This window comes from Cibotium barometz, chromosome 49 (assembly GCF_041138505.1).
Source record: "Cibotium barometz isolate CiBa-2024 chromosome 49, ASM4113850v1, whole genome shotgun sequence".
In the NCBI taxonomy this organism is placed as follows: domain Eukaryota; kingdom Viridiplantae; phylum Streptophyta; class Polypodiopsida; order Cyatheales; family Cibotiaceae; genus Cibotium; species Cibotium barometz.
In genome coordinates this window covers 24,989,026-25,061,114 of record NC_141094.1, presented here as the reverse complement: position 1 = coordinate 25,061,114, position 72,089 = coordinate 24,989,026, and the positions used below count along the sequence as shown (strand labels likewise).

Here is a 72,089-nt window from a genome sequence, read left to right as displayed (position 1 = left end):
TCGGTAGGCTCTATCAAACATGATTGCCTGTTTGTTAGTTTTTTCACACCCTTTTTGGAGAGACGCTTGCAAGAAAGCACTGACTACGATGGCCCTGGCCAAATCTCGTAATTTGCATGCTAGGTGGAAGAGGCAACAAAAGCTTTGGAGGCAACCAATGGAACAGCTCTGGAAAAGAATGGGCAGTTGTTAAGAGTAGCGTATGCAAAGAGCATTCATGGGCCTGGTTCATCTGTAACATCCCAGGCTAGCAGTATTGCCGCTGCTGCTATTGAAGCGGCTACGTTTGCACAGCAGGTATGGAGCTGTGAAGGTGTTGCAGGGGTGCATGAAGGCGTTGTGCACCGATTCTTCCTTTGGATTGTTTGAATGCATTTGCCTTACCACTGTATCTTGCAGTACGATTCTGCAGGTCGGGCTCCAAAAGAACATTCTGAAAATGCAGGAGGTACTGGTCCTGCTAAAGCCAACGGAGCTCCTCAATCAGGTTACGTTTGGGATGAAGCATCAGGATATTACTATGATGCAGCCTCAGGATTTTATTACGACCCTCATAGGGGTAACCTAGCTTTTGGCTTTTTTGTGTCTAGAAGAAGAAAAATCATTCATTTAAAGAACAACTTACTATCTCCTCACATTTTTTTCAGGTCTTTTCTATGATGGAAACCATGGTCTTTGGTATTCTTACAATCAAGAAACACAGCAGTATGTACCTTACGTTGAACCTGATTCTGGAGCAGGTACTGATACTGAAAAGGTATCGGAGTTTGGAAAAGGCCTTGAAGATACCGCGACCAAAAAAACCATTGAAAAGCCAACACAGGAAACAAGTGTAGTTGTTCCAGCTGAAATGACAGATGAAGAGAAGAAACCTTCCTTGGCAGAGGCTGTGCAGGCTGCTGCCATTGCTGCCCAGGCTGCTGCTAAGAAAGATAAAGAAAAGATGAAAGAGAAGGAAAAGGAGATTCGCCTTGCTTTAAAAGGATCGCTTTTGGCAAGCAAGAAGAAACTTCTAACATTGTGGAAGCAGAGACAGAACGAAGGTGAGGTTGGTACTCCCACCCCTGTTGGTGAAAGACCTTTGACAATAACAACAGCTCCATTACGTGATCCGAAACATGAAAGCTTTTCTCAAAGTGCGGCAGCTGCATTAGGAACAGTGTCTAGTCAGGCTTACACCACCATCAAGAAACCTGAAGGGGTATTACAGATGAAGGAAGGGGGTGCTTATGGTGCACTGGCTCGGGTGGCTGGTGGGAATGCCATGGGGGAAAGCCACCGTTCTGAGAGCTATGTAAGCTTGCAGCAAGCTAGTAACACTGTTAATACAGGTACAAGAAGAGTTGACGCAGCAGCCACACAATCTGCTTCTCTAGAAGTAAATTCTGGAGCTACTCCATTCAAGACAGATGCATCGGCTTTGGGCTCCTATGGCCCCATGGCAGGAGCAAAGCGCAGGTTCACTGAGGCTCCTCAACCTGTATATCGCGATAGAGCAGCAGAGAGAAGAAGTCTTTATGGATGTTCTTCATCATCACATGATGGCATGGTGTTAGAGATGGATACGAAGGATAAAGGTATTTTTCAACTTGGACACCTTATTGGACGAATTCATGTGTGAGAGCTATTGTTATATATTTGTTAATGGATTTTGTTCTCTCCTACCAGGAGTTGGAGCAAGGGGCTGGGGTATGGATATGCCGTTCCCTCCCGGCGTAGGGCCTAAGGGGTCTGGTTCTACTACAGGATCTGCTTTGGGAGGTTCAGAGGTGCTAGCTTATGAGGTGATAACAGCAGAGACAGCCATCGATGAGAGGAATGTTGGTAATCGCATGCTTCGGAGTATGGGATGGCAAGAAGGCTCAGTAAGTCTGTTCCTGATAGCTATATAACACTTCTATGCATGGGTTGTGTGCTTGTTTCTGATTAACTGCTTCTCTTTCTGAACTTTAGGGGCTTGGAAAGGATGGTAGTGGAATAGTAGAACCTGTTCAAGCCCAGTCAACAGACGTGAGGGCAGGTCTTGGAAGTCAGGCTCAGCATCGCAAGGTGGACAGCAGATTTGAGACTCAGCCTGGAGATAGCTATCGTGTTGTCATTCAGAAAAAGGCTCTTGCAAGGTTTCATGAGATGATGTAATCTTAAGGCCTTTTTTTTGAGTATGTTGCCCTATGCCTCTGACCGCAGTAACGGTCGTGTATTGAGACAAGTTGGGCCGAGTCAACTGTAAGTTGTTCAATGGCAACCGCGTTTTTCATGCAAGGTTGGGTGGGCCAATTTTTTTGTATGAGCAGTCAGTCGTATGCTGGCGTTGGACCAAGTCCATTCATTCAATTTTTTGTATGTTTGACCCATTCTTTCCAATCAATATCTCGTGGGTGTTCCCTGAAGTATGTGAAAGTCACCCACTCTAAGGTAACTTCCTATAATTGCATAGGATTTGGCACCCTGAAGTGTGAATTGTACCCACTCTAAGCTAACTATTTATAATTGCATACAATTTGGTACCATTACTTTCCAGCACTTAGAAGATGTCAGCTACATTGTGCATACACCTTTCCTCTCTGTTCGTGAGAACATTGACCATGTACTCATGTTCATGGGAAAGAGGTGTGGGAGCCGACTCAAGGCTTTGGTTAGGTCCATCCTTGAATAAGGCTTTCTTTTCAAAACCATCCTGTCTAGTTGAAAGGCTGCTAAGTCCATGACTCCTTGACTTGTTCAAAGGGACTGCAGGCTTTTCTTGAAGCTGCTGGCCAATATGGAAAGAGTTGAAAGACGTTGCGAATTCCTTCATGGAAGATGGCACTGCTAGGACTATTATCTTATTAAAACCCCTGACCTCAAGCCTACTAAACAGGAGCTCAACTGTATGATCTGGATGGACATTCTACAACTCATATCTTCCAAATAACGGATTGAGCCGTCAAGGCTCCTCACAAAGATGGTTTCTTTTGGGATAGTTCCTTCCTTGCATATTGATTCGAACATATGATGCAGGGTATCTACAGACTTTTGTTATTTGCTTTGAGGATTGCTACTAGGTAGATTAGAGTCTGATCACACCTCTTATGAGGTGAGATGAGGCTTATGAGAGATGTGTAACATTGAGATCACTACGTTTTCAAATATCCTGTCTACTATGAGACTGCGTGCAAAAGATATTCTGAGGATTACATTTGAAATGGGAAGGAGGGTTGTCTTAGAGAACGCAGGAGCAGATGCTCCACTTAACGGGGTGGTGTGTAATTGTCCAAGGGGAAATTAAATGGTTTATTAATCAAGTAGAATAAGATGATGGATATGTTATAGCTGTTAGAGGGCATAAAAAAAGAGGGCAAGGTTGAAGTGCTTAGGGTAAATCAACATGATTCAGCACCACACGATTCTTGCTGTATACTACTCCACCTATGTACTCCTAGTCAACCAGCAACAAGGCCGATCATCACTTGTTGCCAATTTTCATCCTAGATCATGAAAGATTGGTTTTAAAACTTTGTTTGGCACTTGATTTTTTTTTCCAACTGATATCTTTTGTTGAGAGTATTTCTCTAGTAGGAATCCCTTTGAAATACTATACATAACAAGAAACTCTATAAAAGCCACAGAAGTGGCTTTTTTCTTTAGGACTAGTGTGTTAAACGGGACAATTGTCATATTGTATTGTCAAGTATAGCCCATGTTGTTTTGTCATCAAGTAACCATTGAACTAGTCATGTATTTGGTTAGCTATTCTTGTTCCTTCGTATGTAATCAATCAACTAGTCCTGTGAAATTTGATATTGATTCATCTCCACCATGTGAGAGGAACACAACATCCAAGTGAGATGTGCAAGCAATTAAGTACAAGATGACTCTTTAACTAGGGTAGTACATGATCTACATGGACATCCCAAATGAGGGTGAATTCCCAACCCAAGAGCCCCATGGAAGGGTAAAATCCCCAGTCCATGTTCCAATTTTTTGTCATGCTCTTAAATTGCTTTGTTTTATGTGCAAGCAATAAGTTCTTTAGTCTTTAGTTTGGCAATAATTAGAACCTATGAAAAGTTGTATGTAGATACAATGGCTAAATAAACCTTGCGAATCTCACATGTAAGCAATGTTATCATCATGCACACGTAGGCAATAATGTCATCATGCACATGTAAGCCATGACGTAAGATAGTGATGTGTCTCCAGTGGGTAAATGGATAAGGTCACTTCCAAGAGGCAAGTTTCCTTTTTGATCTCCCCCCTTTTAAAAGCCCGAATGACCTTTTGTGTTGCTGTATAAAGGTCCATTGAAACTTGTATTTTCCATCTAGTAATTTAGTTATCTGTTTTCTCAAGTATGTTATCATGTTCATGTGCACAAGTCTCTTCTTGTTTCTTTGTGTGTGTGTGTGTGTGTGTGTGTGTGAGAGAGAGAGAGAGAGAGAGAGAGAGAGAGAGAGAGGGAATAGACAACCCCCTTCATAGGGCAATTACAAAAACTTACTTATAATAATCATTGATACCAAATGACAAATGCCAACCACCAAAAGAGTAGCCAAGGTAGTATTTTGATCACAAATATATTGACGGCGGGGAGGAGTTATTATATGCTACCATCCAAACATATATATTGAAGGGCTGACAACTATCATAAATATATTGAAAGGGAGGAGTTATTACATGCTACCATCCAAACAAAAGACATGTATCAATAGTGGTCACACAACAAATAAGTTGAAGTAACCAACAACCAATAGCAAAATAATGAAGGTAAGGTAGAATTAAGGTTAAGTTTTTGATAAACTATCCATAACTTTTGAAAAGTGTTAATAGTTTAAGTAAATGACAAGTATGGTTAAAATGATAGTTAGGTAAGGTTTCTCATAAACTGGTATTTAAGTGTACAAAGGGAAAATCGATAAGGTGTACCTAAGTAGATCGCATCTAAAAGAAGGTATCCAAATTTTAGCCTAGTGCATACTATGTAGTAAAAGCAACCCGACATAATACAAAGTCAAGTTGAATGCTGACATATCAAAGGTGAAATAATCTTAAAGTCATGACCATGAGTTGAAAGGTTTGAAGGTGCTTGCATGCAATTAGTTGAGAATTCGAAAGATCTTTTATAGGATTTAAGTAAAGTCAAAAACAAAAAAGGTCAAAGTTGTGCTTCTTAAGTAGACAAGTAGACAAGTTGACAAATTTCACAATTACTAAAAATGTCATAACCTTATCTTCAAGGAGACGTGTATAAACAAGGGCCTCTTCAATTGAAAAATGTGACAAAATGAAATATTCATTTAGAGTAGTAAATAATGAGAAAAATTTAAGGCCCACTATACTTAATAAATTGAGAATGTGCCCAAAAACTTAATGAATTAAAGTGTAACTAAAAAGGAAACATAAAGTAGTTATTTATATAGTATAGAAAAAAGTTTATTAAGGGGTGTTTTATGTGTGTGTGTGTGTGTGCGCGCGTGCGTGCGGTTGCAAGATTAGGGTGCCTAGTTTTTGGTCACTTTAGTGCCCTCAAATTAGCTTTAAAACATGCATTTTTTCTACCTTTAGTGGCAAATCTCTTCATTCTAAAGTTTGATCTTCTAATGAAGCATCACATGCAAAGTTTAGCACCTAATGATATAATCTGATCGAATATTGGATAATTGCAAGTCCTCATTTCTTTGTCTAAAGAGTCAGCGTATATCTCATGTCTTGGATTTGGACTGCTGGATAGTATGCCATTAAAATGCTAGAACTTTTGCATCTTAAATCATATGAACTTCTCACTTTGAATGCCATAAAATCACATAGCATGGAGCTTATTATTATTTTGAGGTGTTTCTTATTTCCAATAAATATTTCGAATCCTTGCAAGTGTTAAAAATAAACTATTTTTTTGGTACACATGAGATCTACCACTTAAAATGCTGAATTTTTTGTATCGAGTGTCTAGAGGGGATAGGGGAAGGTTAGTAGAATGTGGGACTAAGGTGAAAGTAAAAATCCAATGGTTGGATTTTCATAGATCTCTATTCTTTCAGGCTGTAAGAAGGCATGTAAAATTTTATACTTTTATTATAGAAATTATAATATTGATGTAAATTACATCAAACTTATAAGGATTAATGTTCTTGTAGTACTTCGAAAATCTATAAAAAAATAATTTGGATCAAATTGAGTATGAAAGGTCCTTTTTCACCCCTCCCAAGTAAAAATCCTCATTTTGTGTCTTCTATTCTCTCTTTCATGTCTAAAACCAAGCCTAGTTAGCTTTGATAATATGCCAAGTCTAAAGATCTTGCCGTGTGTGAGCCTAGTTAGTTTTTGTAATCTAGGCTTGGTGGTAGGTAGACCTCCCACATGTCCTTGCCACACCTTGTGTCCACGTTAGCTTGGGAAGAGTCCACATCAGCTTCATGCCACCTCAATTATCCACTTGTATGTCCTTGCTACCTTGTGCCCACATCAACTTGGAAAGAGTCCACATCAGCTTCATACCACTTAAGGTTGCCATCTCAATTATCCATGTCCTCTTGGTGGGGAGAGTCCAGATAAGCACCATGCCACCTCAACTATCCATTTAAGCTTGGTTAACCTCGTTGACTTGCCACCTCATTATCCTAGTGATCATTAATGTCACATCATTTTACCACCTTTACATGCCACCTCATAGATGATGACACGGCATGCCACCTCATGTGATGCCATGTCATGCATACTCCACCATGCCTCCACATTATATGATGTGTCCATTCCTATGTCAACCCGTGCATGCACATGTGGACACGCCATGTCACCACCACGTCATCTACACCCCCCATAGCTCTATATAAGAATACATCCATACCAATTTTTTTTCAAAAAGTTTAAATTATATTTTAAAGATATTTATAATTTATATAATTTAATATGTAATTTTTTAAATATAATAATAATAATAAATATTTAAAAATGTTTTTATATGGAAAAAATATATTTTTAAATTAAAAAGAAATAAAAATAATTATATAATACATAGTATCATGTAAATTTTTAGTTTTAAAAATAATATATCTATCAAAATTTTAAGATTTAAATCACATAATATATTTTTAGCTTTAAAATAATATATCTATCAAAATTTTAAGATTTAAATAAAAAATTTAGAACTCGTGCATTTTTGAATATAGAATCTTCATCCGTTGTGAAGGACATGTAAGAGGATACATCGCGTGGTGTTGTATATAAGAGAACACTCATAAGGAGTAGGATCTTTCACTAGATAATATCTAATGAAATGCAAGTAAGCTTCCTTGCTTATCAAGCAAACTCCTACTGTATTAGCACAACTTCTAGGCCCATTTCAGCAAAGCAATCTAGCAAGGGCATCTTAACTCTCTTCTTCTCTCTCTTAGCTCTTAACTCTCTTCTACGCCCTCTTAACTCTTAACTCTCTTCTAAGATCTCTTAACTCGTAATTCTCTTCTTACCTCTCTTAACTCTTTTAAAATCTTAGATTAACTCTCTTTGCTTCTTAGCTCTCTTCTTAGCATCCTAACTCTTCTAAACTCTTAGCATTGTTTCTCTTCTTACTATCCTATAAACTCTTATCTCAAGTCTCTTTAGTATGAGTTCTCAAGACGTAAAAGCCGAACATGATCCTTGGCGTTCATGAGGAAGAAAGCAAGAGGATAGCACTTGAATGAAAGAGGAAGTGGAGAGCACATCAACGTGCCATTGGTGAGACCAATCCTCCCCCTCCCCTTTCTTTGGATGTCGTCACATGTCTGCACTCCAACTTCTTCTCCTCTCCTCCCCATTACTTTGAAAATTCCACATTGCCCATGACTGCTCCCATCTAACCCTCCCCACCCCCTCCATAAGAACCCTCCCCACCCCTTTCACAAGAACCCTCCCCACCCCCTCCATAAGAACCCTCCCCACCCCCTCCATAAGAACCCTCCCCACCCCCTTCACAAGAACCCCATCCTCTTATTATGGGCATCCATAGTGTGGATACAAAAGAACTACCATGCGTAAATGTGCAAATGCAATCTTCTAACGCCATTTTCATGATCTCACACTTTCATTCCATGCGTTTATTCTCAATGCTTTGGTTGAGCATCATGACATCGCATACTGTAGGGTGGTTTTCTAGTATCGGAGGTCGAAGAGAGAGGGTGGCTTGCCTAGAGGTGCTCAATAATGTGCATCGTTCATACGTGACAACAACAACCAAGTGAAAAAATAGTGTGGATGCTTTGGTTACTTGACGGAGCGCCACATCTTGCATCCTTTTCATACCACCACACACACTTAGAGTGGGATGTAATAGGAGAGAAAGTTTGGATGCCAATGATGTGAAGCATTATGGGTGATTAGTGGTTGTGCACCTAGGCATAAAAGGTGTGTTCATGGAGCATGGTGCTTGATTTCTTGAGTGAGATGAGCCAAATTGAGTTATTATATTCTGAGTTTGTGTTGGCAACATTCCACACATAAGGATTGGGCAAAGGTCATTTGACTGGCATGGTGCAATATGTGGCCCAACAATCAGGATTATGGAGGTATCTAAGCTGCCACTTTGGCTAGTCCGCATCTCCACACTATTAAATGCTCTATCATCAGTGTATAGCCCCCATGGTCTTGAGCTGGCATATTTTATAGCCACACTATTTAAAAGGATGTTTGAGGTATAGCTACGTAAGTGAGGTGCACTCCATATATTGGTTCCCTGTGAGAAAGCTTCTTGGCCAACATTCTATGACATCATAATAATCCTAGATCTAGGGCAAGTGGGAAATATCTCTTGATATCTCTTCCTGCATTCTTTCCTCTATCTCAAAGAATAAGTTTGTTGCATTGAACTGTCCAAGTAGAATCTAGGTAGAGTGTCACGTGGCCATGGGATGTGGTTCTCTAATATGTACTACCTAGTGGGACCTCTCCTTCTTCATGCAGCTTACTGCCTTCTATTGTTTCCTCAAAAGAATGGTCATGAAGATCTGCAAACTTTGTCTCCTTGTTGGGATGACCATTTTGATCTTTGAAAGGCTTTGATTTATTTGGGCTACTATTTAGTTGTGCCCCTCCCACCTCCCCTGAGGGTGGCTCCTTGTCATGCCCTTCTAGACCCTTGTTGCCAACATCCTTAGCCTCCTTGTTTGCCCCTTCACCTAATCTTCCAGGGCTTGAACCTGACGATGGCATGTGCTTGTCCATTTAGTCCCATGTTTTAAGCTCGCCTATGAATTCAAATGCTTCATACCCCTCCATTTTGTTAAAAGTGGGATAAGCAACTTGTAAAGTGGTGAAAAATAGTGAGTTGGCCACTTTTTGCTCCTTTATTGGGCCATAATGCGAGGGTAGAGAAGCGGAAGTAGATAATAACCACGCCAATTGGGTCATATGTGGCAGTCTGGGCTAGCTCTCAAGGCCTTGTATAGGTAGCCCTCTTTGTTAGCTAAGCCCTCTTTGTGGATCCATGTCTTTGCTAAAATAATCTGATGATATTATCTATCTTAGTCAGCTCAGCTACATATGCAAGGTGTGTGTGGATAATTTGTTGGCCTCAAGGCGGCCTCGGCCTACTGCTCTTGGAAATTATGTAAGGCCTTGTCCCTCTCGACCTGGAGAGATCCAATGGTCTTATCCTTTTTGATCAATGTGGCTTGGTTGGTCATAAGTTGGTTCATCACTCTATCCAACTAGGCAGAAGAATTTAACCTCAGAGTGCATTCTCTCCATGTCTTTGATAGTGGCCCATGAGAGCATTCTTGGAGTTCACCGTCTCGACAATCTGTGCTTCCCATAGTTTATTAACTTGCTCTTGCAAAAGTGTGATTTCCTTTTCTTCTTTGTGACTAGGCATGGTGAAGTTGGGATAGCTAGGTTGCAAAATGTTGGGTCAACTCAACATCCGGCTTGAATGTCTAGTTGTCCAATTGCAATCAAAGCTTGGCTCGTAGTTGCACTGCTTGCGCCAATATCCTTGATAACAAAGTCTGCAAGCATCTTAGCATTGGGGGACAATGGTCCCATGGACTATGCACTCTTTTGGACAATAGTTCTTTCTTGGACTATTCAAGAATAGTTCCCTTTGCATGTGATAAGTCCTTCACATACACTTCCGAGTTGCCCGTAATCTCTCTTTATATCCAAAAGAAAACCCATTGATTGAACACCAAAGAAAGTGTGCTTGAATGGGCCTGCAACCTCGTGAAAGAAGAACCAAACCATGAAATGCATCAAAGCAACAAGTGTGAATGGAAACAAAATCCATACACACACATACATAAAGCAAGAGGCCAAGCAAGCAATAACTCTCAGGGCCATATGTTTGGAGATTCGATAGGAGGACCAAGACTATCTCATTGGAACTTGTGATGGTTTACCAGGTTTCACAATGCATGCATCATGCATGGTTATTTGATCATGTTGAATACTATTTAGAATAGTGTTTGATGAAATAATATTTTTTGTGTGGAGCTTGTGAAGGTACCTCACATGCTATTATATCAGGGCAAATATCATCTAAGTGGTGAGTCCTATTGCAAAGAAATTTGTTTGAGACCTTGACCCATCTCAATGGATGTGGGTGTGCTCCTGACACGCCTGGGTGCAAGGACAGAGGCGACTCTAGTGACTACTATGCCAAGTAGATCTAGGTAGGGACTTTGTATCATCACATAAGAGTCTGGTGTAAACATAACTTGGAGTGTTCATGCCTTGGGAAGGATATGGCCATCAGAAGTGGCTCCTAGCAATTTGGGATGTGAGATTTATGGGATCCTCTCTCATCATATGGTAGGACAAGGTGGAGTGCTCAGTGGTGCATATCTTCTTGGTTCGAGGAGTAGAGGCATGGTGCGAGGAGATATTTTGGATACATGTGACATTACTATTATTTGCTAGTTAGATGATGTTCTAGTGTTCACTATGTATGTTTTTCTGTACTTTATATATATATATATAAAGGTTTTAAGTGTAATTTCAATTTTCAAAAGATTTGTATTCCATGAAGCGTGTACACGAATTGTCTTCTAATGCATTTTAGTTGAGTGTGTTAGTAATGAATCAAGAATATTAATTATGGGTGTGTGAGTTCATGCTAACTCCACAGGTCAAGTGGTAGGGTGGTAGGCTAGAACCAAGGGATTGGATGGGGTCTAGGCTATACCTATGGATTTGGTCAAAGTAGAAATTGGATGGGGTCTAGGGTATACCTATGGATTTGGTTGAAGTAGAAATTGGATACACCACTTGGAAATTGGTGGCAGGGTGGACTGAATAAACGGGTGCTTTCTAAACAAAAACCAAAAGCTATTTTAAAAACTTAGCAAACTTGGGAAACATGAGTGGCAGGGTGGACCTAAATAAATGGGTGCTTTTCAAACAAAAACCAAAAGCTATTTTAAAAACTTAGCAAACTTGGGAAACATGGGATTTTTTTCTAGAAGAAGGGGATATCCCAGTAGAACTGTATGCTGCATAATCAAGGGATAGGACGTTGTTGGTAGTTTCCCTAAGTCACCAATATGACTTCTGTCTATGAGAATTATGGAGAGATAATTCATAGGAAGAATTGTATGCATTTCCTAGTGCAAAATCTATTGGAGGAATCGTATACATTTCCTAGTTGTGTGAAATCTATTCCAAATCAATTATGAGAAAAGTTGGAATAGCTCACACATTACAACAATGGTGTAGTAGTGGTAGTAGTAGTAGTGGTAGTAGTAGTAGTGGTAGTGGTAGTAGTGATAGTGAGATGATCGACCCTTATGCTCATCTTTTGCTACAACTATTTGAGTGTATGTAAGGGGCCTCAAGTGAGGACACTGAAAGATCTATATGGTGCTGAGCATAAAAGGATACATGGCTCCTCCTAGAAATATCCTCAAGTTGAAAACTTTCCTTCTCCATTAGAATTCCTTTCCTTTAAAGCCTCTATCCCTTCAACTCCATCATCACCATCAAAAGAACATGGTGCTACCTCTAACTTCACAACCTTATAGTTGCGATAGTCACTTTGGCATATGTCCCTTCTTATACCCTATTGACACCAACAATGAATATTGAATCATACTCTAGTAAGGGTATCCCTCCACAAACCTTCAACATCAATACACCCTAGTGATGCCATTGATAATAAAGGCATGTCCTCTACATCGATGCAATAATTCATGAGTGTGCCAGAGCCCCTCTTTGATCAACCTCATTAAAGGAGTCAGACGCGTCTATCATAAAAACCTTATCATCAAGAAACCCTCTTAATAGTAAAGACCTACCCTCTACATCGATGTAATACTTCATGATTAAGCTTCTACTCCAAGAGCCCCTCTTTGACCAACCTCATCAAAGGAGTCACACACTTCTGTCATAAAAACCTTATCATCAAGAGCCCCTCTTAAAAACAATCCTAAATCATTAACAAAATGAGGATGATAAAAAAGGTTATCACTTTAGAGCTAAGTGTCTTTGATGGTTGTAAACTATTATATTCCAACAATTCCAACAATGTGCTACTAAATAGTTCCCCTTTAGAGAGGTCCTCTTTAGATAGTTCCTCTTTAGAGAGATCGTCTTTAGAACTCATATTTCATAACAAAGGTAAATCCATCCAAGTGACCTCATAACTCCTTTCATCACATGAAGACCCAAGCCTCATCATTGATGGGGCCAAAACTAACAAATTGTGACTACTCTATTATAAGCAAACGCTAAGAAAAGTACTAGACCTTCAGTTGCATTAAAAAAGGGTATGCCTAAGTCAATGTCAAGATATCTTCATGGTGTCAAAAGTTGGGTAGAAATGTAAATTTTAATAGATGAAGGCTACTATGAAGGTCGCAATTTGATTTGGCACCTCACCAACCTAGGCAAGACTTGCAAAAAAATGTTCACAATGCAAATCTACGCAGCCTGGAAAGAATAGTACTCATCAACCTCTTATGTATCTCAAAAACCCAAAAGATTTAGACAAGATATTCTTCCAACTTATCAATTACGGGTCCCTAAGAAATTATTGCAAGCACAGGGATTCTATGAAGGTAATGAAAATATATGGATTCTAAAGAAATCCACAAGGTCCCCTTAACTTGAACAAAGGAAGAAACCTCAACAAAATGAAAGAATCACTAAGCCCCACATTGCAAAGTCTATAAAAAATGGGTGCCTACATGCGTACTCATTGCTTAAGTGTATTATGATGTTAATTCCACCATCTGGGTGCCCAAAGTTATCAACAAAATGATAGCCTTGCCACCAAATTTTGTGTCAAGAAAAAGCACACCCATGTCTCAAATGGTGTGGTGGGCCAAATAAATAACAAGTAGACCACAAGAACCTCCCAAAAATAGAGAAGACACAAGAACCTGCTTGCACTCTGAACAACAAGGATATGCAACAAGTCACCTTAGCAGCAATAGATGCATCAACACCTAAAAAGCTACCCCCATCATCAAAGCTTCAACGCCAACATTTACTATTGCCAAAACAAAGTCATCTAGATGCTCAATGGCACCACTCAAACTGTTTGTCAACTCACTTTGGGTCACTACAAAAGGGATTGTCAAGGCCTAGAACTAGACATAAACCTACAACCCTAAAAAAGGGAGCAAGAGTATCTCTATTATTAGCAATATCCCTTGGTGAAGGAAGGAAGTGGGTACTAGGGGCTTGGAGTTAGAGGGGAATTAAAGATTCCCCTCTATTATTAGCAATATCCCTTGATGGTGAAGGAAGGAAGTGGGTACTAGGGGCTTGGAGTTAGAGGGGAATTAAAGATTCAAAGGCAGAGTAGGAAAGGAAGTTCTCTATATCCCTGGAACCAATCATGAGCAAATAGATGGGAATGTTCATGCATGACTTTCCTCAGAATAGTCATGCCATGAGTATCTCAAGTTTTTAATGCTAAATAAGTTACTTAAAAGGGAGCATAAATCATTCTTAGCACCTCAAAAGAGTCACGGGAATAATAAAGGCCAATCAAAAGCATGATATTCAAAAGATCAATTGGCATGAAAAACCAATCAATTTTCACGCCATGAAAAACTAAAGTTTTTCATGCCCAAGGAAGGTGTTTAAAAAGATTAAGCTCATACCTAGCCTATCCAAGGTATCACATGAACCACATCACCTCAAATATGAAATTTAAAAGTTAAGTTAATGTGAAAAACTAGTGGAAGTTCATGGCTAGAGAATCTCAAGTTTTTCATGTCCAAAAGAGTTGTTCTAAAAGCAGTATAAATCATGCCAAGGTCTTCACAGTGATTAGGTGATTCATAAGATCAACTCAAAACATGAGATTCAAAAGATAAGTTAGTTTGAAAAACCAGTAGAAGTTCATGGCCATGGGTATCTATAATTTTTCATGCCCAAAAAATTTCTTAAAATCTATCAAATTGAGGTGCCCCACAAGCTTCCACAAGGTGTGAAGAAAGCCAACATCTTGTCAAAATAACAAGACATCAAGATTTTTTTTATGTGTCTAATTCATGTGTGACTATCTTGACACATGTTACGTGCCTTATTAATGAGTTAGTTGCCCATAACCTTCAAATAGTGTGTTTATTTAAGCTATTCTCATCCTTTCTTTACTTTTTTCTCTTGCTTTTATTTTCTTCTTTGCTTTTGACTCTTGCTTCATGGGCATCTATAAACACTTTGCAAATACCTCTATAAACACTTTGACTCTAGCTTTATCACATGTGTCTCCATCAGTCTATGTTGGCGATACAACACCACCAAGGCAGGGGGTTTCCTGTTTGTTATTTTCCTTTCATCTCTCTATTGTGTGGTTGAACATGGTCTCATGCTATCACAAAGTCGTGACTTAACAACATATTTTCTCTCTCAGTCAGTCTATGTCATCTGTTATGGATGTAAATATGCAAAATCTTTTTCTCAGTCAGTCTATGTCATCTATTATGGATGTAAATATGCAAAATCTTTTTCTCAATCAATCCTCTACAATTTGTTATGGATGTGAATGTGCAAAATAATTTTCTCAGTTTGGTTCTCAAAGTCCTTCTTGGTCCTACATGTCAGTCCTCTGTCATTATCAAAGCCCTTGTTCATACATATATCAAAAGGGACACAAATCGTAAGATTGAAATTTTAAGTCACATATGATGTGATGTCTCTTATACTAACTTTAGACAAAATCATTCACCACCAAAAGAGTCAACTGTGAAAATCAGTCCATTAGGTTATGTTTAGCTCTTCTTCTCTCATGTATTTTTTCTTCTCTGACCTCATTACACTAATCTAACACCACTTTGCACCAAAATACTAGTTATCTTTTGGCATGAGTTTCTTCAAAAGTCGCACGTGAATAATCAACCTAACCATTCACGTCACAAAAATCTTAAAAAGTGCATGATCTACTAAACTCCACTCACCATCTGAGTGATCTATGATACCAATATGCATGCAAATGGTTAAAATAAAATATAAATTTTCAAGTGTGGATATCTCAAGATATTCATGCTGTGAAAAATGAGTCTAATTTTTCACGCTAGTAAAAAGGTTCAGGAATGATCCTTAGCACATGGTTTCCATATTCTATTGCCTTAGTAGACCATTATGACATCTTTGTACCTCAAAATTTTGACATCTATCAAATGTGAATAATTCAAGATATTCACGCCATGAAAAATGAGTTTGGTTTTTCATGCTAGATGATGAAAACCTTCCAGATCATTCCATAAGCTTGTAGTGATATCACTTTAATACACATTAACAACTCATATGACTAATCAATCAACATTAATTACAAAAGTGGGTGAAAATATGACTAACCAGTCAACATTAACTGTAAACAAAGGGGGATAAAAAGAGAAAAAAGAAAAGAAAAGAAAATACTATTTGAGATTGATCCCTACCAACCATGCTTTACTCACACCTCCAGTAGAAGAGATGAAAAAGCATATTGGGTAAGCTCATTTGCTTATCATTCTTATTTTAATTGGCCTAACAACTATAGCAGTAGTTTCTCTCAGTGAGTAAATTATAAATACTCACCCACTGGTGGAAAATTACAAGTCTTATAAGAAACCATAGCCTCATCATTGACATCCTTCCAAGTACATCTCTAGATGGGGGGGCATGGTGGGTGAAAGCCTGTGGTCAATGGTATGATCCATCACCTAGTTTTACCTTAAAAGGTGAAAGTATAAAAGGTTATCCTCATCATTGACACCCATTCAAACCTTGACAACAAGAAAACAATAATCTTTTCACCATAAAAGCCCACACCTCTCAAGAAGGTAAAGAACTAGGGTAGTCATTTAGCTGGGGATCTACCACACCTCTCAAGAAGGTGAAGAACTAGGGTAGTCATCTGGTTGGGGATCTACCACATGAATCCCACATACTTAAAGGTGGTGAAGAAGGAATTGGATAAGATGGAGGAAGGTGGCATTATTATTCCCATTAATCGCTATCCCCCAAATAAGAGTGGTCATCCCCCAAAATAAGAGTTATCATCCCTAAAAGAATAAGACAAAATAAGATCCACATTTGTTTACACTTCAAACCTCTCAAGCACTGTTAAATAAGGATGGGTTCCCTCTTCCCTTCATTGAATGCGTTTAGGAAGTATAGCAACAATGTATTCCTTCATGGATGGGTTCAGATGGCAATCTACCCAACATGCCGACTAGCTCAAGACTACCTTTACTAGTGGGGGCACCTATGTGATGATGCTTTAGCCTCTTTCCATTTAGAGATACAAAGATCTTTGAGGAGCATCTCAATGACTTTCTTTGTATTTTATTGGATAATTTCTCTAATTTTGATAGTAATAAGAACACCCAGGGTGGGTGTTGTGTGTTAGGGAGGACCACTTGCACATCTTACTCCGGTCTTCATCAAACAAGAGGATTTTACTTAACCCTTTAAGATGCCACTTTTTGGTTAGCCATGGATTCCTATTAGGGCATGTGATTTTAAGAAATGGAGATCATAGTCATTCTCAAGTTGCTTCTTTCCTCCAACTCCAAGGGGGGTATAGGAACTCTTGAGGAACACAAGATATCAAAGTTACTTTGTGAGGATGTATGCATATATTTGTTTTTTTCCTTCCTCATCTAGAGGTGCACTTCCATTGGGGCCCAAAGAACAAGAGAAGGCCTTCTTTATCTATTTGTATGTAGATATTTGTTTTCTTCCTTCTTCATTTAGAGGTGCCCTTATATTTATATGCAGATTTTTGTTTTCTTCCTTCTTCATCTAGAGGTGCCCTTCCATTGGGGCCCAGAACAAGAGAAGGCCTTTACTTTCTTCAAGAATATGTTATTGCATCCTCTTGTGCTCATAGCCCCCAGTAGTAGTAGGCAGTAGTAGTTGGTGAATCATCTTCCATGTACATAACATGGAAGATGATTGCATCCTCTTGTGCTCATAGCCCCCCAGTAGTAGTAGGCAGTAGTAGTGGTGAATCATCTTCCATGTACATAACATGGATGCCAATGGTCCCATAAAACTAATTTTGCAACACTCAAAGGGAGGCCAAGGAGTGGTTATTATAAGCAAGGGATGATTGTTGTGGCTCTTGCGGGCTTGGACCTACTCTTTGGCATAGATATAATGTGACATATAACTCTTGCTAATTTGAGAATAGTGAGAGTGCCATCATAGCCTCAACCCTACATAATCTTTTGGGTCGTGATGTGCCCTAGTAAATGTGCCCCTCCTAGACCTTCATGAGTAGCTTCTATAATAATACTCGTGGTTTTGACAAATCTCCTAAGAACCTCATCTCTACTCATCTTCTCTATCCATCGAGTTGCCTTACAATTACCTTAGTATAGTGTCCTCTTAGCTCTCATATAGGGTGGGGACCTATTGTGCTAAGTACCATGTTGGGGGCATCCACTGCAAACAATATACTATCTTAAAGGTCACATCGCCAAAAGTTGGCTTGATAGAGGGTCAAACATTACATGCTGATCCATGCTAGGCAAGACCATAATCTCAAAATCAAACTCTTAAAACAATAACAATCATCTCCAAATTCTACTAAGCATTTGAGCCATGTTTAATGTACTTTATGGCCTTAAGAGTCCAACCCCAAGGGTCAGAAAGAGGGGGTACAAGATAAAGTTGGCCCATGTAGTGATGAGGAAAGCTTTAACCAAAGCTTAAAAAAGGGCCCGAGCCCTTGAAAAAAAGTTTCCAAGAGTCCCAACAAGAAGGTCAAAAAAACACTGGAGAACCTCTAAGAAAGGAGAGAAGATGGAGGTCACCACTACGCACCAAGGCATTGACAAAGATTAGGTTCTACCAAAGACTTTGTGTTAGTGGTGGACAACACTTCAATGACTAGTTCGTGAGATCACTCAAAACTACATATCTGCATGAGGTACACACCAAAGGCAATAGAATCCCTATATGAAGCATCAGAGGATACAAACTTATGTGCCATCATCCATGCCAATCTCAGTGACAAATTTGATCTCGGCTAGAAGGTTACTATAGTGAATCTTAGTCTATTATCTAGGGCCAACAGTGGTGTTCACATGCTCATAGATGCTCCGAAATGCATAGGGTAACAATCCAAGACAAAGACATGTAACTAGAAAGGCAAATCTATGGTGACCATAGCCTTGGATAAGCTAGATAATACTACTATATAATCTCTTTTGTAAACGTCACCATGTAATTGACATCTTTTCTTATGAAATGAATGTGTTTTTTGTATGCTTTTCAATTTGTTTATTTTCTTTTAAAAAACATTTCATTGGTAAGAATAATGTGCCTAGGGTTGCACCCTAGGTACATTGGTAAGAATAATGTGCCTAGGGTTGCACCCTTTCAGGGGCCATTTGATATTATGTATTCAAAAGTTGATGTGCAGGGAGGCCATGTACATGGCTAGATAACAAATTTGTATGTAGTGAGCATTAGAAATTTAAAAAAAGGCCCCCCCACCAAAGCTTGAATATGGCAGGGGGGGTTTCCTTATTTTTAATTCCCATTAGGCAATAAAATGACCTTGCAAACCATTATGACACTAGCACATAGGTATATCAGTGTGCTTGCATCATGGATGCTATGAGAGATGGCTAAAAGCCAAGCTTCAAGTTGGTAAGGCAACACCGGACTTCCCATAAGTTGCAGTCAAATATGTTGATGGGATCATAAGTGCAAAAGAAGGCACCTCCCACTCCAAGTCTTGTTTTCCGTGAATATGAAGATGGAGGCTCATCAATTCTTAATACATCACTTTAAAGATCTACTTCCAATTGAGTTGTGCATTCTTGACACAACACAGGGTTTTGCCAAAGAGGTACAATGGAATGTGGATACGTTTGGCAAGTTTCTTAAGGGTGTAATGGAGGCCACACTATCCCCAGTACAGTTTATCTTATTATCCTGATTGAATATGAGAGAGATGGTCAATCTCGAGGATGTTGTATCTGAGGTTGTAGGCTAGTATCAAAGATCATCCATACGGACAAGATCCTACTCATGGGTGTGACAGAGACCTTTTGTGTTCTAATGTTCTTGACAAGGAGGGTAGCTTTGGGGGATATGATCACTTGTTTTAGAAGACACCTAGCTTTACTCTAAACTTATAAGACCCATCCTTTAACATAGATGAGGATGAAGTGACAAAAGATGCACAGGAGCATATGAAAGGTAATGTCATCCTAGAGTACATCAATAGCTTTTACATGGAAGATCAATATGTTATTGACCTCTTCACCAGAGAAGTGGTGTCAATACAAACATTGGCATCCCAAAGAAAATTAGTTTCATTGGTAAGGACACATCAACAAGCCAAAGATGTTAAGTCCGTGTGTGTGACTTTTGCAATAAACGATCCGATGTGATCAAGGTATGGGTTGGAATCTAGGAGGCACTCATAGCAACTACTAAACTGAAGACACCTATACCTGATCCACAAGGAGATAGAGAGCCTATATTGCACCCTTGCCTCCTCTACCCCAATATGCACTTGCAAAACTTCCAAAAGTTAACAACAATTGAAGACTTAGAAGGTGCTTTATAGCTAATCATTGATCGTTCAAAGTAGTAACTATAATTTCGATCATATTAAATTGTCACTGTAATGTAGATAGGCTGTCTTTTAGTGTCCTTTAATGTATAGATGTTAAGACTTATGGTTCCTTATAGCACATTTTATATGTTATACACTGTCTCTTCCCTTCCATACAAACTTTAGATATGCATACTGGTCTCTCAAGAATGATGTGTCCATTATATGCATGTTCTCTTTCAATGTCTCTAACGAAGTATATTGATGCTTATGTTCCTTATAGCAATTTGTACATGTCACACCCTCTCGCCCTTCGTACAAACTTTAGATATGCATGGTGGTCTCTCAAGAATCATGCATCCATTGTATTGTAGAGTTAGGATTTACTACTTTGATATGTAATGGTAGTCTATCCATAACCACAATGCACTAGTGTCATTCTCTCCATGCGGTTATGGAGAATGGGGAGAATGCATTCTCCGTAAGTCCATGGGAAGAATGGCATTCACCCCATGGCCTTATGGAGAATGGAACTAGTGGCACTATTGATATTCTCCCCAATGGGGTTATAGAAAATGGCACTAGTGTCATTCCCCACCATAACCCCTAAGGGGGAATGGCACTAGGACCATTCTCCATAACCCATAGGGGAGAATGGCACTACTACCATTCTCTCCCTTGGGGTTACAAAGAATGGCACTAATGCCATTTTCTAGAACCACAAGGGTGGATGGTACTATAAGCATTCTCTCCATAGCCCCATGGGAGAGATTGCACTTCTGTCATTCTCCATTATCCATGGTGGAGAATAGCATAAGCCCATTCTCCCTCATGGGGTTACGAGAGAGGGTGTATGACATGTACAACTAGTGCCATTCTCCCCCATGGGGTTATGGGGGATTGTACTAAGGACCATTTTCCATAACCCTATGGGGGCCATTCTTTATAATCCATGGTGGATAATGGCACTAGTTATACATGTCATACACCCTCTTTTACCCTCCATACAAACTTTAGATATACATAGTGGTTTCTCAAGAATGGTCCTAGTTCCTTTCTCTAACAATGTTGTACTAATGACCATAGAGATTGCCATTCTCATTTAATTTTATAAAAAAGTAAAGAGTTGTGAAGAAGAGAGGGTTTCAAAAGGTGTACAGTAGCTTTGGTCATTAGAATGGCACTAGTGCCATTCTAATGACCCCAAGAATGGGTTTTATATAGTTTTAATGAGCCTAGAGAATAATTATTTTGCCTCTCCCTAAGGGTGTCATGAAGAATGGCCCAATATCCATTCCACTAAGGGGCATGATGCGTAGCATAGCTTTGAATGGAGTTACAAAGAAGAATGGCTCTAGTGCCTCTCTAACTAGAGGGGATGGTGAGAATGGTAGAGCGGTAGGTCATGTAATTCTAATAACCCTAAGGATGGCTCTTTTGCAATACTAATGATCCAAAACAATGGCTCTAGATCTTAAGACCATCGGAGAAGAATAGAATTATTACCTCTCACTCTTTAGTCTCCTTGGAGAGAATTGAATTAATGTCCTTCTTCATAACCCCATATGGGTTGTGGGGGTGGTTTATGGAGAAAGACACTTTAAGTAGTTTAAATAGGTAGTGATTTCCATCATATTTTGCCATAAGTTTGAAGATATCTATGACCATGTTTATGGGGGACTCCCTTTTGGCCTTGTGCATTGTCTCCTAATTTCAAGGCACCATGTATTCCTTGTGCAACTCCTTTTCCTCTAAAACTAGTTTAATAGATGAAATATCTTTGGTGGACATAAATATATTTGAGTTTACTGACAAATGATTACAACCAATAACACAATTTTTCTGGCGAATTAGATGTAACCACGTGGTGACTTTTCTAAACAATCCTGATACGCTATAAATACATCAGCATTTACTTGCCCTCTTCGCTCATTGCAAGGTGTCAGCGTATCATGGTAGCACAGTGCAATGCCTTTATTGCAGCAAATGCACCCACTCCTGTACAACACCAAGATGAGGGAAGAAGAAGACGCAAAGTGGACACACGTACAGATAGAACATGGCTTGTTTTTCCTCATCTCCAAACATTGACCTCCCCAAAAGAAAGCACTCGCTATTATTCTTCACAATAAGTATAAAAGCCTTCTTATTTGGTACTTCACCAGTCTCTCTGACTTTAAGCACACCCATAACTAATCCTTAAAGCCATGCCGCATTTTTGATGGAGGTGACTACAGCTTTCACCTGTAAATAATTGTTCAGAGAGTATATGCCTTTCTCCCTTCCATGCCCACTCATTTTGTACCCTCCAAAAGGTATAGCAGCATCAAAAACATCAAAGCAATTGATCCATACAGTCCCTACTCGCAAGGCACGGCTTAAGGTGTTGGCTGTGTCTATATTCTTGGTGAAAACACCAGCTGCCAATCCATACGGAGAGGTGTTTGCTCTCTGTATGACTTCATCCAGTGTCCTGCACCACACAACCAATACATGGCATATGAAAGCCATTCACACAATTTTAAAAAAAAAGGAAATCTTCAATTGATTTTTTCTTGTTTTACTGACAGACTAATAGAGGTGACCCTCACTTATATTTTGTAATAGATTGAACTGGTCCAAATATTTCCTCCTTTGATATAATCATCCCATCCTACATGATTGGTCAGTCAAAGATTATCAGCCTTGTAAACCGAAATTTCTCTCTTTGTCTCTCTCTCTCTCTCTCTCTCTCTCTCCACACACACACACACACACACACACACACACACACACACAGTACACAATCCTTGGAACATGGTCTCACACATGATGGATGTATCTAGGTAGCTAGTTTGTTTTCTTTTTTTTCCATGATACTTCATAGATTCCTTGTAACACTTTTGGTCTCATATACCCTTTTGTCTTTTGTAGACATTATTATTGCTCTCTCTCTCTCTCTCTCTCTCTCTCTAGCCAGCAGTGCCTGTACCCTGCGGCTCTTCCTGATGGAGCTATGCAGGCACAGAGATCTCCTATTCAGAGAGGCAGAGGCCAGACAAAATCGACTTGCATAAATCCTTAGTGGTCTTTGGGTGAGCTCCTCCCTCTCCTTGACTTGGCGACCAATGAAGGCCCTCCAATGGACACCTTAGTGTGCTAGCTCGGGTGGCAGGTCTGCAGGGGGGGGGAGAGGAGGAGGTGGGGGGGGTTGGTTGGAACTGCTTCACTTCTTGCTTGTGTTTGTCTGGGGGGTAGATCAGACATTGGAGGCTGCCCATATTGCTATATGCTGATGGCATTGTCTTGATCGCAGATTCAGCCGAGGGTTGGCAGAAACATTTGGATGCATTAGACAGATTTTGCAGGGGGAGAGACCTTAGGTCAATATGGGTATAACCAAGGTTACGGTCTTCAACACATCTTACATGGTCACCTCACGATTATCTTTCTTATACAGAGAGGCCCTAGAGGAGATTGTGCAGAAGTACCTATACCTTGGAGTCACTTTTACAAGCCCCCAGTTTTGCATGACCACAGCTGTCAATGACCACAACCGGCAAGGGGGCATGCCTCTCTAGCCCACCTGGGGAGACACTTTCCAGGAACATTTCCAAGAGCCCCGTACTAAGTGTCGGCTCTTTGACACTATTACGACCAGCAGCTATGTATGGTGCAGCCTTCGGGGGGCCAGGCCTAGGGAAGGATGAGTGGAGAAGCATAGAGAGGCTCCAGGTGATGATGTTGTCAGGTATGATCAGGAGTAAGCCATCTATAACACGACATTATTTGTGCAGACTTTGGGGTGGCCCCACTGTTTGGCCCCTCTTACATTCAGCATGTATACACTCTTGACAGAGATCGCTTCCCACAGCTAGCTCTAGAGTCCTCTATGCAGTTATATCACTCCTATGTAAGGCAACCATTTACACGGTCAAAGCCTTAGTCTTTGGGGGGGCATGGGGACCCTTGGTGGGGACCACAAAGGGGCAAAAGTGGACCCATTATTGGGCTGATGGAGGGCACCTACGTAAAGAGACTTTAAGGGCACATCTTTTGAGAGCAACTCTAGCTCTTGATGCCTATATAAGCGCATCAAACCAAGGGCATAAATTATCTTGCAAACTGTGAGCTCCAGGATCAGCCCAAGCATGAAAGAGGCAATTGACCCTTGAATAGCTTGCATAAGGGGAGCATAGAGATTAAACTATGTGGGTCCTACCATGGGTCTATGAGTAAATGGCTACTGCCATGGGTTTGTGGCCTCAATGCATATGCATATATATAGCCATCCGGACATAAAGCATAGTTATTTCAAATGCTTATATGCAAACTTTTCAGCTGAGAGTACACTCCTTAATGTATACAAATATATTTGGACAGTGTTGTAAATATACGCGTTCAAGTATCATATGATGATCTCACATCTGTGATACATTATGATCTTAATCCATAGGGATTAACCACTACGACCTGGCTAAAATTTATGCTAGTATTTACAAAAGTGTTTGTAATGTTTTTGATCCAGGGGATCGTCATTACATGCATAAGAAGATACATTCAGCTTTTGTCTCAAAGATTTGACAGATGCTTTGGAGCATGTTGTGGTCACTCTATCCCTCATGTTTAGAGGTTATGTATCTCTCATGATGAGACTGAAGCAAGAATATCTATAGGATCTTCAAGAAGAAGAACCCAATACCTTGATTTGCCACACATGAAGTATACCTTGCATATTGGGAATCACGAGGAAGTGCAAGTGGATTAGTACGCTGGTGTGTTACTTTGGAGGCACAGGGACATTACCAAGAGCTTTACTTGAGTCCACCTCTCCTCCAATATGGAGTGCATGTGGTAGAGTATCACTTGAGTCTACCTCTCTTCCAATACAGAGTGCATGTGGTAGAGTATCACTTCAGTCCACCTCTCCTCCAATCATGGAGTGTACGAGTAAAGAGTTTTATTTGAGTCCACCTCTCCTCAGAGTTTGTGATCGAGCACTAAGTGCATGTTATTAGGAATTCATGGTGGAACAAAGGTGAAGATTATCATGATGGATTAAGCCTAAGCATAAGTATGAATAAAAAGTGATTAAGACCAATCAAGAGGAATTAGCACAAGGACAGCATAACGATGAGAATGAGAGAGTGAGTGTGTACCACTCTTGCATTAGGGTGCCTCTTAAATAGGCAAGTACAGATGTGATTATAATTAGCTTAATCAAGCCTAAGTTGCTAATCCATATCCACAAATCACTCCTTGTTCTCTCCCTCAGATTTCTCCACTATTCTCTCCTAGAATTTCTCTGCATGATTCCAGCTTCCCTAGATGCATGGTGGGCTGATTGACCACCTGCCTTTTACACAGATTCTCAGTAATAACAATCTACTACCCAGTTATAGCTTGGTGAATATAAATGACCATTGACCAACTTTAGACCTTATGCCTCTAAGGCTTGGTGCATGGATATTTGGTTGATTATTCCAACACGTGGTGGATTTTCTCGAGCCCACCTCTTCTTAGTGTTTGTAACCAAACACGAAGGACATGTGGTAGAGCTGACTGAGTCCATCCCTTCTCTGTGTTTGTAAATCAAACACACAGAGTACATAGTGAGATCTTATGGTTTACCCCCTTTCAGTTTTGAGTCAAATGTTTAGAGCCCAGGGTGAATGCCGCCATTTGATTCTGACACCCTCGTTCTAACCAGTGTTCAGTGAGATGGGCCAACCATGTGGACAAGTACAAGCTAAATGAAAGGGAGATTGTCCAATACATTCTATTGCATGGCATACTTGCATGCCTCAAACTATTTTCACATGAAATGTTTTACTGCATGCAAGATTTGTATGTCCAGTTTATAGGTGAATGCCCTCCCGTGAACCATGCAAGTGAATTTGTATTCCAACCATGTTTGTGGGCTGTAAACAAGTGGTAAGTAACCCCAAGCCCTCTGTTTATTTGTACAAGAGTTGTGGCTAATTTTTCTGTTTGCAAGTTCAAACTTCATTAAAGTGTGGGCAGACAGGTTATGAGTGAGTTTGGACCATTTTATTAAATGATCAGCTTGGCATTAATCAAACAGGAGTTGGTGGTAAAGAGCTTTACAATATGGGGTTCCCCGGATTATCTCTCTTCACAAAGTGTATGTGTATCTTCTGAATGGCAAACCGATAAACTTATCGCTTCTGCCAACCAGTTGTATATCTTTGAAGTTGGGCCCAAACTATTGTGCCTACTCGCCGTACTAATGTGTGACCTCTCCATACACCTCATGGCCAAAAAATGCCTGTGCTCGCTGCCATACAACTATACACAGCACCTGTATGCTAATACCTGCTGCCAATCTGTCATCTACTGTTGCTCGGAGTGCTTCTGTGCATTCTGATGCCAACATCTCCGGTTTTTGCCGATTCAAATATCCAAATTTTGGTTGTGTTTACAGGTAACAGCTTTGGTCGGTTCTATTTCTTCTCCACATCAGCATGCTTGGCCATTAAGATCTCCTATGTCTTAGCTTGGAGAACACATGCATGCATACGGATGCCAGTGGAGCATAGCTGCTTGTGACAAGTCAGTAGGGATTGGAGAGTGAGAAATTGCGTGCCTAAAGCTTTGGATTTCAACATTCTACACTGACAAACTTGTGTTAATCATTAGAAATCAGGCATTCAATGCCTGTGAAGCTTGTATCCCATAAATTCCTTGCTAATACAATGTATTACAAGGAGGGTCAGCCCTTTCCGGTCCTAGTGCATGTGTCAGTTGATTTTCAGCATTGCTATTTTGTTTGTGTGCACCATTTCATTCCCGTTTAAGATTATTAATAGTTTAAGTGTGTGACAAGATTGTGCTCAACCCCGACCAGGGGAGTTTCACAAACCTGTGAGAAAAGAAAAAGGGGGGGAGGGAAGAGAAGGTGCGGAGAGGGAGGGGAGGGTGCTGCTTGCGGGTCACTAGATAGGGGAGCTCCACAGCTCCTTTACTTGCACTTTTTTTCACCCTAACATGCTTAACATAAACTCTTATGTGCATATAGAATGCTGCCATATAAACACCACAGAAGCTCTCTAAACCTTTCCTGTAAAACAATTTTTTTAAATGCACCTATTTGTGACTTCTTACACACCTGCATGCTAAGACTTAAATAAGGAATCACTACAGCAGAACTCACTGCTCACTATTAGGAAAAATCAAGCTAAGATTTACCTGCACATCTGCAAAAATAGTAGGCTTGATGTAATAGCCTTTGCTGCCAAAACGGTCCCCGCCTGTAAGCAATCTTGCACCTTCTTCCTGGCCTGATTTGATGTAACCCATCACCTTGTCAAATTGTTCGTCACTGATCTGTAGCATGATAAATTACAAAATAAGCCATCCTATTTTTCCGCAACTCAAAAAACATTGTATCTGAAAAACCTACTATAAATGCAACACTCAGCTAGCAGGCCTATTTAAGCTGACTCCTAATACCCTTCCATAATGGTACACGTGCTATTTCTTGGGGCGAATCTCACGCCAGTTTCAAATGAGACCCTGAAGCATGAGGTATACAAAAGGCACTTCCAAGTGCATTCTGCACCAACACTGTCACTAGCAAATACTTTGCTAATTGAAAATTTATAGACTAAACACTTCTGTCAACCAAGCAAGATTAAATTTGAAATATAAATTGAGCGCAGTGACCTGAGGGCCCTGTTCCACTCCTTTCCGAAAAGGATCACCAACAACGCGCTTCAACGCACGTGCCTTTGCCTTTTCCAGAAACTCATCATAAATGCTTTCATGTACAAAGGTTCTTGATCCAGCACAGCAACATTGTCCCTGAGGTAAGATCAAACTTATCAACTCAGCTACATCTCATCCTTCTTCCATATGCATAGAATAATTATGTCCAAATCAAACCTGGTTGAAAAAGAGAGCAAAGTGGGAAAGCTCCACAGCATGGTCAATGTCTGAATCTTCTGTTATGATGAAGGGAGACTTGCCCCCTAGCTCTAGGGTAACAGGTTTCAAATTACTTGCTGCTGCAGCTTGAGAGACCAGCTTTCCAACTTCAGTTGAGCCGGTGAATGCAAGCTGTAAAAAGTGGTAATTTCCATTATTATAACAATCTGCGGGAGTTTTACTACCCTCCCAACCGTCTCCCCCTGCATATGCATGCAGAAGTGCCATATCAAGCTGCCTATCATTATAAGTCTATTGCAAAACCAAGACCCTTTGCGGCTGATGTGGATGGATTTCAAACAAATCGATAGCATATATAGCATTTTCACTACACTTTTTCCTTCCCATCCCAAAAGCCTTCCAGATGATGGTACCCTAAAGAACTTATATCCTTCACATGCACCATCTCAATAAACCAAGAAATGATAAGAGCTATCAGATGTCACTGACCTTATCAATATCCATGTGGCTGGCAACAGCTGCTCCTGCAGTTGGACCGAAACCTGAAATAATATTCAGGACACCCTCAGGGAGTCCGGCCTGCACAGAGTTTTCCCAGCACAATGCATGTTTAGTTTTATAGAGTGACATTTTCAACTAGTCAATAGTTTGATGGAAGCATAGTTAATAGGGAACTTTTCAACTACATGCATCGTGTCGTGAGAAAGATACCTCAAGCAAGAGCTTGCCGGCTAGCAAGGCAGAGAGGGGTGTCTGTTCAGCTGTCTTCAGAACAACAGTGTTACCACAAGCAAGGGCTGGGCCCACTTTCCATGAAAACATGAGTAACGGAAAATTCCAAGGAATAATCTGTCCCGCTACTCCAATTGGCTCATGCAGAGTTTGCACAGAATGTGGTCCATCAGCAGGGAGAGTTAAACCATGAATCTTATCAGCCCAACCTGCATGAGACAGATCCATATTTAAACATCCATATTGAATCTTTTTTAAAAAGTAAAATTAAGACCATTGACCATGTAATCAATCTCCACCATAAATAAAACTGAATGGTCAACATTAAAAGTGAAAAAGATTTGCTTCTCCATGCTTCTTGCTTTCCGAATCTGCTTCGTTCTTTCCACCCTTTTGCTTGAATTATTAATTCCCAATTCTCAAACTAGGTTTACTGAGATAGTAAGATGCCCTCTCCCATTAGGTTTAAAAATCATAACCAGCATAAATACAATCTTGACATGAAACCTCTGCATCCCATCCATCCCACCATATTTTATTGTGTAACAATGTTTAACCATTACACAGAAAATCATCAATACAAAAACAAGTTTCAAGTCATGAAACAGCAAAAACAACTTGTTAACCATGCCACAAAAAGCACCAGCAAAGACAGTTCACTGAGGCAAGAAAAGTAAAAAGCATCACCTGCATAATAACGGAACAACCTTGACATCATTGGAACCTCAATTGCACGAGCTTGCTCATAGAGCTTCCCATTGTCTAGACTCTCTAAAGTTGCAAGTTCATCGTTATGTTTGTCAATCAGATCAGCGAAACGAAGCAAAATCTTGGATCTTTCCTGAAACAACATGTGGCAAGAGCTGAAGATGTAAAACAAAATTTCACTATGCACATCAAATTTGTGCATTACCAAATTCACTTAATTAAACCAGAGATACGGATATACTGCATAATATATTTGCTCAATCAAAAAGTAGGTTTCTTCTTTGTAAGTGCATATGCTCACATAGGCTGTCATCCTTGGCCATGGTCCTTTGTCAAATGCTCTGCGAGCAGCCTTGACAGCCCTGTTAACATCCTCCACATCACCTTCCGCTATGTTTGCAATAACTTCTTCTGTACGCGGGTCTATAGTTGGGAAAGTCTTACCTACAATGAAAGGTGAGATGCATCTCTCTCTCTCTCTCTCTCTCTCTCTCTCTCTCTCTCTCTGTGAGCAGCCTTGGTTAACATCCTCCACATGACCTTCCGCTATGTTTGCAATAACTTCTGTATGCAGGTCTACAGTTGGGAAAATCTTACCTACAATGCAAGGTGAGATGCATTTCTCTCTCTCTCTCTCTCTCTCTCTCTCTCTCTCTCTCTCTCACACACACACACACACACACACAGTGGAAAACGGGCTCAATTTTGAAGTTCATTTTAGTGGGATTGCAGAAACACCTTGATGTACCGTTTGCAAAGAAAAGGACTTGGAACTTAACCTTGGCAAAACCAAGGTCACAATCTTCATAGCTATTGGGAACTGCAAAAAGATACCTTTATCTATGAGAATTTGAGTACAGATATAGTAAAAGCTTTCACTTACTTGAGAGTGGTGTTTTCAAGAGCTCTAATGAGAGAAAAAGAGAGGCTTGTTCTCCTACTGAGAATAAGATTCAGGCTTGCATCTCCTTTGAGTGCAAAAGAGGCTTTGTCACCAGTTCAACATAATCCCTGTGATTACTGGCTATTAGAACTCACAGAGGATTGGATTGGATGACACTAAAGATTGGTTCCTCTGCCTGAGCCTAGATATTTCACGTGCAAGATTTTGAGAATTGGAGATTGTCCAAACAACCTGTGCATTGCATCTTTTGTGTTTGACTGATGTATGGAAATAGTGTGAACTGTTTTCACTGCTTGTGAAGCTTCCTTTTGGGGTCCCAGAATACCTAAAATTGGCTCATGGGCAAACATGTGTGGATTGGCTGAATCTAACAACCTTTTCTGCATGTGATCAGGTGGAACATATGTGGCTAGACAAGGAAGATGTCAGCTCTTGAAAGTGCATTCAAAATGGGTAAATTTGAAATTGAGTGAAGCATAAATTCTGGAACAAAAAGGGGGAAGCATAAATTCAAATTCAAATTTGAAAGTGCATTTTTTTGAGACTCCTATTGAGTAATATAAAATCATACAAAGGGAGATCTCCAACTAAAAGGTAGGGAGATCTCAACCAATCAATCAGGGGCACTATCTTGCCATAAAAACCCATAGGAGTGGAGGAGAAGAAAATACCATGGTTCCACTCTCTCATAAATCTGCTGTGTTTTGTTTGCACAGCTCTAGAAGATCCATGTATACAGGCCCAGGTGGGCAAAAGAGTATGAACGATGTCAATCCATATATTGGAGATACACTGGGTGTCGAAAACACGAATACCCCCAAAGGCCTTTGAGCATCTTGTCTTCCGATATGCCACGCCATGATACTACCAATAATCTCCCAGTTTGGTGTCAATACTCAGTGGAGGTGTTGTGTATCGTAACTGAGGGATATCCTGAAGAAAACATCTCTGACCTATTGTCCTACGGACAAGAATAACAAGATCTGCATCTCTCCTCAAAAATAAGCTATGGGCTAGACTAAGTCAACCATGCAATAGCGCCCCAAGTAATATAGAAAGGATCACTCCTCAATCTACCCAAGAGCTGGGCTCTAGATACCTAAATCCTTTGTGCCCCTTTGCACTCCCATAAGCAATGATACACTGCCTTGGATGGAGTTGGACATCTAGGATAAGAGAGATCCACGCCAAAAAATAGACCTCCATTGGTTGGTGGGCAACCCACTGCGTAGAAGCAACCAAAAGAAGTAGAAAATATGGCTCCTCCTGTACGAGGGCCAAAGTCTCTGCCAAAATCTCCTCTGAATGGGGGATGTAATGTCATACGCCTCCTAGTAAGGGCTAAGAGTGGGAACTCCCTGAGTATGTCCAAGCATGAGCAACCTGACATTGCGCAGTGTAGCTGAAGAAAGGTATGCTCCTCATGGGGTTAGTCACATCAGTCCATTCCCACTCACCAGGGTCCCAATGTAGATATCTGACAGAGCATCCACCATATAGCCATAGGCACCACCACGAGGCATAAGTAACCATCACTGGGGAAGGGTCAGTGTACCAACACTTCCCAAAGCGACCCACTACTCTCACTAGACGGATCACAGAGCCCGATGTGATCACTTGTACATCACATTTCTCCATCCGCCATCCAGACCGAATGGAATTGAAGGGAACACCCTATTCCTCCTCCACCTTTGAGAATGTAAAAATGGGGCACACCTGTCACATACAAACCCCCCAACCACAAGTGATGATACTCATGTAAAAATGTACTAGTGATCCATTCGTTAGGTATAGTTGCATCAATTTGTGCAATCCATCGGTGAGTCCCTTTGAGATGCTGGGTAGATGCCTTTCTCTCGTCATCTAGAAGACACTTAAAATTCTTCCAATCAAGTACTGTCGGTACACATCTCTCCCAGCCTGGCCACTGCATATACCCTGCTGCACGGAGGGGTCTGCAAAGATCATCTCTGATAAGGTCGTTCCACACAATGGGCTGCTTGTAAACCTCATCTACTGTGCCGATCTATGACGTAAAAATTACTGCTCCAAGCTTGGATAATGGAAGAGACCCTTTTTATTCCAGAATGTATGCTCCACCCAATGGAATAAAAAGGGGGTAGCATGACTGGCAAAAAAAATGTCAATGAGATTCCCTTTGGGAAATATTCTCCATTGGACATTCCATAAAAAAGGTGATAGAGCGCCCAAAAAAAGGTAATGTACAAACTTCTACACTGCCACAAAACATTCACGGTGCCACCCATGAGTAAATCTTATTTCATCAATTTGCTTGAATGGAAGAAAAGTAAAAAACTCCATGCTTATTTCCTATTTGACTAAGTATGAGATCACTGCAATCTACTGTAAACTTTAAAAAGTCCTACATAAGAGCTTGATGAAAAATATTGAATGACCCCCTCCAATAGCTGTAGCCTACTTGGATAGCTTATCTTGATCAACCCTGAACCAAAATATGTATTTACATCATGCAGCTAGAGACTATAAAGCCTAAAATCACGAGCTTTGAATGTGGTAGAGGCATAAAGTAGCCACTTGTTAAGATACGATCAAGGAGTAATCAAGCTGGAACCAGCCACTTATGAGATACAATTTAAAATTATGCAGTTATCAAGATAACTACCATTTCATGACTTCAAATCTTGACAAGTAGCATTGGAAACCCTAACCATATAAAACCTCCAGCCAAGAGGAGAAGTCAAAGGAAGCAACGCACATACTCTTAGAAAGTAGTGGTAAACCTATGAAATTTTGAATGTGCAGGCTTCAAGTTTTCCAAAGACAGCTGTGTTCAAAAATCAATCATATGGCTTACAAGCACAAGGCATGAAAAAGGGAAATTGCTATGTTTACCAGATGCAGCATCCACAAATTTTCCATCAATGAGGAGCTGTGTAAGGTTAATAGAAACAGCAGGTTTTATCGGTTCGGCAATAGTCACTGCTGCAACGCTGTACATACACCGGGACTCCCTTCTAATGCCACTTATTTTTCCTGTCATGTCATTGGACACGCAAAAAGTAAATCTAATGAGAACATAGTGCCAGACAAGTCTTACAGTGACAGCCCAAATTCAAATGCCTTAATTTTTTTGACCTTAATCAAATACAACATGGGGTTCCTAAGAATAGGTGAACACGTGTTAGCATTACTAACTCAAATGCACATTTCCCTCTGATATGAATCAAGAAACTGCCCTCCCATCCTAACTGTTATGATTCATGGTTGTAGAATTTCTAGGCTAAGAGAACAGTTTGAGCTATAAGTTTCTAGGCCAGGCAAAAACAACTTGATTTGCAAACAGAAATCTTAAGATCTTACATGGCTGTGAGGGGGTGGAAAACAGTTTAAAAGCAAGAAATCCACAGTAACCACTTGAAAGGAGACCAGTATAAATCGATCAAGCCAACTGTGCGTTTTGAGCTTTTTGAGACACTTCATGCATACTAATTCTTCATCCATGAAATCAAATACAAGCTGATGCCATAAGATGCAATCAAGCACAAACTAGTGAAGCAATCAAGCAGCCTACACGGGGGCTTGTTATCTTCCATCCTTGTAGGTTTCATGAATATAGAGATCCTTATTCGTTTGGAGCAGAGGAAGAGTATGGAGTTTGCAAGCTTGGAAAACCTGTGGAGTTGGATAGGAAAACAGTTCAAATCCAAGACATTCAAAAGGTCTTTCATGGCTCTGGAGTTTCTAGATAGATTAGCATGTTAAAATTTACAAAAGTCGACAGAATTTCATGGCTATGGAGTTTCTGAGGTACAGGAAGTGAAAGAACACTTTCATAGCTATGGATTTTCTTAGGAAAAAGAAGAACACGGTACCTGCTGGAGAGGAGGTTGAAGCAATTTTTGCAGGAGAAGCCGAAACTGTGCGAAAGGCTCGAGACAGACACGATGCAGCACGTAGAGAAGCCATGGCTATTAAAGTGTTTTTCTCTCACAAAAAAATGGAAAGATCTGCAGATTCAAAAAACTGGTTAAACTGGAGAGCCAAAGAAAAAGTTCACAAAAAAAGTCCCCACTTCTCTCTGCAAAATTTGCAAGCAAAGAGCAGCTTGTCACACAAAGTGCAGCAAGCTCAACCACACACACACACGGCCCCTTCTCTGCCTTGCAAAAAGTTCAGAAAAACAGGCCCCCGTTTCTCTGCAGAATTTGCTTTGCAAGGGCTAAGACATAGCCACACCTAGCGTGTCAGCGAGTTGGATAAAAAGATCCCCTCTTCTGTAGAAAGAGAGTTCATAAGAGATAAAGCCAGAGGGCAGGTTACTGACAGACCTGTTAAACTGAGCTCCAGGCACTGCTCCGAATGGCTTGTCACTGGTTCACCCTGTGCCTACATTTATGATTTATGCCTAATCGCCTATGCTGAGAATGATGGGCCCCCCTAGAGGATAATGGTCCTAAAGCTCGACAAAAACCTTTTCCCAACCCTTGAGAATAAAGGCATTCAGAAAATTGACCTGTTCAATCTAGTTGTTTTTCCTGTAATTTAACTTAAAGTTAGCTAAATTCAGACCTTAATTGTAAGGGCATGACAATTTCGTAGCCGGATTTTTTTCTAAATCTGGCCTGTACAATTACATGTTAATGCCGCTTTTGTCGAGCCTTGATAGGCATCCTTTAGGCGTTTCCACACGTTGCAAAGGGGGTTTACAGATCTGAGCCCAAACCCTGGGGATTCTGGGCGGGGTGATCGATGGTTGATACACCCCATCTAGAGATCGTCAAAAGCAAGGGCACCATCTTGGCAGAGAAGACCTCCCCCAATTTCAAGGATTTTTTGCACTTTTCGTCGATAACTAGTGTCACGACCCATCTCCGACGAGCTGGAAGCATTTTCCATGTACTTACAGCAGCAAGTAAAAGCAATATGTATAAAATCACCCTTCTTTCTCGTTACAGCTACGCACATCACGTTACACAAAAACACGTATAAAGATGTATGTATGTGTGTTCGTATGTATGTACATGTACATATGTGTACGTGTACGTGTAATCCATTGAAACCATACATGCTACAACTGGAAGATATGTGTATGTGTGTGTGCGCCTATGACGCATGTGTGCATGTCACATACACACATGTAAATATGTGTTTGTGTATGCGCACGCACCCATAATATCCATAGATATTGTTCACACTCATACATATATGTATACATCGTCCTCAACTTGCCAACCTTCTATATAAAACACATCATGATTGCCAGATATATCTATATAGAAGTTTCTAAAGCACCAAACTTGGCATATAAATATACATCTAACATTACAAACCCATAAAATGATGACAACCTTAACACACCTGAACACGGCTTTAAAACAATCTTCGGACAACTGGATTCTCTCTCCTTGGTAGCCTATATCCCGCGCCTCCACCTGGCAAAATGTATGCCAGAAAAAAAAACATTAGCATTGAAGATTTAATTCCCGTTGAAAAAAAGCAGGATAAGGATAAAAGCTTATAAAACTCATTTGGTGGATCAATATTTGAGGCAAACAGTGTTTGAATAGGTTTGTAAACAACAAATCGAAAAATTATGTGTTGTCCAGTGCCTATGCACCAAAAAATCTAACTTATCATGCTTTTCATAATCCACAAAAATTACACGTACATGAAGTTGATCTGCAACCTTCCACAATCTTAGATTGTAAATTCCAAGAGCCCAAAGCTCTCGTCGTCATATAACTGTCTCGACCATACAAACCCAGCAACAATCTGGGTTCTAAAAAGTAAAGATATTCCCTGTTGCAAAAAGAATGTTTCAATAAAAATATAAATTAATCAAACGAAACACAAAAGCTACACAAAAAGGAAGTTTCTATACATACCGTAAAACACTAGTGCTCTCTAATAGTTCAATAATTAGATATGATGTTGCTTGTCCTTCCAAAAATGGAGGGTCTACAATTTAGCCATGAATATTCAATAGATCTTGGAAAACCATAATACCTATATTATAGCAAACATCTAAAAAATTTACCTTCAATGTCTTGTCCATCACCATAAACGAACGAAAATGATCTCCTTGCCACATCCATCCTAAGCAATATACCCCTGATATCAAATATAACTCTCTCTCTCTCTCTCTCTCTCTCTCTCTCTATCTATACATATATACATATATATACATATATGTATACATGTATACATATACATGTATGTATACATGTATATATGCATATACATGTATACATATACATGTATGTATACATGTAGATGTATACATGTATATGCATATATACATGTATATATGCATATACATGTATACATCTACATGTATACATACATGTATATGTATACATGTATATATGCATATACATGTATATGTATACATGTATATACATGTATACATATACATGTATGTATACATGTATATGCATATATACATGTATATACAATATGCATATACATGTATACATACATGTATATGTATACATGTATATACATGTATACATATACATGTATATGCATATATACATGTATACATACATGTATATGTATATATGCATATACATGTATACATACATGTATATGTATACATGTATACATATACATGTATATGCATATATACATGTATACATACATGTATATGTATACATGTATATATACATGTATACATATACACACACACACACACACACATATATATATATGGATGTGTGTGTGTGTCTGTGTGCTCAGTAGCTTGAGCCAAGCAACAAATAATATAATGGCAATGTGTATAAAAGCAATCAAAGACTGCACTTGCACATCTTTGAAACATTCTCCATTCAAAGATATGTATAAATGTAGTCTCTAACATTTGCAAGCTACCATTTACATTTACATTCTTCGGCATGCCATTTGCAAAACCTCCTTGTAGACAACATTGGTTGTGAAGACTTCATTTGAACCTCTTGTGTCGCTTTCATATTCCACAATATGCTTTAGACACACTTTCACTACATCGGATGATCTAACACGTGACATAGCAACGTACAGTTGTCCATGTGTGAACACTTGTGTGGCCAGATAAAGTCCCAATACACTCAATGTTTGTCCTTGGGACTTATTTATTGACATACCAAAAACTAACTGGACAGGAAATTGCCTCCTTCTCATGTCAAAAAGTAATTGAAGCATAGTAGGCATAAAATGTTATCCTAGGAATAAAGACTATGTATCCAATGTTTGTACCTGTAATGAATTCTGCTTCTATCACCTTTGAGTTAAATTGCTTACATATCAATCTGATACCATTACAAAGTCCACGTCGAGGGTCCAAATTACGGAACAGAATGATAGGGGCATTAATCTTTAGAACTAAGCGGTGAGGAGGGTAACCACCACCTAAGTTCAAACCGTTCAAGTACTTAATTGGATACAGTATATATGGGCTTTGTATCTCAAAGAGAGAAAAGGGTTATATGGAACAACCCATCGACTATCCACCCTATGATCCTTTACCTAGATAAAACTACCATCATCTCGTCGCATGTAAGTTGGATACCCATTGTCATCAACGATAGTAGTCTCGCAAAAATTTCGAGGATTATCGATGTTTGCAACTCCCATTAACCATGCAAGGAGAGTGAATATTCAGTTCACCACATGGTCCATGGACATTGTAATGACTAATTATGCTGTGCAACTCTGGAAACATCACCTTGTCTCGGGAAGTTCAACACATACCAACATATCATACTGATGGATCTCGATCGGTTTACATTCACTTTCTAATATCAATAATATATGTGCATGTGGCAAGCCTCTTTTTTGAAATTCAAGAATAGAAACAAATCCCAATACTATTCCAAATATTGATTTTTTGACCAATAAGTGCATCATGACCTTATGCTTCTCATAAAAGATCTGTGCAGTCAAGTCAGGTCAATCTTGGGTAACGTGACCCGGCAATAAAGCATTGATTATTTCATCCCACTTGGGATTGCAAGTAAAGGTAATCAAAAGGTCAAGTTTACCCATCTTTCTAACAATAGCCATTGAATCCCGGTACAATTGATGCATATATCTAGGCCCCCCCAGTATATGTAGATAGTAGTACCACCCTACATCCAACAATGCTTGCAGGAACTCTATTAACCCCATCGCATAAATTAACCATATCTATAAGACCTTGGTAAACTTCAGCATGCAATGCTTTCTGGTTATTGCATATCCATACCAATCTAGATTCTTCCATGCTACTATATGCATCAACAATGTACTGTTGCAAAAGACGACCACTACGTAAAAGGAATGCATTTGTATCTTTCCTAATCTGCAGTCTATAAGAATAATATTGTCATTGAGTTACGGTCTTTGTATCCTCATTTGAGCCTTCTCTATTCCTACCATTGAGTGGAATTCCAACATGCCAACCATCCTCTCCTTGAGGAAATAGAAGAACATATAATAGAGGCATATATGAGTGATGCAAGTTAGATATTTTTTTTATAGCACCTGTGCATGACATTATTTAAATGTCTCTATGTCCCACATGAAAATCATCTCCTTGACTAGGCATGATAGTTGCTACCTCACTTCCTGTAGGGACCAAGTATTCCCGTGAGGTTGATCGAGCTTCAGTGTGATGACCATTCTCAAATCTACATGTGGACTTGACAACAAATTTCTCTCATTAAACGAAGTGTGCGGGCGTATGGATTATGTACATACATCATTGTTTGCAACCTTTCAACAATTTTATGATTTAAAGAGGGCATCCCATGAAGTCTATTCTCTAATTCATGCTCTATATCATACACATAAGGCTAGGCAAATCGAGGAGCCGTATCTCGGGTTTCATCAGGTATCACAGAACCAACACGATGATAGGTGGTACCCTGGATCCAAAAATTGAATACTCCTCCTCCCCTGACTATCCAAGTGAGCACCTAGTGAAACAAATGCCAAGGCATTATTATAAGACCGTACATTCTTTCTATATTCCGTACTTGCATTATCATTACCACGCAACAACTCCACCAGTGTAGGAGGTGGATTTTCCAATGGTAGTAAAGAGACCTTCCCACTTCCACAACAGTGTTTGCCCACATATTCTCCAAGCATTCTTGATGTCTCACACTTCCAAATTATTGCACCACAAAAATGGCACTTGTAAGAAAGGCCTCCTAATGAGTGAAGAGTACAATCTCCAGAATATATCACCATAGTTGCTGGGTGCTTGACATTCCGAGGCAAATAAAACACCCGCCTTATAGAGTGACATTCAGATCTAATATCTTTCACATCACCAACAACAAAAGTTATAGATTGGAAATTATCATCCATAGGTAGCTCATTTAAATCAAATGAGAAATAGCCTCGCGCGAAATCTCTATGTGTCTAAGCATTGTGATGTTCATTGATAGGTTCTTGAAGAATCACAGCATTGAGAATTGTTTTGTTTCTCGATTCCAAGTGGGTTTCGCCATGGGGTTCACTGTGCTCCTCATTTTCAACCCTTCCAAATGTTTCTTGAAGAATCGCAGCATTGACAATTGTTTTGTTTCTTGATTCCAAGTGGGTTTCGCCATGGGGTTCACTGTGCTCCTCATTTTCAACCCTTCCAAATGTTTCAATCCCAACTATGTTTCGCCATGGGGTTCACTGTGCTCCTCATTTTCAACCCTTCCAAATGTTTCAATCCCAACTATGTTAAAGTGATCCGTAAAATTAGTAACATTTTGTTTTCAAATGCAAGTCCTTGTCCGTGACCGTTTACGGTGGCGAGTCATGCGTGTTGCATCCAAAGTTCAAAGCCGACGAACTTGGTTTGAACTCAAGTATGTACAGCTCCTAGCCATCTTCAATCTCCTTCGAAACACAAAATAATGAATACTATTTTTTTAACTTCAAACAACATAATACTTAAGAGACAAAGAGACAGACAATGACATAGAGAGAGAGAGAGAGAGAGAGAGAGAGAGAGAGAGAGAGAGAGAGAGAGGGGGGGGAGAGAGAGAGAGTTGAAACATGTTGAGAGATGGAAAATAAGAGCGCGAAGACATAATAGAAGAGAAGTATTAAACTTGAGAAAATAGAAATTTCATATATATCGCCAAGATAAAGAGCCAAATATAAAAGTTGGAACACAATTTGACCCTTTATAAAAAAACATCATCCCTCTCACAAAATCTCTAAGCAACTACCCTGGCTTCTAAAACACGGCACATCTTTTTCATAATTTCATTGAGTCAATTAACAGATATATTTAGACTTAATACTTCCACGCCCAATGTACGCACTTGATCTTTTAGAGAATCCTCCATGCTCACCGTCCTCTGCATTGGCACTCTGGCTTCTTTCTCACAAACCATCCCTCCAAAGCTTTCATAGAGAAGCTAAATGGTTCTCTCTCTCTCTCTCTCTCTCTCTCTCTCTCTCTCTCTCTCTCTCTCTCTCTCTCTCTCTCTCTCTCTCTCTCTCTCTCTCTCAAAACAGCACTATGAGTTGGCACGCGTTACTTAAATTCAAAATAAAGTAACTGGCAATGTAGGTGATGAGGGCTAAAAAAGAGACTCACATCAATAACCGTTTATTTGAATTTGAAAAAGACACTTAGAACACCTAAAAAGAAATAGAGAGGCCTAAAAACTTGCCAGGTGGAGGGGGGTGTTAGCCCTATAATATATATATATATATATAGAAGAAACCAATTATTAGGATAAAAAAGAATTCTTGCAAGAAAGAACGAGTTATTAGGAGGGGAAAAAAGATGTAACAAACAGGTGACTTAAATTTGTCATTTTCAATAGCATGACCCTTTGTAAGAAGGAATCAATTGTTAGGACAAAAAATATGTCACAAATTGGTGAGTTAAATTTGTCATTTTCAATAACATGACCCTTTGCCAAGACTATGCCATGCATACATTACATAATAAAGCATCCCTTGCATATTTGTAACAAAGCAAATCAAAATAGTGTCTATTCATTGAGCCTTGAGTCATGCAACGATAAAAGGCTAATAAGTATGGGCATATGATGGAATGTGTTAAGGCAAGATAGGACCGAGATAGTTTACTTACCTCTCCAACATGGGGAGCTTGTCGTTGAGCCAAATAAACTCAAGAGCTCACACTTACATGTGGAAATCTCATTTGTTATTTGTTATGTTCCTCCCACGTACATTGTCACATTTCCATTGTTTTTCCTTCAATGGGTGGTGCAACCGTCCTCTTAAAAGCTCAAAGCCATGGTTCTTCCTCCAATGGTGGTGTAATTATCCTCTTTAAAGCTCAAAGTGGCAACCTTTGCACATTTGTGTGCTCAAGGTAAAGTAGAACTTGCAAGGTTTATAGAGCATGGAAAATGTAATGCTTTTTCTTTTTTATTTCTCTTAGCTATGATAATGAACTTCTTGCCCTTAAAATTTTACTAAACCTGGTAGTCATAACCTCTATGGGGATGCCTATTAATTTATTTTGGATGTGCCTTTTATTTTTATCATCTACCAAGATTAATGTGTTTAATCAGCTGTGTGCATTGGTATGATATCTACCAGGATTAATGTATTTAATTAGTTGTGTGCACTAGTATGATATCTACCAGGATTAATGTGTTTAATCGGCTCTGTACACTAACTAATATCATTTTGGATGAAGGCAATAATTGAGTGGTAGATTATGTGTCAATCTCGTGGGTGGAACATGTGTTGGACCATTATGAGATATTTTGAAAGACATGTGAACACCTTTTTGGTTTCATATTTTAGCATTAATTTTTTGTAAGGCTAAGGGCTCAAAATTTTGTACATACCAATTAGTATTTTATACTTTTGGTAAGACCAAGACTTTATATTTGTTACTAGCCATATTTTTTATACTTTTGGTAAGACCAAGACTTTATATTTGTTACTAGCCATATTTTTTATAGAGCTTTCACGCTCAAAAACTTAAAAGCACTTGTGCATTGTTTTTAGAGTTATCTTTTTGAAAAGTAAGCTTTCTAATACATATAAATATGGGTGGGTCGTACGAGGGCCATAGGGAGATTCAACCCGATCCCCAATCTTGTATCGTTTTTAGAGTTATCTTTTTGAAAAACAAGCTTTCTAATACATATAAATATGGGTGGGTGGTATGAGGACCATAGGGAGATTCAACCCAATCCCCGATGGGTATCTTTACTCTCTTTTCTATCTCTCTTTGTTTATTTAATTTTGCTTCTTAAGGTTTCTACTCGTAATTTGTGCAAGTCTATGCTATGCTCTAATTTTTGTGTTGAGAATTAGAATTCCTTCTCCAAGGGTCTTAAAGGTCTAGACAAAACCAATTTTTGGCATGTGTAAAGGAACATAATATAAAGTTTCTTGTTTTGTTGCTATCTAGGATTGTATTTATAAATGCATAGATTTAAACTCCTTAATATATGGATTTTTAAAAATTCAATATTAAACATATCATCTCTTTTGGGTGAAGTCGCAATCATCTCTTTTGGGTGAAGTCGCAATCATCTCTTTTGGGTGAAGTCGCAATCAACATTTGCATGTTTGGTGCATATTAATGAGTTTGGAGAGTATGGTGAAGTCATAATCACCATTTGTATGTTCAGTGCATATTAATGAGTTTGGAGAGCATGTTAAAGTCACAATCACCATTTGCATGTTCAATGCATATTAGTGAGTTTTAAGAGAATTTGGAGAGTTTAAGTACAATGGTAAGAGATATAGGAATTGAACAAGGTTATAGGGATTTATGATATGCATATACATGTATGTTTTGCATTTTCATGTGCGAGAGCTTAATATAGAAAGGAGTATACTTGTCATAAAGTGTAGTAAAAAGGAGTATATTCATAGGATGTATAAAGGAGGATAAATGGTAGGTAGGTAAAAAGTGTAGTATATTCATAGGATGTATAAAGGAGGATAAATGGTAGGTAGGTAGTGTTACTAGGGTATATAGGCTAGAGGCAATTTATAGACTTGATTAATGAGTAGAATTTTATGTATAGTGGCTTAAAGAAAAGTAAATAAGTGGCTTGATTAATAGGTAGAATTTTATATATAGTCGCTTAAAGCAAAGTAAATAAGTGGCTTGATTAAATAGGTAGAATTTTAAGTATAGTGGCTTAAAGAAAAGTAAATTTTATATAGTATGTTAAATAAAAGTTATAAATTTAGTATATATTTTGAGTCTCACTATGCAGTATAATGAATATTTAAAAAATTATTTCACAATTTCACTACCTTGCTTTTTAAAAATAAGATTATGAGAAATATATATATATTTATATGGTTTAGCTCATTTATTTCATGTAATGAGAGAGAGAGAGAGAGAGAGAGAGAGAGAGAGAGAGAGAGAGAGAGAGAGAGAGAGAGAGAGAGAGAGAGAGAGAGAGAGAGTTATATTAACAACAGAAGGAAAAATTGTGAGAGAGGGTTTAATTTGTAAGATAAGATAAAAAAGTTATGAAATGCCTATGATAGGGAGGGAGAGAGAGAGAGAGAGAGAGAGAGAGAGAGAGAGAGAGAGAGAGAGAGAGAGAGAGAGAGAGAGTATACGGGCATAATAGTGGCCTAAGGACATCTAAACTTTAGGGACTTACAAGCATATAGATTTTATTATTCTTTGGTAAATTTTATAAAGAGTTTGGAAAGTAGAAATTGGGAATCTCGGTATCTATGTGCTACTTTAGAAAGGATAGTCACTTGTTAAATCATATAAAGAATAATATCTCCCTTTTCAATACTATATGCATTCAATAAAATAAAAAATATGTGTGTCTCTCCTTTGTTGATATTATATACATTCAATGAAGTAGATATTATTGCTATCAATCATGTGTTAGTGCAGTGCTGGTAAGGAAGGAGTTTGAGAGTCCCTAGGTGATGGGTTCAAATCTCCCCCTATGCAAGTGATGGCATCTAGTGTGTGTGAGTAGTGTACTTCCAAATTTCCAGCCAAGCCAAATATAGAAGAAGATATTATTGGGGTTTACATTTAAGAGTGTACTTTCAAATTTCCAGCCAAGCCAAATATAGAAGAAGAAGATATTATTGGGGTTTACATTTAAGAGTGTTAATTAGGTAGCTTTTGTTCTCCATCTATAAAACAATTTGGTGGAAAAGCTCTTAGCTATGCCTAGAGCATAGTACTAGCTCCTTGCAACTTGAATCTTGTTGGGCTTTATCCATTGGACAAGGAGAAAATGCACTCCTTGCATAGTACTAGCTCCTTGCAACTTGAATCTTGTTGGGCTTTATTCACTGGGACAAGGAGAAAATGCAAAAAAACCAATCGCATGAAAATCGAAAAATGCGTCGTTTTTCACTACAAATTAGTGGGTTATTTTGCTTGATCTCAAGCTCGTGGAAGTTCTCTTCAAGAGCCCCACAAAAGAGCTAGTGGATTATTTTGCTTAATCTTAAGCTAGTGGAAGTTCTCTTCAAGAGCCCATCACAAAAGCCCCTTTAAATCTTGCATCCATAAGATCAATTTTAGCCTCCAAAATTTGGTATCACTAATCACTAATTACCATCATTAGTGTAGTATTTGCAGAAATTGGGCTAATGAAATTCAAAATTTAAAAATTAGGGTGTAAATCCACTATGGGAAATCATCTCTTGCATCAAATTCATCACATCCACTTACATTATTCAATTAAAGAGATTCTTTACACTGTAAAAAATGTATCAGGACTAGACACTGGCCGTGAATCATTATCACAGGCAAAGACCTTCCCGATCTTCTCATTGCATATTGTAAACATGGATAGACATTGCCGATACTATCGGTAAAACTCCCTTGTTATACATGATGGAGAAACTCACATTAGAGAAAAATAAGTTTAATTGGGATAATTTTTACGCTTGGTAAATGAAAACCATGTACACATTGATGAGAAAAGGGCTATGGGATCTAATTGAGCCTAGTGAAGATAGTGATATCACATCACTTAACACATTTAACAATCATAAAGCAATTGGTATAATAGCTCAGAGTTTGGGAGATGAAGTCATACATCACATTAGAGGGATAAAAGAAGGCATGGGATGAACTCAACAAAGTCTTTGGGAGCGAAACTAAGAGCTCCAAGATTAATCTTTTGATGCAGTTTTATAGATTGGACAAAGAAGAAGCTAACACAATGGCAGCTCACATCAACAAGTTGAAGGCACTCAAGCAACAACTAGCAGGAATCAAGAAGAAGATTGAAGAACTAGCAGGAATCAAGAAGAAGATTAAAGAAGATGAAGCGGTTTATAGTTCTCCTCAACAGTGTGACAAAACCCCCTTTGATGTTCTAGTGTCCACACTTAAAAATGTCGACAAAACCCTAACTAAAGTTGAGTCTTCACTACTTGAGCCTAAGTCTAAACTTAAAAACACATTAACTATCACTCAAGGAATCAGTTAAAATGCTTTGTATGATGGGAAAACTGTTAGATGTAATCACTCACTGTGGCAAGCTTGGTCACATCTTTGCAAATTGTCATTTCAAAAATAAACCAAAAAGAAGTTATAGTGCTTGTGGAAAGATTGGGCACTTGGAAGAACATTGTTGCTCCAAGCAGAATCAAGAAAATAACTAAGTGGAAGATGGTCACTTTGTGGCAAAAAATGATGCCTCTAGCTCCAAAAATCTTCTCTAAAACATTGTATGCCCTACCCTCTGGCACCGATGACGTAGCCAAGGTAGAAGAAATAGCCAAAATTTGTAACCTTACTCTTAGAAGAGACCTCTAGACCTCAAAGATAGGTTAAGTCTTTATCAAGGGGAGGGGGGGGCTCACTCTTAGAGATGACCTCTAGGCCTCAAAGATAGGTCAAATCACCATCAAGGGGGGGGTGTTGAGATTTGAGGTGACATGTGAGCTAGACAGAAGAGTGGAGACTTATCCCACATTGTACAAACCCACCAAGAGTGTATCTCCTCCTGTGAAAGGGGACCATTTCAAGCAATGAAACATGAAGCAAGCTCTCAAGCCTCTTTATGAGTACAAGTCTCAATCTTGTAACCTAATTGTGCTTGAGTCTTAAGCTTAGTTAGCATAATCTTTTTATTATCCTTATGTTGTTGTTGTACCCACCATAAGATTAGTGTTGTTAATCATAAAAATTAGGGTTAAGCTAGCCATGCATGGTGAGGGTTCATCTTTTTTAATAGTAGCGAACCCAACGCCTATATGCAATGAACATGGTGTTAATTATAGAATGCTCTCTAAAGAAAACCCAACCTACCTTAGTAGTGAACCTGACACCTATATGCAATAAACATAGTGTTAATTATATGTACAAGGATTTTCCCTTGGCGCTCGTGAGAATAAACCTTGAAAGTGTACAAAAAAGGTCAAGTCACAGCTACACCTCTAAATAATGTTAACATGAAAAAATATGTCGCTAAAAAAAGATAACCAAAGCTTCAACTTGTAAGTACTAAGGAGGTAGAAGCACAAATTGGTCTATCAAGTGGCAAATCAACCAAAAGTGGCAACAAGAAGTATAGAGATACCCAAAGAGCTTCAACTTGTAAGGAGGTAGAATTCTATCAAGTGGAAAATCAACCAAAAATGGCAAGAAGCATAGAGCTAAATATGTGGGAAGAAAAAGTAATGATAGAGACACAATTCAAAGGGAAGAAACTACTTCAACCTCTATGTATTTTAGCTTCTAAGGGAGAAATGTTTTTAAACCCTAGCATTTAGACATATTTTGAGCTTCTAGATGAGATCCCTCACCCAAAGTTCCACATGAATACCACAATCCTTTAAAAGAGAAATATCGCTTATAATGGAATATTAAGATATTCTTTAAAGTAGATTTGAGGGCTAGCAATCCATCCTAATGATTTGCCAAATGCACCAAGTTAAATGATCCTTAGAGGTTCTTAAAGTGGTGGTTAAAGACATTGATGAAGGATTCGATGCATGTGTGATAACAAAAATTTTATTTTGTTGAGGCTTCTTTATTGCAATGTATAATATGGCTGTGCCTCTCAATGAGGAAAAAAGCGTTGGTCTCTATGATCCAAGTGCAAGTCTTTTCCTTGATCTGACTATGGGACTTACGGGTTTGGTCAGATCAATTCAGTTAGTTAAGGATCATGACTACATTAGAGTAAAATATCTTGGAGGAATTGCCCGTGCTTTCCGGGTGATGCCATAGGTACGCTGAGGAAGGAATGAATGGAATATGGATTTTATTAAACTGCAACGGTACTGTACTACACTCAAATGTCACAACCAGTGACCTCAATGTGCATACATACACCCAATGGCAAGTGTTGACCTCCTTGCAACACACACAGTGCTTGCACACAGCCAATCTGTCTTCCTGCAGTTCTTAAAACAGAGTTCTACTGTAGAGAATCGATGACTTACCCCCGCAGTGCTCTGAAAATCAACATGGTCTAATAGCTAGATGATGCTAACTAGAATGGTCTAATAATAACAAGCATAGTCCGAGATGAGTCAACTAGGGGTCCACTCTATGCATCCGAGGTCAGGTGTGCATTGTCCTACACATGAAGTAGTGCCAGTCCGTACTCTAAGTCTCCCTCTGGAATGATGTCAAAAAGTGATCTGAGTATTTGGTCCGCGATTGGGTGCCGGACATCTGTAGAAGCTGTAGACTATTGCAAGCTGAATGTTGCAACTAATTCAGATTTCCTTTTTCGCTTCCTTTCACGGACTCCTTGCTAGATGAGGTAGCCAGAAAGGAGATGCACTCTTTCTTAGATGGCTTCTAAAGATAGGGAGAAGATCGCATTTCTTAGATGGCTTCAGCAAATAGAACTAGGTGAAGATGGCTTCTAAAGATAGGGAGAAGACTGCATTTGTCACCGATGAATGGGGTGTCTGTGTGGCAACTGTTATGATGTTTAGCTTTAAAAAATGCACCTGCTACCTTACAGAGAATAGTGTAGGAGATTTTCTATGAATATCTGATAGAATTTATGAAAGCGTTTGTAGATGATTTCAGTGTGTCCAGAGATAAAGCAAAGAAAATCTACCATTTAAGTCTATGCTTGCAGAGGTGCATAGATATAAGGCTGAAGTTGAATCTGGCCAAGTGTGCTTTTGCAGAGTGAAATTCGGAACTCTATTAGGACACATTGTGTCATCCCAAGGATTGGCTATAGATCTGGCTTAGGCGGAGGCCATATCCAAAAATTTTACTCCCCAAAATATTAAGCAACTTAAAAGATTCCTTGGTAAGGTGAACTGGCATGCAAGATTTTTGAAGTATCTAGCTCATATAGCATTGCCATTATATGCACTGACCAAGAAGGATGCAAAGTGTGAATGGATTATGGAGTATCAGAAGGCATTTCACTCGCTGAAAAGCATGGTATCATCTGCACCAGTAATGACCAACTCGGAATGGAATATGATGTTCCATGTTTATGTAGATGCTTTAGACAAAGTAGTGGGCAACACACTAATGCAAGAAAAATAGAAATGTTATATGCATCCCATCCATTATAGGTTACCTCCTCTCGATGGATTCCAACTCATGTACTTCAAGCTCAAGGCTATTGTGAGGGTAACGCATGGATTTGGGTACCGAGGAGGATGCACATGTCTAGAGCCTCAATGGTCACAGACACATCAAATTGGCCAATCAACAGTCTCTACAAACCCAAATGCCACAACAAAAAAGGGAAACCAAATTGATATATCTCCATTGCCAACATCCCACAACATTTGGATTTTGAAATCTATTCAAAAGATGGCATGCCCCTTAAGAAAAGGAGACTCTGATAAAGCCTCTAGTTTCCATAAGGCCTCTTTCTTTGATGCATACTTAGCCTCCCTTTTCAAAAGTACCTCAAGAGAACCTAGTACTTGAGCAAAGGCTTGCTACTCAACAAGTTCTTGAATCAATGTCAACACCTCAAGAACCCATAAGTTCCATCCGGTCTTATGAGAGCCCTTTACCACCATTAAAATTGAAAATTGATATGCCATAGCAAGTAACAAAGGGTGCTTCTAACCAATAAACATTGATGGATCACAACTGGAAGGGATGGTTACAAAAAACCTATAATACCTTTCGAGATCAAGGTATGATAGAAATTATAAAGGGGAGACTTATGCTAATATCATTAATTTTACCCTCCATGTTTTGCTCCCCGACAAATTCATGTCCATATCAAGAGGGAGCCTATGTAAAAAGCTATCCCATGACAATATAGCTTGCACTAACATGTATAATAATATAGCACCTATACACATACTAAATATCTGACTATAACCATTAAATTTTATTTTTTTTAAAGATAATGAGAAAGAGCACATGTCAAAACAAAAGAATGAAGTATGACTTTGCTGTGACCTATAGGCCGTGAGTATGGACTTTTCGTGGACCGACATAAGTGACACTATCCTAGACCCAAATTGCCAGGAATGGTACTATCAAAAAGGCAACTAAGTATTCCTCCTTTCCAGACCCACTCACGCTATTTTTATGCACCACTAGGGGAGAGTTGTGGAGCCACTTTTGTGGACTTTTTCTACCTATAGTTTCATCCCCTTGCACCATGCTTTACCTGTGTGCATCACAGTGATACGTAGCGTCCTACTTATGTTGGCACTGTAGAATTTATTTTAGACACTATGAGACACAACTATCATAGTCCATGGTAGGAGAGACACCACAACGACACAATCATGTGAGTGTACATTACCCAGTGGTGGGAGGACCCTATCAAGATAGAATTACATAGGAGCAGCTTGTAGAGTAGGGGAGGAGGGCAAGAATTTATGGACTTACACCATCATTTATTGCAGCAATGTTTCTGACTCCTTGTCCCTTCTAGAGCATGGTGGGTGATTTCTTAAACAGCTTAGCTCATGGTAGTTACTTAGCTCACTTACCTATAGTACCCATGTCATATCACAATGAGGATGCACTCAAACCATTGTTGCCTAGTATACTAGAGGGCATATATATATATATGAAGCAAACCCAATTTAGGGAGAAAATCAACCTAGTGATGTCGAATCAAAGCTTGCTTATTACGAACTATGGCTATTTGACGATGAGCTTGCTAGATGAGTTTGATTTATAGGTTATCGAGGTTGTAGACTAGATCCAATTTACAACTTGTCTTCAACCTGATCATCACGCTGCTGGAGGCCTTCCCAGATTGGGACCACTACCATGAAGGCACACAGGGCCTGGCCTTCGACATTAACAAAGAGCTAACGCTCGAGCAGATTTTTAGATACTATGCGAGCATCATGTGGATGCTCGCCTGGTGCCTGCAAACTTTTGAAGATATGATGGTGAAGATATAATGGAGACAACATTTTGGACCAACTACATATCGAGCACCCCCTACTCCTACCTTGTGCCACAACTTTATCCTCACATATTCGATTTACTATCGCTAGATCAAGCCAGCTTCGAGGACGGACCTGAATTAGGAAGGGGGCTATATTAACCACTCTAGTTAACATTACATTTCAATCTTGGCTATGCTTATTGTACTCATCTTTTGTAAACCATGCAAATAAAAGAGACATGGGATGACCGAGCTTACAGCTTGTGTAACGCAGATCATAAGGAATAGTTGTACATATAGCTAGGAAGACTAGTTTTGGGCCCTCGATTGTAAATGGGTGGCCAGCCATTGTAACTATGAGCTCTTGTATATAAGCATTAGGGGAATTTTGGACTCAACTTTGGGCCCTCTAAGAAGTGCCAACTAAGCTTAGAGATATAATCCAAAAAGCCTAAAAATAAGGTGAAATTAATTTTGGCGTATTTTCTCTTGGCATTTTCTTGAGATATAGAAGATATATTTCTATTCTTAAATGTACATAAAAATGATAGAATATTACCAGTTCTCGAAGTCTTCAATCAGTTCATGTACTATATGTATTACGTGAACAATGAATTGGTCAATTCTCCAAGTTTAATGGCTTATATCTCAAAATCTCTACGTACAAGCCGAAATAGAATATTTCTTGAAATTTGAACCAAGGATCATCCAAAAATAGTTCGAGTTTCCTCCCTGCAAGAAATTTCACCTCAAATTTTGAAGGTTTTTGACTTCCCTCCCTACAAGAAACTTTACCTCAAATTTCAAAGTTATTACATATCAAAGTTTGCACGTATTGGTACCTTTAAAATCAAGGTTTTTCTTGCAAATTAGTTGGACTTTTTACTTCTTTTTACTATTTTGGCACATTTCTCTTTCCATTCAGATTTTTCTACTAATCCAAGAGCAAGGAGGAACACAGAGAGAATCAAGAGGATGGTAGAGGGATCAAGAGCAAGGAGGAATACAGAGAAAAGAGACATTTACAACTTGCAAATCGAGCTTGAACATGAATATGAACCTCTAAGTAAGAGAAATAAACCTAATACTTTGTGTACTGCTTCTAAAGAAATGTTGAGGATGCAAGGGAAGAAAAACATAGATTTATGGATTGATAGGAGGTTATATCCAAAAGACCCTTTTACAAACTCTTCCACGCCCCCATTTAGGAATACGACATCTCTACTTAACTTTATTGGAGATGGCTGTAATGGGCTCCTAGGATATACACATCATTTGGAAGCAACAAGTAATGTTCTTAAATTAGAAAGAGATTTGTTTGAGAACATTCATTTGAAGAAAACCATGGAGCATTGTGTGCAGAAGTTATTAAGCAATAAGGAAACCATTTCAGGGCTTGAAAAATAAATGTCTGAATTAAGACATAAGCAGACCTCATTAGGTCTCCGTAGACGACAAAAAAAACTAAGGGATATTGAGCAAATGAAGCTAGGAGGTGGTGGCATCAAGAAGCGAGTACATGCAATCAAGTAAGCTCCTTTCTATTAACTGGTTTATTGTTTCTATTGCGATATTTTATGAATAGCAATCATTATTACATATGTTCATGTATGTCAATTTTTGCATTTCAATATGATATCAAATCATTATTGCACCCTAATAAAGAATCAACGACAAAACCTTCTGGTGCACATTTAAGTCTTCTTTTAGATCGCCAGTATTATGTAGAAGCACTGATGAACGAGAAGAAATATAAGAAGGTCTCAGGAAAGCAAATAGATGACTTTTTCAGAGATAATCAACTCAATCCACAGGAAATCCAGGCAATACTTGATGAGGCTGGTATATCACACAGAGGGTACTTAGCCATTTATAAGACTTTGCAAAAGATGAAGGATTCTAGTATGAAAGGATCATTATTGCCAAATCCTACTTTGGTTAAAAAAATGCGTAAACAAGTAAACGAAGAGGTACTGCAAGCACTAGGAACCCCATTTCATATTGAAGACACCTATGCTGCACCAACAGGAGATGTGGTCTACAATAGATACAATAATATTTTCTACGACTTGGAGGCCTTATAATCATATGATGTTCAGTTGTTTGAAGTTACTCCTGAAGAATGTGATGGTGTCCTCAAATTTGTTCTAAAGCTTGATGAGTGTCAAATTATGAAGGAGAGAAAGTTAGAAAGGGTTACCATCACACTGATGAACAGGGCACTTGATACATCTATTCTAAAAGATGGTCCTAGATGGTTTAGTGTTCAATCTGAAAACAATATATTGTCATTGGGATCGTTTGAGGTAAAATTTATAAGACTCGGATATGTTTGTGAAAAAGGAATTACATATAAAAAACACTAATGGGTGTTGCATTCCTATGTTTCTCACGTATTGCCAGGTAGAATCAGAGAATTTTGATGTTCTGCATTGGGTCTTTCATAAGACATCGATACCCGAGATCATCAGGGAGCAGAGAAATGGCAAAATCTTGGATGTGGAAGGCATGGGACAATATAAGGTGGAGTGGCATATGGCGGGTGATCTTAAAACTTTGAAATGTATGCACAATGTGTCAAAGGGTGCCAATTCAAAAAGTCCCTGCTTATATTGCATGTGCAGTACAAAGGTGTTTGATAAGAGGTATTGGAAGAAGGCACCAGATAGGCACTTGAAAGACCCAAACTTCAAGCCAATTCTCGATATTCCATTGTCAAGTGTCCACATTTGTATAATGCATGCTCTTTGCAGAATTATTAAAAAACTCTTGTTTTTATACATATGTTTTGCGTGGACTCTGCAGCCCAATATAGCAAAGGTTACATCCATCAAAGCACTAGAGAAAGTTCTATCAAACATTGGTTTGCATGGTGGACATGCAAAAATTGAACAAGATGAAAAAAGGTCTAAGGATGGGAAGAATGTACCTAAGAAACCTTCCATTGGGGGTGTTAAAGCAAGAAGGTTTCTATTTGAACCAACACCAAAAGGTCGTAGAAGAAGACGATCAAAGCAGATCGTAAAATACAACAAATGGAAGTGCGTTCACAATGCAGTAATAGACCATGCATACAATGGTCAAGCAAGAACACGGAAAGCCAAGGTGTGGAAATCTCTAGACACTAACTATGACAAGAAAGTGTGGACGAAGGAGGACCATGAGATATTTCAAACAGTGCTAGATGAGTTCAAGAGATCAATGATTGATGCATGGACGGATCAACAGATCACCCACTATATGGTATTAGATTGATTATGCATTGAACTAGTTTTTATATTGTATATTTAAAAATATACTAATTAATGTATTCTTTTATTCTCTTGAAGCATATTATATGTTGAAATATACAAGTGAATAGGGTGTGTGTGGGAACAAGCCCTTGGTTAGAGGCTGTAAAAGAGAATCTATAAATGTGAGAGAACCTGTGAAAAGGTGAGAAGAATCTACAGGGAGGAGAATAAAGGGTAGCATGAGAAGATTTAGGAGGTGTGGAGATATTCTGGGGGAGAGGCGGAGAGAATCAAGAATCAAGGAGAAATCAGTGGGATTAGATGCTTGGATGTAAACTCTATAAATTGAGGCATTGGCCTAATGAGAATTTGCTGGTTTTTGATTATCCATGCCTACATTAAGCTATTAGTTAATTACTCACTAATCACATCTTAATTATCATACATCTAATCACTTTGTTAATGATGTTGATTCTAGCATTTGATCCACCATAGCTCATCACATTGCTGTAATTTTAACATGGTATCAGAGCCAAGCCTAGAATCTATCAAGTTTATGAGCCCATTATCTAGTTAATTAGGATTAGTAGATAATTAGAAAATAATCAAATTTTTTAGTTATTTTCAAGAAGCTTTCCGTACCCCCAGCCACAATGGAGGAGCTCCCTCTCCTTGTAGGCTCAACCATTGCCCAAGCCTTTTTAGGTACTCATTCTAGACTCAAGAGCCTACACACAGCCCAAAGGAATTGACGAATTTCAGCGCAGAACGCCGACGGCGGCAGCACGATTTGCAAGCGCATTTTTTTGGAGAAAATCAGTGATTTCTACTTCATCAAATCAAATGGGTCTAATTCCTCTTAGCCCCGGGGGTTTTCAAGCATGCTCTACAAGCTGGTAAAGTCAGAATTTGATTTGATCAAGTCTACAATGAGATCCAAGCTCTTCATCAAATGTGCAGGTGACTTTGGTAAAACAGAGATTAAGCATTCAATGTTTGGTCAAATCTTGTGTTTCTTGGCTTAATCCTCTACTAGACTAATTGCTATTAATGGTCTTGAAAGCATTCGAGCTCATTTGAACTCTAAGGCCTCAGATCTGGGCTCCCCGTATACTCTGTTTTTTGCACACAAAATAGAGGATTAATTTGCTAATCAGTGATTAATCAATACTAATCACTATATTTTGGTGCAATTGAGGGTTCAAATTAACCATTAGGTATCTAATACAGATCCCTATAACTTCATATTTCAATTCGGAGATGGTTTGATACTCCAACCATTCCGTACAAATTGGTTACCCTTGATTTAATGTAATTTCTGGTGATTTTATACTGATAAATCTGTTTGTAATCATCTCTTAAACACCAGATTGAGTTGTGAAAGGGTAGACATTGCCCTTGAATCTTGAAATTGGATCAAGAGGTAAGACCCCCTTCACATCATCGTGAGTACGGCACAAGAAATAGCCAAATTTAATGGGGAGAGTAGTTTTACACATGGCAGACAAAAACCATGTATTTGCTCATGAGGAAAAATATGTGGGGGCTAGTTGAGGGAAGAGATGAAGGCCCAGACGTGAGAGGGAAAAATGAGTGGAAGAGAAAGAATGAAAAAGCATTGGGACCTACTGCACTCAGTTTAAATGATGAAATCATTCATCATATCACAGGGATACAATGGGCAAAAGATGCATGGGATGAACTCAATAAATTATTTGGCACACAAGCTAAAAATTCAAAGATAAATCTGTTGATGCAATTCTACAAATTGGATATGAAGGAAAGTGAACCTTTAATCACACACTTGAACAGATATAAAAGCATTAAGCAACAACTGGCAGCTACTATTGGAAAAAAGGTAGAAGATGATGAGACACCAGCAGTGCTTCTGAAGAGTGTGGACAAAGGTGAATATGAAAACATTGTAGCAACATTAAAGAATGTACCTGAATTGAAGCTACACGAGATAGAAGGAGCTCTACTAGAGTAAGAGAGCAGAGGCAAAGAGAAGAAATGGCTCGACTCAACAGCAGGAGAAGAAAAAGCATTCTTCACCCGAGGAGGATTCTCTCGAGGACGAGGACGAGGAAGAGGCAGAGTAGGAGGAAGGACCTTCACTTGCCACAACTGTGGAAAGCCAGGATACATGGCAAGAGACTGCTATAGCAAACCTAGTGGAGAAGGAGAAGGAACGACATCGGCAAACTTCATGGAGGCTCCTAAGGAAGTGGAGTCGGATCATCTTTTCTGAGAGAGAGACCCCACAACCCAATGTAACCTACCCCAACAAAGTAAAACCACCTCTGAGCCACCGATGATGTAGGCCACGTGGTAGATGTATGTGTGAGCACTTTAGTCAAGGTCGCGAGCACTTGTAGTAGCCTTGGACACATAGAGAGAGAGTGTGTCAAGGACTATGAGTTTAGGGACTTGAGGCACTGGTCGCGGACTATCAAGTAAGAGAGAAACTTGGTACAGGGTCTAGGTGTGCTAAGTTCACTTGAGGGGAGGTGTGCTAGGCAGCACTGGTCACAGACTATCAAGTAAGAGAGAAACTTGGTATAGGTCCAGGTGTGCTAGGAGTATTCACTTGAGGGGAGGTGTTGAAATATACAAGTGAATAGGGTGTGTGCGGGAACAAGCCCTTGGTTAGAGGCTGTAAAAGAGAATCTGTAAATGTGACAGAACCTGTGAAAAGGTGAGAAGAATCTACTGGGAGAGAATAAAGGGTAGCATGAGAAGATTTAGGAGGTGTGGAGATATTCTAGGAGAGGTGGAGAGAATCAAGCAAAAGAGGTGGAGTGAATCAAGGAGAAATCAGTGGGATTAGATGCTTGGATGTAAACTCTATAAATTGAGGCATTGGCTTAATGAGAATTTGCTAGTTTTTTATTATCCATGCCTACATTAAGCTATTAGTTAATTACTCACTAATCACATCTTAATTATTATCTAATCACTTTATTAATGATGTTGATTCTAGCATTTGATCCACCATAGCTCATCACATTGCTGTAATTTTAACATTATATACCATCATACCCCTTGATTTGCAAAGAAGTATGGTAGTTTATCAATATGGTCAACCCAGGGAATGGAGAAAACACATTATCAAGCACGCTCCAGGTATTTCAATCATACAAGACATGGTGGAGGAGCAGAAAAAGCTAACAGTTTAGAGGAATTACATCAGTGGACATATAGGAAGCTTGTACACAAAGCCAAAAAGAAGCAGCAGTTCAAAGCATCCCAAATTAATCAAGCAGTAAAACTTGTGAAGAAAGAAAGAAAACAAGATATATGGAGGAGATCTAATGCAAGTATTAAGCATGTAGAATGGCGAGTAACAAAACAAAGAAATGGGAAGATTTGGATACCCATAGATCCATGATTAACATTTCAAATTCTGAAATGATCATATGCAAAACTGTCATGACATTACACGAGAGAGAATATTATTACAAGAGATAGGAATATACTACTACTCCTTAACCTGCTCACTAACATCCTCGAGTGCATGAAGCCTTGCAGTGTGACAAGAGAATGAAGGGAATTTTGGAAATCCCGCCTTTGACGAAGAAAGTTAAGATCACAAAAGTGACAGAGGCTAGTCATTCACGTGACACAAGGCTCAAAGCAAGGCTGAATGCACAAAGGATTGGCGACCAAGCCAGGATGCAGGAGCTCCAAGAATTGCGGTTAAAGAAATCAGCTATTCGAAAAATGCATAAGTCGAATGTGAGAGCTTTGAGTTATTTTGTCCCCTCGTTTCACGTTAGACTTCCGGTCGAGGCACCGCGTAATTTTTCCCTTTCTATGCAGAGGAGATTGATGTTTTATCCAATGTTTTAAGGGAGGTCAACGATAGAATTATCATAATAACAGTTCTAAGGTTTGCTACGTCCTTTTCATCATCATGATTGTAAAGTGGGTTGCTTGTCCAAAGTAACTAATATAATGTAGTTTTCTTGTGCAGCTTGGTTATATCAAATCACCCATTCGATGTTCAAAATTGTGTATATATTGTAGATTCCCTTCTTTCCTCGGTTCTTACTGGCACAACATACTTCATTGGTTGATGTATGTCCGTGGTTTAATTTGATAAATTTCGATGTAGCTTAAATAATTCTAATGGCATACAATGAAGAGTAAGTGACATCATGCAATCTCATTTATAGTCTTAGTATTGTGACCTATATTTACTATATATTTTTTATGTTACTTCTGATACTCCTGATTGCATGTTGTAGTTCACACTTGTAGTTCACACTGGAGTTTGATCCTTTACGATATGGAATCCAAGACTTGTTACTTGGCCAATTCAGGTGAAGAATCCCATGGCACCGTGAGACAGTAAGTCCATACATTCAGTATTTACATATCGTAACGAGTTGGAGAGAGAGAGAGAGAGAGAGAGAGAGAGAGAGAGAGAGAGAGAGAGAGAGAGAGAAGTAGTTAGAGAACTTTTAGTATTGACAACAGTATTGTTTCGTGTAGATCGGTTAGAAAGCTAATAACTGCTCTCGAGGCCATAATCCAAGACACTACTAGAACACACAAGGACTGTGAGATGCAGAGTCCCATGGCCATAGTTGCGGTTGGTGGGTGTGCTACAACGCAAAGTTGCTGCTACACTTAGTTCTCTCATTACCCGCAGAAAATGTAGGCATGCTCCTTTTTTTGAATAATATCTTACTTTCCTTCCTCATCCTTTGATAGCACATGTCTTATTTTTTGGCTTTTTGTAGAATCCACGATTATCAGAATACTCCGATGTAGATTTAGGGCTGTTCAGGGTAGAGGCCATTGAGCATATTATTGTCAACATTCATTTAGCAGGCTGCCTAATATCCCTGTTGTGTTTGTGCCCCCTCCACCATGGCACGACCAGGACCACCATCACGACAATACCCCGAACACAAGTCGACAGATTTGTTGTCGAGCTTCCAGAATCTGATGAATCTGAAGACGTCAATTTGAAAGCTTTGACCTTGCACGATAGCAAGCTTCAGTTCCAGAAGAGCAACCACCCCAAGAGCATCCGCAAGAGCAACTACCCCAAGAGCGTCCGAAAGAGCAACCAGCCCAAGAGCATCCCGAAGAGCAACCAACCCAAGAGTGTCCCGAAGAGCAAGCACCCCCTCAACGATAATCCTCACCGCCCCAACAACAAGAATCATCCCACACGCAATAGCATGCTTCGTAGGAAAAAATGAGAACATGCTATCAATGTTTTAAACATCCAATAAGAAAATGTAGAATATTTGTCTTAGTTTCTATTGCTCTAAGAAATACAAAATGTTGTCATGATTGATGTAACTATATGCTGTCAAAAATACATTTATCTCCATTTATCTCTATGTGATGGTCATTTGCACCATGAAAACTTGCTTCCTTGTAATGTCTTTACATTGAATGGTCCTTTCATTTCTCCTTGGTACCTATTTCCAAAAATCAAAGTAATGTATATAAGTAATAATGATTATGGCGTAGTTTTGGAATGAATACTTTTTTGAGGTTAGATTGAATAACATACCTTATGGTCGTTGCACTTGAACACATAATCATCAGGCACTTGTAGGTCATCCTCATTTGCCAAGTCTGTTCTCACTTGATGCAGTGAGCTTTTTGACCTTATATTGAGTACTGTCAAGAGCTCATGTTTAAACCATACCTCTAATAACATCAATGGATTTTCAATGTCATCCTCCAAGTCCTGATCAATTGCTACAAGTTTTCCATTGACATAATGCCATCTCATATTACACCATAGATGTCATATATGCATAGTGCATAGTAAAATCTCGATATGTCAGCCTGTCAACAGGATATCTGACCCTTTGGGATCTCCGCAATGCCTGCGGATCACTCTGAACACCTGTCACTCTAGCATGTGGTGGCACATATCTATCCTGCCTTGCACCAGGTGTGCGTAAAACAGGTATGCCAAGTTCCTCATCCAAACTCTCTGAACTAGATGACTCATAACCTGTAATTCCAATTCCTTCAACTTTCTTCTTTCCTTTATCCACAGCACTACTCCCAGTGCCCACACTCTCATGTCTCAAACGCCCTGACCATGGACATACAGTGCTACTCTCAGCTTCTGCTGTTCTGCTGGCCTAGACATAGAAGTAGAACTAGAACTTGCTTGTGGCAAGTTCACAGGCACATCTGCTTCAAGTGACTCAATGACACCCTCATCTTTTGCTTTGTACCAACTAACAAGCTCATCAAACACCACATCTCGTGAGATGACCACTTGTCTAGTTTGTGGGTTGTAACATTTGTATGCCTTTCGATCCTATGCATATCCAACAAATACACATTTTTCTGCCTTAGGATCCAACTTCCTTCTTCTTTCATCAGGCACATGTACATAAGCTATGCATCCAAAAACTTTGAGGTGTCCAATGTCTGGCTTATAACCTGTAAGCCACATCTCTGGCGTACTTCCATGAATGGCTGCTGTAGGTGTTTTGTTAAGTATATACACTGTGGTAGCACAAGCTTCTGCCCAATAATAATCTGGCATGCTCTTTTCATTGAGCATTGCCCTGGCCACTTCACATATGACTCTAGTCTTTCTCTCAGTCACACCATTTTGCTGAGGTGTATACCTGCAAGTCAATTGTCTTCTTATACCATGCTTCCTCAAGAAATGCTCAAAAGCCTTTGAGGTGTATTCACCACCTCCATCTGTCCTCAAACATTTAATCTAACAGCCATATTGCTTTTCTGCAAAAGCTTTGAAATCCATAAACTTTTCCAACACGTCACTCCTCTCTGAGAAAGTATATCCATGTCATCCTGCTGAAATCATCTATGAATGTCACATAGTATAAACTACCTTTGATAGATGGGTTTTGTGCAGGATCCCATACATCACTATGTACTATCTCAAGTGGCCTGCTACTCATGTTTCCTTCTCTAGGAAACCGCAACCTTACCTGCTTTCCAAACTGACAGGCTTCACAAACATGCATATGCCCATCATACTTGAATCTAGGTAGCCCACTAACAATGCCTCTTGCCTGCATGTTCTTCAATCTTTGTATATTGACATGTCCAATCCTCTTATGCCACATATCAATGTCCTGTACCACATTTTTGCTTTTAGAGAACATGGCTGATTTTAGCTCAGGAATCCCAGCATCCAGCTTAAACAACCTGCCTTCTTTCTTGCCTTTAGCAACAATGACTCTACATCCATGTTTGAAATCCTCAACGAAGCAACCATGCTCGTTGAAACGAACCTGTAATCCCTGTTCCACCATTTGACCAACTGAGGCCAAGCTTTTTGTGATAGAAGGCACGTACAATACATCAGATTTTGTTTGACCACTGTGCATAACCAATGGTACACTTCCAACATGTGTAATGGCATGCTGAGTATCATCTCCTATTTTCACATAGCCTTTCACATCCATAGGCTTCATATGCTCAAACCATTCACCATGACACATCATATGGTTTGATGCTCCAGAATCCATATACCAAGTATCATCATTTTCAGCATTTGTCTCATCATTGATCCAACCACATGTTTCATGGCAAACAAGTGATTTGCAGTGACATCATTACTGCTTGATGCATAATTTCCACCATGTTGTGCATAATTTCCACCATAGTGTCCACCACGATGTGCTCTACCCCCTCTCAAATCATTCTGTTTGCGAAAACAATCTCTTGCCATATGACCAAACTTCCCACAATAATGGCATTCCACATCTTGCATAGATGTGTGTTGGCCTTGCCAACGTCCTCTACCACGAGGATTACCTGTTTCTCTTCCTCTCTGAGGTGTATAACCACGACCACCTCTAGCACCATATGTGGGCTGAAAATTCTGTTGTGGTGACCTGTCCTGCCATCCACGACCATTACCACCACGGCCACGTGATGCGAATCTCCCCCTGCCTCTAAAACCTCTCTGCGAATAGAAAGCCTGATTTCTGCCATTATCATCATGGCTAGTAGATGCATCCAGAAATGAATCACTGAGTTTAATTTCCTCAACAAGCAAGAGTGAAACCAACTCATCAAAGTCTGGTAAACCTGTACTCCGAACCGAGATGGATGTATCAAAAGATTTATATTCCTTGCCAAGACCACGCAAGGTAATATCCACCAAATCATCATCAGGCATGGGGGCATTTATTGTTGCCAATGCATCAGGAAACTTCTTTATTTCTTGCATATAATCATGGATGCTCCTTTTATTCTGCTTCACATTATGTATTTGCTTACGCAACTAAGACTTGCGAGCACTCGTGTCTGTATCAAACATCTTTACCAAAGTATCCCATGCATCTTTGGGATTCTCAGCATCCTGTATGTGTATGAGCATAGCATCAGAAATACATATAGATAGATAATGCAACACTTTGAATGCTCTTTCTGACCATTGCTTATGAGCAATAACCTGCTGCTGTGTAGGTTGTCGGGGTAGTTCAGGCTCTGGCTCAGCACCTGTAATGAGATTCCAAAAACCTTTTCCTTTCAAGAAACTTTTGATCCTGTACTTCCATGCCTGGAAGTTCTTCCTATCCAGCTTTTCACCAACAATCTGTACTGGATTATCCGACATGTTTGCTCAATGCAAAAACACCTTGCGTACACTTCCAAATCTGTAAATGAGCCTTCCTAAGCTCAACCACACTCCAATGAGTGTTCCAGATACTCCAAAGTAGCCAACAATCTTCAAATTTGATGTAGAAAATCAACCTGTACGCATCCAAAATGAACTAACTCACGCAGTCCGAGATACCCTGTTTTGATGCGCCTTCCAAGGCTCCAAATCACAATGTAGTGGTTCAATCAAGTATGGGTAGCTTGAATTGACACCTAAACAACCTCAATGTAGAGTATCAACACCATCCAACATGTGTACATATCAATTTTTGAAAACCCCTTTCTCTGTTTTGGGAAAAACCAGTAGTAATTTTTCTCTAAATTCTTCAATATTTGTCCAAATTGAGCAACCAGGCATTCATTAGCTTAGCAATGATGTCCACTAACTCCATGTAAGAGGAATTTGTCCAATTGTTTAAGACCAAAGATTAATTGCTCAAATTAAAATCACTCTGTTTCTCTGTAACCAGTGGACAGGCTTTTTAATCAACTCATTCCCATCTCAATTAAGCATAATTGATCAAACCAACCATGTAGCCCTCTTCTCAAGTATATGTAGCAACCAATTGCTAAAGCAATTTTGAAATATATCAAGCACAGAAGTTGTAATCGATCTCCTCTTTGCAAAATATTCAAAAAACTACCCTGTTTCACTGTTGATTCTGCGCCGCCTGCTTAGGAGGGTTTGGGAGTGTTTAAAGTGTTGATTGAAGAGGTATACAAGTGCCCAACACACTTAGGTATGTGTGCAACTAGTCAATGCTTTGATTTTTGCCAAAAACATGCTCCAAATGCATCAAATTTTGAGTTGCTTTTCTCTGTTTTATGAGAGCTCAAAAACCAGAATTTTTCACTCATTCAAATGCATGCAAATTGCTCCAAAATCACAGTAGGGCTTGCATAGGAGTTGCCAATACATTTCTCCTTGTCAGATACATGTGTCTTTTGCCAGAATCACTTCTATTTCACCATACATCAGTGTTTCCAAGCTTTAATGGAAAGCTTCCAAAAAACCAAATTTTTTCTTTGCTTTGATTTGCTCTAATTTGCTTTGTTTTTGCCTGTATCACCTGGAATCTGCTCAAGGATGTTTAGAAGACCTTATCCGGTAGGCCAAGCTCTCAGATCTGATAGAAATCGGTGTGCTCCAAGCTTCACAGCTTCAATGGCAAGCTTCAAAGCTTCTCTTCACAGCTTCTTCTCCCTCTTCTCTCACTCACTCATAAACCCTAATCGACAGCACAAGGCTCTGATACCATGTTGAAAAAGCGATAGAGGGAGAGGAGACACACACACAGGAGAAAACCCTAATGTATATTGCAAACCCTAACCATAGAGAGAAGCCATCTCCCTTCTCACACAATGCATAAAGCCATAATCCATAATACACACAACACACTATGAGTTGTGTCCACACACATCTAACCCTAGCTAATGTCCACACACTATGACTAGCTGGACGCGGTCATTTATGTCTCACACATGTTCCTACCTAACATGTTCCTACCTAACATGCCAGCACATAGTGCAGCTGGCTCACACTGACATCGAGCTTGAATCTCAACATTGCTAAATCTTTTCTCAATTCTTTTCCTTTTGGAAAACCATTAGCTAAAAATTTAATGATTATCTCAATACATTATAGAATATCCTCAACCTTGAATAGTGTAGCATTCAGTAACTCATTATCAACCCCCTGATTGGTGCTTCACCATAAGGTATGCGAGATAGATGATCTGCCACCGTGATATGTTTCTTGTTAGGCCTCACAAACCACTATAAAAACGAACTAAATAACAATCAACAAACCACCTTGTGATCCTTCTTGTGGAGCATGGTTTGTTTACTAGATACAATAAGGCTTGATGATCAACATAGAAAATAATTTTGTTAGCAAGAAGGTAATGCCGAAATTTCTTTACAGCATGGTCAGTCCCCATACATCTAAATGTATAATATCTAATGACCTTACACTAAATGGATGGCTGAATTTTCTTCTATCTTCTTCTCTTCTCTATAACCACATAAAAAAATAAGACAACATACTATAAGAGAAAGTATTCTCCTACAATAACATATAATGGTCAATCCATAGTGTGAACTCGACTATATGAGCTAGCGCTATATCTATGCAATAAGCATAAGTACGAAAGCTATTACCCAGATGGGTGACCAATGTTTGCAGCACTAGTTGAGCTTGATATCTCAACACTTCCCTCGAGCTCAACTCCACACTTATTGAAATCTTATAAGTGGTAGGGTTGTAACACCAAAGCATAACTAATAAAGATACCTCAGGGGATTCACAAGCCATATCTTATGGTATCACATGAGTGTAAAGGAGGGGGTTTTGAAAGTGGGGCTTAAGCTTATAAGTTAGGAGGTGAGGGGAATTTATGGTGGTAGGGGGGAACAAGGGAGGAGCATAGAAGAATGAAAGTAGGGTTTTTGTTTCTTCTTGTAGCTTACAATATGTGATCTAGTGGTGTAGTTTGAAAACTTGATTAGTTTACTACTCTTTTAAGCTAACCACACATGAAACAATTTTTGGAGAGTACATGTAGGTCTTTGTACTTCTAGTACTTACATCCATGCTACTTACATGAGCTGCAACTTAACTATTTGCTATTTGATTTTTAAACCTTAAATAGGAGGTACTTGAATTCGATAATTGGGACTCATATGCTTAGAAAGGGGTATCATTTATTTTCTAGAGAAACTTAAATAGAAGGTTTTTATGAGTTTCATACATGCAAATGACGTCCCTTTTCTATGGAAAGTGAATTCCTTGGAGATTCCTCGTGGAAGATACATTTCTTTGCTATTGGATCCAACTTTTTTCTTGCTTCATAAGGAACATGCACATATGCAATATACCCAAACACTTTCAAGTGAGACACACGCAGTTTTATGTCTGTAAACTTTTATTTAGGCATCATACCATGAATAACTATAGTGGGGGTCCTGTTCATAATAAAAAATGTACATAGCAATTGCTATTGCTTGTACTAAAAAATAATATGGAATATTCTTTTCAGACACTAAGGCACATGCCACTTCTACAATGTGTCTATTTTTTCTTTCTACAATAACATTCTATTATGGAGTGTACCTACATATAAACTCTCTTGATTCGATGCTTTCTCACTAAATCTCTGAAAGTGATCAAACACCTCACTTTTCTCCTTCATGAAATAGACCCCCACTTTTCTATTGTGATCATCAATGAATGTAACATAGTACCTGTAACCTACAAGTGTTACAGTCTTGGTTAGTCCCCATACATCTAAATGTATAATATCTAATGACCTTACACTAAATGGATGGCTGAATTTTCTTCTATATTCTTCTCTTCTCTATAACCACATAAAAAAAATAAGACAACATACTATACGAGAAAGTATTCTCCTACGATAACATATAATGGTCAATCCATAGTGTGAACTCGACTATATGAGCTAGCGCTATATCTATGCAATAAGCATAAGTACGAAAGCTATTACCCAGATGGGTGACCAATGTTTGCAGCACTAGTTGAGCTTGATATCTCAACACTTCCCTCGAGCTCAACTCCACACACCGCACTTTAAGTAAGCTCCTAAACTTGTGGAGCTTCTAGGTGCCCATGCCTTTGTGAAGATGTCAGCCACCTGATCCCCTATGTTGACATATACCAGATCTACATCACTTGCTAGAACCTTCTTCCTCACAAAGTGATAATGCACCTCAATGTGCTTTATTTTAGCATGGTATACTGGGTTACTCGCCAATTGTATGATATTCATGTTGTCGCAAATAAAATAAACAAAAACTACCCTATGCATGAGCTCACCCATATCACCAAGTAGCTTTTGAAACCAAGATACCTAACAAGCCCATATAGCAACACCCCTGTATTCTACCTATGTACTCGACAAAGCAACTATTGGTTGTTTCTTACTGTTTCAACTCACAGCAGCACTCCCAAACAAAAACATAAAGCCACTAGTAGACCTCCTGTGTGTGCGAACTAACACAATCAACATTTGTGTACTCACGTAGCTGTATCTTTATACCAGCCTCATAGAAAAGTCCATAATAAACTGTGGACTTTATGTACCTCAGAATCCATCTAGCCACATCCAAGTGTAGCTTCCTAGGGGTCTCCATAAACTGACTTCCAAGTCCAACCGCATAGCTCAAGTTTGGCCTAATAAAATGATCATGTAAATCAAGCTACCCACTATGCGCCTATACGTAGTGGGGTCCTCCAAAATCTTACCCGTATATGTGAAAATCTTGGTATTCTACTCTAATGGCACTGAAATAGGCTTACATCCTATCATACCATACTTGGATAACATGTACAAGCCATACTATATTTGTGTAATAACAAAATGTCATTAGGGGATCTCACCATTGTCAGGTATCCCGACATAGTACTGTGCACCTTACATGAACCTCCACACTTGCTAAGACAGCTCCTTAGTCAGAGATGTGTAACTCCCAAAGCTACCCAGGGAGTGTCGTAACAAGAGATGCTACTGCTCTTACTCGTGTATTGCTTCCTTGCTTGCTTTCTGCTTGCCTCTTACTTGCATCCTTATCTCTCACACAAACCGAAGCTATGATACCATAAAGAGAATGCAGGGAAGAGGGAGAGCTTGAGTTCCTTATATAAGAAAACACACATACATAGAAGAGAGTAAGACACAAGAGAGAGTGTATGACTGAATTTCTTCTATCTTCTTCTCTTATCTACAATCATATATCTAAAAGATAAGAGTACATAATGTAAAGGAAAAATACTCTCCTATAATGACATATAATGGTTGGTCCATAGTGTGAACTCGACTATGTGAGTTGGCACTATAACTATGCCATAACTCTAGTACTCCAAAGTGGCTGTCACATAGCATGTCATCCACCACTGGCAGCATATAACCATAATCTCACCAACCATGCATAAGTGTGGAAGCTATAACCCAAACAGGTCATCAATGTCCGCCAACAACACTAGTTGAGCTTGATATCTTAAAAAAATACACGTCAAAAGTAACTAAATATTTCCTTCCATGAACTATGATCTCACATTCCTATTTATATCTTTATCTTAACTTACGAAGAGAAAGAGAGGTGAGGAGATTGTGAGGTTTCATGATGTAAGTGAGCGTTTGATTCTAAAAATTGAGCAAACTAAAATCCCGAACTTTGAATCTAATCTTTTGGTGGAGGTGGCAGGCAAGTTTTGCTTAGAATCATCATATCATAATCCTAAGGTCCTACGTGATTAAAGAAGTTATTTTTGAAATATGAATTTTCTCTTATTTTTACTCATCTTTTATTGTAAGATGTTCAACATTCAAGTGTTCCATGGATCGAAAGGAGAAGACCCATGGAGTTATCTCCAAGAATTGAATCGAGCATGTTGCTTATTTGACAGCTTTGTCTACGAAGGAGAGGTTAAAAAACTTATAGACTTATTAGAGGGTATAGCCTTAACTTTGCACGAGGCTTTTCCAGAGGAGGCCAAAAATGTTGCTTATTTGACAGCTTTGTCTATGACGGAGAGGTTAAAAAACTTATAGACTTATTAGAGGGTATAACCTTAACTTTGCACGAGGCTTTTCTAGAGGAGGCCAAAAATGATTGCAAAAAGTTAACCAAAGTAATGAAGGAGAGATTTAGGATAGTGGAGTCACTAGATGCTTTACTATTATAGCCAAATCAAAATTTTCAACAAGAAAAGAGAGTTAGTTTCTCCCTTTTTTTAGTGAGGTATGAGGCCTTGTTCATTAAATATCAACTTGTTGCTTCACATAATTGTTGCGTCTTCTTCTTCACCTTTGTGGGGAGTTCTAAAAACTATTTAACAAGGGAGAACCATAAGGTGAGCAAGTCTATCATGGCTTTGGATCCCTCCTTATGCAAAAAGTTTTTAGTAAAGATCCCATAAACTTCAAAGAGGCTCTTCGCATTGCTTTTTGAAGAAGGAGGTTGTTCTTCAAATTGAGTCCACATTTCAAACTTCTCTAAGTGTGCCAAATCCACCACCTTGAGTAGAGGTAGCTGCAACATCTCATGTATGAGCTCCATCATTAGATCACAACATTGCAGCTTAGTATAGAGATTACTGATTTAAAGTTACATTTAGTCAATGCAAGGTCACCTAGGGTTCCATGGGCCAAGGATAAACCTGGGATAGAAGCAATGCCACATGCTATTAATTTCAAGAAAAGTGGCACTATCACACTGAGTGTCCAAAATGAAGAAAAAGGAGGATACATTTTTGGTGCTTCTGGAGGGAACATGTCTAGAAGAAGTAGAAGAGGAAACCTTGATGCCATTAATGGCAAGAAGGGGTCATAGACCTAGGATTCAAGAAAAAGAATAAGCAGAAGAAAAATCCAAAGAAGAGGAGAAACATAAGAAGAAGAATAAGTCACCTAGAAGGAAAGAAGACTCCAAGAGCTTCCGCATATTATAGTGGTATCAAAGCATCAAGCTCGTCTATGCTAAGTGATGTTAGTGGTCCTAAAATAAGTGCATAGGTCCAAGGAGAGTAACTGAGCATGTATCAAAAGTAGGAGCATAAGCTTTGGCAAAAAATATCCGCACGTCAGCTACTAAAGTGTGACGTAACATGTTAGCTACTAAAGCATGGCAGATTATATCAACTAAACCATAACAAACTTGCTGATAATACTAGGATGAAAACCCTAGTATCATCAACAAGTTGTCTTCTACTAACTCTCATTATTTATAAAAAAACTTACAGATAATACTAAGGTGATAACCTTGTAAGTGGTAAAGAATTTAAAAGTGAACATATGTGGAATTTTTATACCTACAGCTTTTATCCATGTTATTCCTATAAATTTTGTTGCTAGGGCTTAACCATTGATATTGGGAAGGCCATGGCTTCACCAAGTGAAGGAAATTAAAAAATGGGAGACATGTGATCTCATTCTCCAAGGGGATACTCCAAGGGGATTCCAAGGGAACAATAAGATGCACTATAACATCAAGAATCATTGTGCAGCAAGAAGTAGGTAAAAGAGTGATAGTTTTCAATCAGAGTACACCATTGATGATGAGACAACAAGTGACGACTCAAAGGACTCCATCTCAAAATAAGAGATGGAGGGGTTTGCATTTGGTCTTGGCCTTAGTATGGATCATGAAGACTTTAAAGGAAATGAAATCTTACTTCTCTAACATCTTCCACACATAGAGACTAGCCTTTGCCAATAAAATAAACAACTACTTGTTAATGATTCTATATGAGGTAATGAAAGGGAATAATATTTTACAAATGCTAAGATGGATTTACAAATCTTTTTATAAATAGTTATTCTCAGGTACATTGGGTTACCTTAGTGAAGCACACAAGGTTGACCTAAACCCTAAAGTAAGCCCGTGGTGGTGTAGAGGCTAAGTCACCCGAGGGGGTGTAAATAGAGGTGCTCAAGAAAGAGGTGACTAACTCGCTTGAAGCTAGGTCTATCTTTCTAGTAGAGGATTTAGAATGGGTTTCTCTGGTTGTGGTCATTCCAAATAAGGGAGAAAAATGGTGTGTTTATGTGGATTTCTTTCCTTTTGATGCATGCATAAAGAGGGATCATTATCCTTTATCCTTCTTAGATGAAATTTTGGATCAAGTTGTAAGCCATGAATTATTTTAGTGTGTGATGGTTACTTTAGATTCTTTAAGTTAAGATTAGTGCTGAAGATTAGAAGAAATATCATTTGTTACATTCTGGGGAGTGCATGCCTCTATAGGGACATGCCATTTAGCTTAATTAGTGTACCAACAATATTTTAGTAGTTCATGAGTCAAGTATTTTCACCCTAATTGGGTAATTTTATCAAGGTTTTTCTAGATAATTTTGCTCTTTGGCTTGACTCTTGGCTCTTTGACTACTTGTTCTTACTTGTCTTCGTGTCCACCTTTTGGCATTGTCTTCCATCATTGTGCCTTTAGTGTTGAATTTGTCTCTGTTGTCACATAATACTTCTGCTTGGTGCTTTGATGCTTCCTTTGATCCTTTGTTCTTGATTTCCTTATGTGCCTTTGATGCATTTAAAGTGGTTGTCATGCTGTGTGTTATCTCATGCACTTGTGCTTTGGGCATGCTTAGGATCGTGTTTAATGTATCTTTTCTTTGCTTTTGCTTATGCACATGTATTCTCCCAAGGATTTAACCCCTCCCTAAATGATGGTTTGAGGTGCAAAATGCTTGCCATTTTTAAGGTCTTACCAATGAGCTTGTGTTTCGCTTCACTGGCTATGTCTACTCTCATACAAGATTGACAATGTGCTTTGGATTTTCTTGCAATGATGATTTCAAGCTGACCTAAATGATTAAATGCAAATTATGTGCTAAAGGTGTACTAAATGTGGTAAAAAGGTACTCAATTGAGCAATGAAAATGGGTGCGATGGATTTTGATGCAAGAGAGAACTTTGCACAGTACATTAATACTCCAATTATCCAATTTTGACATTAATTGGATCCAATTTTTGCTAATGATATAATAGTTGATTAAAATTAAGGATGACTAAGTTTGGAGGCCAAAATTGAGCTTGGTGGTGAAGAGTTTGATGAAGCTTCTCACATAGAGTGATTACTCGAATGAGATAAAGAGGCTTAAGTTAAAAAATTAGCTCAATCTTTGTCAGAAACTGGTGCAAATCATTAAAAAGTGACGACTGGTTATGTGCTTGCCCCAACAGATCTGCTGCACCAAATGCAAAACCCTTTGGTGAAGTTCTTGCTTAGGTCATGGTCTTACTTCTTTAGCTAGAAGGGCTTGGTCCAATTTGTAACATGCATGGAGAATGGGTCTTATAAATCTAGTAGCATGTGCATGTAAAGTGATTAGTATTAATTCTACATTAGTCTGGTGACTAAAGTAATCTAAGGTGAGTGATGTCTAAGCATACTCATAATGTCAAATTGCTAAATTAATTAAGCATACTCATAATGACAAATTGCTAAACTACTTAAGCAAGAGACTTAAGCACAGCTAGGTTACAAGATTGAGACTTGTACTCATATAGAGACTTAAGAGCTTGCTTCATTTTTCATTACTTGAAATGATCCCTTTTTATATGAGTAGGTACAACTTTTCTTTGCTAGCTCATGTGAGATAATTCAACTTTGCTCATGTGGCTTCTTGCTCGATAATATCTTCTTTGGCTTACTCATGTGGCTTCTTGCTCGATAATATCTTCTTTGGCTTACTCAAGTCTCTCCCTATCTCTTCCTTGTGTGCTAAATGACACCACATTTCTCAACAATACAAAGATGGTAGTAGAGAGAGAGAGAGAGAGAGAGAGAGAGAGAGAGAGAGAGAGAGAGAGAGATGATAGGATAGGGACAAGAAAGGGAGAGATATAAAGATGATAGTAGATAGAGAGAGTGATCATAGAGAGAGAGATGATAGGATAGGGACAAGAAAGGGAGAGATATAAAGATGATAGTAGATAGAGAGAGTGATCATAGAGAGAGAGAGAGAGAGAGAGAGAGAGAGAGAGAGAGAGAGAGATGGTAGTAGAGAGAAGAGGGCGAGAGAGGTGAGATAAAGAGAGACGGTAGCAGAGAGAAGAGGGTGGGAGAAGGAGAGAGAGAGAGAAGGAGATGGTAAGAGAGAGAGACAGAGGGTGGGAGAGACATAGAGATCGTAGTAAAGACAAAAGAGGGTGGAAGAGGGAGAGAAAGAGATGATAGGAGAGGGTGACAGAGAGATAAAAAAGAGTGAAGGGAGAGAAAGAGACTGTAGGAGAGATAAGAT

General features: G+C 39.1%; 2 protein-coding genes across 3 annotated transcripts in view; one reads left to right on the top strand and one right to left on the bottom strand.

Moving 5' to 3' along the window:
- The window catches only part of SUA (suppressor of abi3-5), a 6,340-nt gene extending 3,950 nt beyond the window's left edge, over positions 1-2,390 (top strand). Inside the window, exons 10-15 of the mRNA XM_086786627.1 lie at positions 1-3; positions 124-297; positions 400-559; positions 648-1,577; positions 1,669-1,865; positions 1,954-2,390. The exon at positions 1-3 is cut by the window's left edge and continues 66 nt beyond it. Of these exons, the coding sequence (XP_086642753.1) occupies positions 1-3; positions 124-297; positions 400-559; positions 648-1,577; positions 1,669-1,865; positions 1,954-2,139 (1,650 nt within the window). The 3' untranslated portion in view covers positions 2,140-2,390. The remainder of the gene's footprint in view (positions 4-123; positions 298-399; positions 560-647; positions 1,578-1,668; positions 1,866-1,953) is intronic.
- Positions 2,391-21,739: 19,349 nt separating this feature from the next.
- Positions 21,740-34,645, bottom strand: LOC147610421 (aldehyde dehydrogenase family 2 member B7, mitochondrial-like). Of its 2 annotated transcripts, none has more exons than XM_086786415.1 (12): positions 34,502-34,645; positions 34,046-34,180; positions 33,066-33,206; positions 29,589-29,731; positions 29,267-29,420; positions 28,559-28,788; positions 28,337-28,426; positions 27,845-28,018; positions 27,626-27,763; positions 27,149-27,286; positions 22,552-22,613; positions 21,740-22,433 (listed from the first exon to the last, which is right to left on the bottom strand). In XM_086786415.1, the coding sequence occupies exons 2-12, from the start codon at positions 34,137-34,139 to the stop codon at positions 22,160-22,162; spliced, it is 1,638 nt and encodes a 545-aa protein (XP_086642541.1). In that variant the 5' UTR covers positions 34,140-34,180; positions 34,502-34,645; the 3' UTR covers positions 21,740-22,159. The 2 variants fall into 2 exon arrangements, with proteins under 2 accessions (XP_086642541.1, XP_086642542.1); XM_086786416.1 differs by having other exon boundaries at positions 34,410-34,525.
- Positions 34,646-72,089: the final 37,444 nt, after the last annotated feature.

Coding starts and splice junctions, on each gene's coding strand:
- LOC147610421 (XM_086786415.1), bottom strand. CDS start 34,139: ATGGCTTCTCTACGTGCTGCATCGTGTCTGTCTCGAGCCTTTCGCACA. Junction 33,207..34,045: donor TTCAACCTCCTCTCCAGCAG/GTACCGTGTTCT, acceptor ATGACATGACAG/GAAAAATAAGTGGCATTAGA. Junction 22,614..27,148: donor CTATTTTTGCAGATGTGCAG/GTAAATCTTAGC, acceptor CCAATCATGTAG/GATGGGATGATTATATCAAA.